The 60,948-nt window shown below is 49.4% G+C and overlaps 2 protein-coding genes across 2 annotated transcripts; both read left to right on the top strand.

Annotated features, from left to right (window-relative positions):
* Positions 1 to 1,956: 1,956 nt before the first annotated feature.
* DLGAP3 (DLG associated protein 3) lies at positions 1,957 to 35,704 on the top strand. Its single transcript, XM_087820833.1, has 11 exons — positions 1,957 to 2,021; positions 3,474 to 4,631; positions 8,676 to 8,881; positions 9,209 to 9,281; positions 18,596 to 18,809; positions 19,061 to 19,374; positions 19,744 to 19,829; positions 32,949 to 33,433; positions 34,328 to 34,419; positions 34,665 to 34,808; positions 35,486 to 35,704. The coding sequence occupies exons 2-11, from the start codon at positions 3,525 to 3,527 to the stop codon at positions 35,702 to 35,704; spliced, it is 2,940 nt and encodes a 979-aa protein (XP_087676959.1). The 5' UTR covers positions 1,957 to 2,021; positions 3,474 to 3,524.
* Positions 35,705 to 41,944: 6,240 nt separating this feature from the next.
* On the top strand, positions 41,945 to 45,174 carry SMIM12 (small integral membrane protein 12). The gene is made up of 2 exons (XM_016219833.2): positions 41,945 to 42,195; positions 44,216 to 45,174. The coding sequence occupies exon 2, from the start codon at positions 44,221 to 44,223 to the stop codon at positions 44,497 to 44,499; it is 279 nt and encodes a 92-aa protein (XP_016075319.1). The 5' UTR covers positions 41,945 to 42,195; positions 44,216 to 44,220; the 3' UTR covers positions 44,500 to 45,174.
* The last annotated feature ends 15,774 nt before the right edge of the window (positions 45,175 to 60,948 follow it).

Below are 60,948 nucleotides of genomic sequence, written 5' to 3'. Positions count from 1 at the left end.
CTCCAGCATCATGGTTGTTTTCAAGCCAAGAAGGAAGGGGGGAGAATGGTACTAGCAAGCTTCACCTTTTTTTTTTTATTACAAAGGCAAAATTGTTCTTAGAAACCCTCATTCAATTTTTATATACATTTCATTAGCCAAAAGTGAATCATGTGTTCTCTAGTTCCAAGGGAGGCTGGGAAAGGGGAAAGGAAATTGAGAATGAATTTTAGCTAGTCAGCTAACAATGATTTGGTGGATATTAAAATAAGTGGGCAGATCTATTGTTAGGAAGCAAAATCCAGAGGACTTGGTGATGGATCGAATTATTAGTCTCCTCTTTGTTTTTCCTTCTTATTAATTATGTTCAGTAATAAGATGGCATTAGGAGGAATGTGATCGTAAAACATAATACAAAGGAGAAAGCCTGTATAATTAAATCGATATCAATTAAATCTTTTGTGTGTATGTGTTAATCACCACACAAAGATATCTTTTCCATTGAATTTTAGAAAGAGTGGAAGGGATGGGTGGAGGAGAGGGTGAGCGAGCGAGCAAGAAACATCAATGTGAGAGAGACACATTGATCGGTTGCCTCATGCATGCACCCCAACCAGGGCTGGGGATCGAACCTGCAACCCAGGTATGTGCCCTTGACCAGGAATCGAACCTGCAATGGGCCCACGCTGTAGCCACGGAGCCACACCGGCCAGGGCTCTTCCACTACTATTAATCATGCCCACAAAGCTCGCTCTTCTTCCTGATATCCCTGTGCCTAATAATGGCATCATTAGTCTTCCAGTCACTTGCTGCTGCAAAATTTAAAATCGTCTTCCTTTCTGACTCTCTCTCTCCCACCTCTTGAAAGTATTTGCCGAACCTTGAACATCTGCTGGAACTCTCCTACCCCACCCCTCAGAATTCCTTATTTGCCCACCTCTTCTGCCTTTGTGCCTGCTGTTTCCGCCTCTTCTGCCTTTGTGCCTGCTGTCCCCCCTCCTTTGTCTGTGGAACACACAGCCATCTGAGACTAAAGCTGGGAGAACCATCTTGTTCCCAGCTCAAACACACACTCCTCTGGGAAGTCTTCCTCAGTTTCCCTCTATTGCGTTCGGTCTCGCTCTAATCTGAACTAGCCTAACATCGTGGTACCTCTTTCCAGCACAGTCATTTATTCATCTACACAGTGAACGTTTATTAAGGACCTGCTCTGGCCAGAACCCTGAGTTAGGTGCTCGAGATCCAGAGATAAATAGGGTTTGGTTCCTGCCCTGCAGAAGACCACATTCTGGTTGGGGAGACAGAAGCGGAAGCAGACAGTTTCAATACAGTATGATAGCTGCTTTCATGGGAGAAACCAGGGTGTTATAAAAGCCCAGTAGAGAGGCATAACCCAGAATAAGAGTGCAGAAAGTCTTTGAGAGAAGGCGGGGCTTAATATGAGCAAGTGGGAGAGGGGAAGGGTTGGGGTAGGGAGATGGATGAGAGGAGATTCTAGAAGGAGATCCTGTGTAAAAATACAGGGACCTAGAATACCCCTGTTATGTAAGAGGTTGCTCCCCTGTTAGACTGTGAGCCCCTCGATGACAGGGATCACACTTACATCACCTCTATACACTTCTCAGAATCTTGTTTATGGTAGCTGCTGGACAAATTTTTGTGGAATGGAATCATATTTGAGGGCAATGATTTGAGCCAAATGCAGTGGCTCAGCACCATGGACAGATCACCAAGACACCTGCAGTTGGAGGTAGTCCAACCTGTACGCTCATTTCCATGTATTTGCATAATGAAGCCAACCTCATTTCCCTAGGGGTCCAAAGGCTCTGCATCATGAAGGATACAATCAGTCCTGGTGTGGGGGGTTGGGAAGGGAAATGGTCAAGGCCAGAAGCTGGTTCTCTGAGGACTCTGGGAGAATCTCTGCCCTTTGCTCTTCACCGTTTTCTCTTTCATCAGGAGCCAGTGGTCCTGAGCCTTCTGAAGTTAGGATTCTGCCTGGTGGTGAGGATCCTGACACCAAGGATGGGACACCCAGGATGGTGAGTGGTAGGAGAGCCTGGGAGATGGGGATTAGTTTGAGGTTCTCGAGTCAGAATAACTTGGATATGAATTTTGATTTAAGGTGACTCACCCACTCACTGGCTTTGTGACTGTACCTTTGGAGCTCAGTTTCCTCCTGAGTAAAGGTGGATAATATCTACATAGAGGAGGTCAATGGGATTAGAGAGTATTAGTTATGCACGGTACCTGGCACATAGCAAGTGCTTGGGAAACAGTAGGAGATGTGCCGTGAGCAGGATCTGGAGGAAGCCTGAAACGTGGTGGGTACTGGGAGGTGGTGGTGGGGAGCAAGGGAAGATGAGTCTTAAAGGGGCTGTTGTGTGGATTCTTTGATGCTGTCATCCCCTCCTAGTCAGCAGATGGCCCAGGAGCCTGGTCTGGGGTGAGGGAGGGCACCGTCTGCCAGCATCTCAGTCCCTGTACCTCCTGCCGTCACCCCCTCCTGCCAAAGCTCCTGTCCTGGCAGCTCTGGAGTCCCGATTGGAGGCAGTTCTTGCTGAGAGCTGACCTCTCTGTCCTGTAGCCTTGACAAGCCTGCGATGGGGGCCAGGGGCACTGCTTTCAACGTTCTCTCTCCATCACCTCCCTGCCCTGGGAGCCCACTGATCCTGGGAGGAGGAACTCCTGGGTTCCAATCCCATTGTAGGATTCAGGTGTTGCCTCTTATAGCCAGCGTTCCTCCCAGTTATGGTTTCTCCTCCCTTCACGATTTCCCTTTAGTGGAATGGGGGTGGCAGGTGGGGGTAACACGCAAAAGGGGAAGTTTCACGGGGGAGAGTTTGAAATCCGGAAGAGGAAAGGAGTCGTTTCAGGCTATTCCTTCCTACCCCGGTGGTAGGGAGAGGGGGAATGGGCCTGCAGCCAGATGGGAGGAACGGGATGTGGAGGGAAGGGGAGGGGTTTCCCTGCATAATCAAGCTGGATATTTACATTTGGGTCTGTGTTCTGTTTGGTTATTGCTGTTGGGCATCGTGACCCTGGGGCCTGGCTCTTCACAGCAGTGCAAGTGGGTAGGGATGGGTCAGGTGTGGCTCTGGATTAATTTGCCTCAAGTCAGCTTGTTAAAAGCCAGTTCACCTAATGAGGGGTTTCTTTGACTATTTTGTACATCTGCTTAGGTATCCTTTTATTTCTGCTAACCCTGGGATTTTTTTAAAAACCCATTTGGCTGAGGGCATTTCCTCTCGTGAAGAAGTATTTATCAGATTTGCAGCATTTGATGAATGACAGTATTATTTTGTGCCCTTGCTAGTGTCTTTGTCTAGCATGGCTCTTTTAAGGACTTGAAGCCCATTTGTGGAACGATAGTATAATTAATCACCATAAATTGATATGCATTACCAAAGGGATACCAGAATATCTAATAAAAGATAGTTTTAGGTATAGTGGCCTTTTGTTCAATCTGAATCCATTTTCTCCCTGTTTCCCAGGAGGTTCCTGGGGCCTGGCCCCCAACACTATGAAGAGCCCTTGCTGAGGCCATGAGGGGTTACCATGGCGACCGAGGCAGCCATCCCCGCCCAGCCCGCTTTGCTGACCAGCAGCATATGGACGTGGGCCCAGCTGCCAGGGCCCCGTACCTGCTGGGCTCCGGGGAGGCCTTCTCCACCGAGCCCCGCTTCTGTGCCCCAAGAGCTGGCCTGGGACACCTTTCTCCAGAAGGGCCCCTGAGCCTGAGTGAGGGGCCATCGGTAGGCCCTGAGGGAGGGCCAGGGGGGACTGGAGTTGGGGGGGGTAGCAGCACCTTCCCCAGGATGTACCCCGGCCAGGGCCCCTTCGACACCTGTGAAGACTGTGTGGGCCACCCACAGGGCAAGGGTGCCCCCCGCCTGCCTCCTACACTCCTGGACCAGTTTGAAAAGCAGTTGCCAGTTCAACAGGATGGCTTCCACACGCTACCATACCAGCGAGGTCCAGCGGGGCCCGGGCCCGGGCCTGGGCCGGGGTCTGGCTCTGCCCCGGAGGCCCGCAGTGAGAGCCCCAGCCGCATCCGGCACCTGGTTCACTCCGTGCAGAAGCTCTTTGCCAAGTCCCACTCTCTGGAGGCCCCGGGGAAGCGGGACTATAACGGGCCCAAGGCTGATGGAAGAGGTGGCTCTGGGGGAGACAGCTACCCTGGCGCAGGCTCCGGAGGCCCCCACACCTCCCACCACCACCATCACCATCACCACCACCACCACCACCAGTCCCGGCATGGCAAGAGGAGCAAGAGCAAGGACCGCAAGGGGGATGGGCGGCACCAGGCCAAGGCCGCTGGCTGGTGGAGCTCTGATGACAACTTGGACAGTGATAGTGGCTTCCTGGCGGGTGGGCGGCCTCCTGGGGAGCCAGGTGGTCCCTTCTGCTTGGAGGCTCCAGATGGGTCCTACCGGGACTTGAGCTTCAAGGGGCGCTCGGGCGGGTCAGAAGGCCGCTGTCTTGCCTGCACTGGCATGTCCATGTCACTGGATGGACAATCGGTCAAGCGAAGTGCCTGGCATACCATGATGGTCAGCCAGGGCCGGGATGGATACCCAGGGGCCGGGCCAGGCAAGGGGCTCCTGGGTCCAGAGGCCAAGGCCAAAACCAGGACTTATCACTATCTGCAGGTGAGGTTCTGGTGGGGGTGGGGAACAGGGTCGTCAGCCTTCATAGTGTCGTCACCCAGTAAGCTATGCAGAAGGTTGGATGGGAGCCAGCTGTTCCCATGATAGAGGGTCTGGATGCAGGGAGGCTCTGCCCTGCTTCATTCTGTAAGACCTTGAGCCCCTTTTGGGACCTCAGTTTCCCCATTTGTGCAATGAAGGGCCCCTTCTGTTCTGACATTGTGTGTTGGTGCCAAGAAGGCCTCCCCTTGGCCTGCTGTTTTGGACGAGCTGTGCTGGCCTCTGTCTTGTGAAGTTGGAGGCAGAATGCGGTTGAGGGTAGGCAGTGGGCAGGAAGTGTGGTGCTCCCCGGCTGTAGCTACCCTTGAGTTTGGAGGTCAGCAATTGGAAAGCAGCTCTCCTGCCCCCAGGCCTTCTCCAGACCTCTTTCTTCTCAAATCTAGGTGGTCCAGATATTGTTTGAATATGAAGGTTGGTTTGGGAATGCGCCTCTGCTGGCGTTTGTCATCCTGGGGTGCCTGTGGCGGGACACCTTTGAGGCTGTGGAAGAGCCTGGGAACCTGTCCCCTGGGTTTTCCTAGGCTGAGGGACACGCTGAAGCCTGAGCCAGGACAGGGCTTCCTGGGATCGGATGGTGCAGCTGATAGCTGGCATGTTGTCCCCAACCTGTCTCACCACGTCCATGGTCTCTGCAGATGAGCTAGAAGCTCTGACTGATTCTCCTCATGGAGGCTTCACCCATCCCAGCTGTCCGCTCCATCTTCTTACTGAGATGGGTCAGGGGCTCGTCTCACCATCAACCTTCCTCTTCTCTTGTCTCAGGCACCGCTCCCGCACCCCCTGAGATGTTTTAGAGGGAAAAGTCAATACAAATTCTAGAAGTCCAGCAGACTTAGGGTTACCCCCCAAACCCACATTCCACAGAGCTAATCCACAGTCATTCATTCAGTGGGTATCTCCCGGGTGCGGTGGATATAAAGATGAAGACACAAATGCTGCTTGTGAGGAGCTCAGTTTAGAGGTGGGACAGAGAAGGAGGCAGGAAGACCACAGTGCGCTAAGGCTGCGATGGGAGAGTGCGGTGGGCACCACGGGATCAGAGGCGCCTGTCGCCTACCCCGGGATGATGGTGGTCAGAGCAGCTTCTGGGAAGAAAGTCCCCTGAACTGAATCTCAGTGCAGAAGTGGATTGAGGTTGTTCCAGGAAGAAGCCACAGCGTGTTCAAAGGTATGGGAATCGAGCTTGCGCGTGTCTTTTGGGTGTCACTGGTCTTACTGGTAAGTTGTTCACATGTTAGGGCTCTTCTGGGTGGGGGACTCACAAAAGCTCCAGGGAACAGATGGATCACAGTGGAAGCAGGAAGGGGTGGGAGCAGGAGGGGAGGTTGGAGACTGCTGGGATTCAGGACTTTTGGGTTGACCTTGGATTGCCCCCTCCCTGGGTGGAGAGCTTCTCTAAGCTGCAATTGAAGGGCCCAACAAAAAGGGTGCGGAGAGAGTACTGACCCTTCCCCCATAACCGAGCCCTCGTCCTTTCTGGAGCCTCGCCTCCACTCCGCTGCTCCCTGCTGCTACTCCAGGGCTGCCCTGACCTCCCTGGGGGCTTCCTTGTTAATATGCACCTCACAGTGTCCTGCAGAGGAGGCAGGAGCTCCGCAGTGGCTACGGAGTGGGAACCCTGCAGTGTGGCAGAGCTCGCCCTGGCTGTCCCATCTGCTAGCCTGCCGCTCTCTGCCTGCCTGTGGCTCATAGAATATGGGGAAGGGGAATGATCCATCAGGGTCTGGGGTTCTAAGGCATCTTAAGAGGGAGGTCTGAGCCCATTTGGGGGAGAACAAGGGGCTGCAAGGACCCTCCAGACAGCCTGGGGCTCCCCTGGCACGAGAGCAGAGGAAGCTGACCCCATCAGACTAAGTGTCTTTGTTGGATCCCCAACTCTTTTATTGAGACCCTGTACCTCTCACTGGTCCCCAGCTCTCCCTCAACCCTGGTTCTCCCTGTGGGTTCCTTCATGGGGCCCCATCCCATCCCTGGGTCCCTGTGTGCCCACTGATGTCTGTTTCCTCACCACCTCACCAGTCTCATCCCCACATTCTCTCCCCCCCCCCGAACCCTGAGCCCTCTCAGACCTCCAGTCCCACCCCAATTTAACCTGCTCTTTATAATGGGTGTTTTAAATCTTACCTCCCACCCCAGCCCTCTCCCCCACACCTTCATTCACACTCACTCCTTACAGTGTAAGCTAACCGGCGTGGACACCCTCACTTTTCTGTCAGCTCACTCATGTAGATCCCCAGCCATCCTCACCCCTTCCATTTTGGCTCAGGAGATGCCAGGACCCCCCATCCCAGGCTGATACCTCTAGCAGGGCTTAAACCCGGCCCCCTTCGTCCCTGAACTGTCTGTACCCCTCCCTCCCCACATTTAAAGACTATCTTTACGGGCTTTTTCGCTCATCCTGAAAACATGCCCAAGTCTCTCATCCTAAAAAAAAAAAATCCTCAACCTTATTCCCCCTCCCATCTCCTATTTTTCCTTTACATCCAAGTTCTTAGGCCACAGACCCACTTCACTTCCTTTCACCCTCCCCTTTGCTACAGGCTGACTTCCACACCCCATCCTCTAAAGTGTCCTGGCAGAGGTCTCTTGAGAGCCTTCCGATGCTTATAATAATTATAGTCAACGTTCAGTGAGCTCTTTCTATGCGCTGGCACTCTATACTGGCTCACCAACCCTGTGATGTCCACGTAATTATCACCAATTCACAGATGAGGAAACTGAGGCTTAGAGATTCATCGTTTTGCTCAAATTCACTTAGCTAGCAAGTCATGGGGCCAGAATTTGAACATAGATCTAACTTCTGAGCTTGAGTTACTAACCTCTGAATGCACATGACATTTGACATTATCAACTCCTTTTATTCTTGAAATGTCTCCTGTTTCCATGACATGTCATTCTCTTGACTCCCCTCCTACCCCCTCTGCCCACTCCTTCTCAGGTGACTCCATAGGCTTCTCTTCCTTTCTTTACAGTCCCTTTTAAATGTCAGTGGATTCCTCCCCAGCTCTTTCTCTGCCTCCCCCCCCCCCCCCGGGCCCTTTCATTCACTCCTGTGGATTCAGCTGCTGCCCATGACTCCCACATGTCTGCCTCCAGCCCAGATCTCTCCACTGAACTGCAGAACCAAACATCCAACCACCTGCTCGACAGTCCTCTGCCGAACTCAACATGCTCAACCCTGAGCTATCACCGTCCCCACACCTGTTTCTCTGGGATTCTGTGGCTCAGTGAGCTACAGCACCATCCCCCAGGTCCTCAGCAGCAGCCTCCCAGTCAACCTCGACTCTTCCCTGCCCCCTCACCCCCCACACCTAATCAGCCTCACTGATGCTCCTTAACACCTCTCATTTCCATCTCTTCCCCCTCAGTGTCACTGTCTTAATTTAGGCCTTTGCATCTCTTGCCTGGAGAGCAGGATCAGCCTCCCCATCGGGTGGTCTCCTGCCACCTTAGCCCCTGCCCTCCCCTGGCCCTCCACCATCCATCCTCTGTTTAGACTGTTAGAATGCTCTTTCTGAAACACAAATCTGATGTCACTCCCCTGTCTAAAACCCTCTATGGCTCCTTGCAGAAGAAAGGGAGGAGAGATGGAGGTTTTGGGATACAAGCAGCTTATGAGGGTGAGGGACAAGGGAGGGTAAAAGGTAACTGAGGTCAGGCCATACTTCACCGCCGGGGATGGGTTGACACAGGCCACTTTGACCTCTGATCTTTGACATTTTGGCACCTAGCATGTCACCACCCACCTAACTCTCTAGGTTGACTTCAATTAAGTAGCGCAAGGGCCATGCAGGATGGTGAGGCATCTCCCGTAAGGGAGGGTGTGGCCCGGCCAGGCGACCTGCCTCCTGCTCCCAGCCTGTAAGCTCCGGAGTGTGACCTGCCCGGGTCAGGATAGTGCGCTCCCACTGGCAGTGGGGAAGGAGGCCCCAGGCCTGCAGGTTAAGTAGGGACGTGTCTGAGAGACAGAGGCCCCTGTCCCTGCAGGTGCCGCAAGATGATTGGGGGGGTTACCCCACTGGGGGCAAAGACGGGGAGATCCCCTGCCGCAGGATGCGGAGCGGCAGCTACATCAAAGCCATGGGGGATGAGGAGAGCGGGGACTCCGACGGCAGCCCCAAGACGTCTCCCAAAGCGATGGCCCGGCGCTTCACTTCCCGCCGCTCCTCCAGCGTGGACCAGGCCCGCATCAAGTAAGGACTGGGGGGGCGGGGGGGGCGGGGGGGGCGGGAGGAGGGCCTGATGCTGGGTCCCTGCAGATGTGTGTAGAGTGAGTGCCAGTCCGTTCCCTGCTTAAGGTTCAACTGGGGAGTATGCTCCATGTAAAGAAGGGGTCACTCTGTTAGCTCCTGAGTGCCTCTTTGGGGGAGTCCCTTTACCTTTACCCAGGAGTCTTCTGTGGGATCTCTGTCTGGGGGCTTCTGAGGGGTAGAGTCCGCTCAGGGCCCCCAGTGCTCTCATGCTCCCCCGTGCCTCCTCACTGACCCCCATTCTGAATCTGGAATTTTGACCTTTCCCAGCTGCTGCGTCCCACCCCGGATCCATCCCCGGAGCTCCATCCCTGGCTACAGCCGTTCCCTCACCACCGGACAGGTAGGGAGAGGCCCAGCATGCCCGAAGGAAAGGGTGGGAAGGAGATTCAGTCCCATGCTCAGTGTAGGCCTTACAATCAAAGGCCTGGCCAGGGAGGGAGTGCAGGTCTGATTCTGGGGGAGCTGGGAAGCCTGCCTTGGGCCTCCTGGAACTGACTTGGATTGGAGATCTCAGAGTCATATCCTTAGAAACCAAGTGTCCTGAAAGTGATGAGCATGTAAGGGCATCCTCAGACCTCTCACTTCCCCAATCCTGACCTGGCCTGATTGCTCCCAGCCCACCCCACGCAAAAGGCAGGATTGATTATACAGACGGGACAGGCAGAGCTGCAGTCTCAGGTGATCTGGGCCTCTTTCCCCACCACCTCCACCTGTGGGACCACCAGCATGACATCTCTCAATGCCTCTGTTTTTTTCATCTTTAAAATGACAATAGTAGTGGTATTTATCTCACAGGGGTTTTGTGAGCATTCAGTGAGAAAATGTATGTAAACACAAGGTACCTGGCCTCAAATTGCTATTTTATAATTTTGAGTTCCATATCTAAGTGTAGACTTTCCCTTAACTAAAGGGAAGCAAGTAGGTTTAGTAATTAAATGCATGAGATGGGGTTGAATTCCAGCTCTGCTACTTACCAGCTGAGTGACCTGGGGCAAGCTACTTGACTTTTTTGAGCCCCACTTTTTCTATTTAAAAATAGGCATCATAATAGTGTTCTTGGCACATAGCCAGCAGTCCATAAAGGTTAGCTATTTTTACTGTTTGCTGGGGAAAAAAGCAATGCAAAAGGCTGTCCACTTTGGCTCCTGTTGTTGGCTGCTGCAGTCTCTCAGCATTTCTTTGTTACATTTCCTGAATCAGGGAATCTGATTGCCACAGCCACCTTTTCCCCTCAGACCAGCCTCTGCTGCTAAAGCCACTAGTTAACACGCAGTTCCTGTTTTACCTGACCCAGCAGCAACATCTAACACAGCTGATGACTCTTTCCTTCCTGAGACACCTTACTCAGTTGGCTCTGAGGACACCACACCTTTTAGGTTCCTCTAGGTTCTCTTTCTGGCTGCTTATTAACTCAGTCTGTGCCTGAAACTCTCCAGGACCTGAACATTGGAGTTTTTCGGGGCTTAATTCCTGGATTTCTCTCTACACTTACTTCCTAGGTGAGCTCATTTCTTTGAGGCTCATGGCTTTAATGATTATCTAGAGCCCGATAACTCCCAAATGTATATTTCCAGCCCAAATCCGCCCATAAGTGCCAGGCATGTATATCTAATGGTATATTAAAATCTCACTTGGATGTTTAGTAGACATCTCAAACTTAAGATGTCTGGAAGTAAACCTTCGCTCCAAATCCCTCGCTTCACCCAGTGTCTTCTCTGTTTCAGGTAATGGCAACTTTATCCTTCCAGGAACTCGGGTCTAACAGCTTGAGTCAGTCTTGACTCCCTTCTCTCTCTCCCATCCCACATCCCGTCCTCCAGCAAATCCTGTTGGGCCCCCCTTCAGCGTGCATCCGGGACCCCACCGCCCCTCACTATCTCCACTGCCACCACTCCAGGCCAGGCCACCGTGTTCATTTGTCTGTCCTGTTGCACTGCCTTCTAGTTGGTCTTCTGCTCTTGCTCTTGTTCACTCAAAACCCTCACCTTACTTGGAGGAAAATTCACGGACTTTACTATGATACATAAGGCCCTGCAAAATCTGGTCCTTGCTACCTCCGAGTCCCTCTCCTCACACTGTTCCCTCCCCTCACCCTCTCCAGCCGTACTGGTCCCCTTGCTGCTCCCGACACCACAAATACGCTCCAGTCTTAGGGCCTTTGCATCTGCTGCTCCCTCTGCCTGGATCTCTCCTTCCCAGACACTCTCACGGATCCCTCCTTCAGTTCTTTCAAGTCTTTCCCCAAACGTTGTAAAATTTAAATTTTGGTCCTTTCTTCTCCCAGCATTTTCTATTTCTCTTCTCTGTTTTTTCTTTTTCTTTTCTTCTCCTCAGCACTTTGCGCATTCATTGCTTATTTCTCCTGGGAGGTATAGCTTATAATCTTTGCTTTACAGAACAGGAAACAGGTCTAACACACTAGAGATGTCATTCTATTATCTATAATAATGTAATACTTTTTGCCCTTAAGTCTATGTTTTGATTTAATATTTTCACAGAACATCTTTCAAAAAATTTTTTCCCATGTTTTACATATATCTTTTGTAAATAGTTTATAGCTAGATTTTATTTTATATACATTCTGACGATTTCTTGAATATATAGTATATAGTATATAGTATATTTATATTTATTGTGATTTACTGATATGCTTGGATTCCTTCCTTCCTTCCTTCCTTCCTTCCTTCCTTCCTTCCTTCCTTCCTTCCTTCCTTCCTTCCTTCCTCCCTCCCTCCCTCCCTCCCTCCCTCCCTCCCTCCCTCCCTCCCTCCCTCCCTCCTTCCTTCCTTCCTTCCTTCCTTTTATCCTTAGTGAAGGATATTTTTTCCATTGCTTTTCAGAGAGAGTGGAGGAGGGGGAGAGAGAGAGAAACATGGATGTGAGAGAGACACATCGATTGGTTGCCTCCTGCATGTGGCCCAACCAGGGCCAGGGATTGAGCCTGCACCCAAGGTACATGCCCTTGGCTGGAATCGAACCTGGGAGCCTTCAGTCCGAAGGCCGACACTCTAACCACTGAGCCAAACCAGCTAGGGCTGGATTTATTTCTGTTATCTTACCTTGTGCTTTCTATTTATCCGGCTGTTTTGGCTGATGCTTCTCTACTCTGCTGCCTTCTTTTGGGTCAATTGAGTTTCCTTCATTTCTCTCCCCACTAAATATCACACTGGCTGGGCAGTTATTATTCCATTTTCATCCTTTATGGTTACTCTTATAATTCAGTGTGCATATTTGAATGAGCAAAGTCTGAAGTTGACAATCTTTTACCCTTCTCCTGAACAATGAAAAGACCTTAGGACACTTGAATTTTGATCTCCCCTTCCCTTCTTACACTGCTTGTTGCCCAGTATTTAAGTTCTACCTTCTTTTTACTTCTGCAAATTAGTCTTTAATATTGTTGTTACATTTTACACTCTTAGTAGTTGACCATATATACTTACATCTTTAACTCACCCCCATTTCATTCCTTCCTTTTTTTCTTTTTTAAAAATCCTCACCTGAGGATATGTTTTATTGATTTAGAGAAAGAGGAAGATGTTGGGGGGAGAGCGAAACATTGATGTGAGAGAGAAACATTGATCAGTTTCCTCCTGTACACACCCCGACTGTGGATTGAACTCACAACGTAGGTATGTGCCCTGACCAGGAATCAAACCTGCAACCTTTTGGTGTGTGGGATCATGCTCCAACTAACTGAGCCACCTGGTCAGGGCCATTCCTTCCTTTTAAAGTCTATTCTTTGTAATTTTTTCAGTGAATGTTAGTAGTAAACTAAACATAATCTAGTTTATTATAGAATTCTAGATCTACATTTATTTTCTCAGTGTTTTGAAGATATCCCTTTGTCATCTGTCTTCTGTTGTTGCTGTTGAGAAGTCTGCTATTAATCTAATTGCCTTTGTAGGTAATTTTCATTTCTCTCTGATTGCTTTTGAAATCTTGTCTTTGATTTTGGTGTTTTGAAGTTTCACTATGATGTGTATCTGTGTGTTCCCTAATACGAAGATTCATGTCTGTCATCAAGTCTGGAAAATTCTCTCATGGTTCCTGTTTGCTGGTACATCTTTCTTCATCCTTTTACTTTCAGCCTACTTGCTTTTATATTCAGTGTGACAGTCCTTGCCTTTTGAATGGGCTTGTCTTGTCCATTCACACTTAATGTGATCATTGATATAACTGGATTGTGTCATGTAATATTTGTTCCTCTGTTCTTCTTTTACTGTCTTCTTTTGCATTAAATAAATAAGTACTTTTAGCACACCATTTTAATTTCTTTATTGTTAATTCCTTTTACAACATTACTCAGATTATTGGTGGCTGTGCTGGGAATTACAATGTGTATCTTAACTTATTAAATCTAATTAATTCTGGTAAAATATAGAAGCACTCTTCCAATATGTCTCCTTCTTCTCTCCTCTCTTTGTGCTGTTATTGTTATATACATTATTTGTATACATGTTAGAAACCCAGCAATTATTAGAAATTAATGATGGTATCATAAATTGCCTTGTACAATCTTATTTTTTTAAAGAAGTGAGAAAAATATATTTATAGAGTCTTTTATATTTATTCACATATTTACTATTTTTGGTGCTGTTCATTTCCTCTTGTGATTTTGAGTTACCATTGGGCGTTGCTCCTTTTAGCCTGAAGAACTTGCATTAGTATTTCTTGTAAGATAGGTCTGCTGCCAATAAATTCTTCAGTCTATATTTATTTGGAAATGTAGTTTTACTTCATTTAAAAAAAAATTTTTTTTATTGATTTCAGAGAAAGGAAAGGAGAGGGAGAGAGAGAGATAGAAACATCAATGATGACAGAGTCATTGATCGGAGGCCTCCCGCATGCCCCTGACTGGGGATGGGGCCCGCAACCCGGGCATGTGCCCTGACCAGGAATCAAACCCCGATCGCCTGGATCCTAGGTTGATACTCAACCGCTGAGCCACGCCTGGCTGAACTTACTTCATTTTTTGAAAGATAGTTTGCTGGATATAGAATTCCTGTTGACAGGTTTTTTTTTTTTTAGCACTTTGAATATATCATTCTACTGCCTTTAAGTCATCGCTTCTGATGAAAAGCCAGTTGTTAATCATGTTGTTTTTCTGTATGTGATGAATTGTTTCCTCTTGCTGCTATTAATGTCTTCAACTTTCAACATTTTGACTGTAATGTGTCTGGATGTAGATCTCTTTATGTTTAACCCACTTTGGATTCATTGAGCTTCTTTAATCTGTAGATTAATGTTTTTCATCAAATTTGGAAAGTTTAGGGCCATTATTTCTTCAAATATTTTTTCTTTACCTTTCTATCTCTCTTCTTCTGAAGTTTCCATTACATGTATACTGGAATACTTGATATTGTCCCATAGATCTTTGAGGCTCTGTTCATTTCTAGTCTTTTTCCTCTCCATTCTTCAGATTGGATAATTTATACTGATCTAGCTTCAAGTTTACTGATTATATCTTATTCTGAGCCCTTCTAGTGAATTATTTCAATTATTGTACTTTTCAGCTTCTGAATTTTCATTTGGTTCTTTTTAAAAAATAATTTCTATCTTTTTGTTACGATTTTCTGTTCATTAAGTCATTGTTGCAATGATTTCTTTTAAATCTTCAAACATGATTTTCTTTACTTATTTGAACATATTTATAATAGCTGCTTTGTAGCCTTTGATAAATCAAACATTTGGGAACATTTGCATTTTCTTATTTATTTGAATGTTTCATTTTCATTTTTGTTGTTGAATACTGAACATTTTAGGTAATATATCTGTATTCTTATTTTACCTTGAAGGTTGTTATTGTTTTGTCTGTTTGTTAATCTCAGGACTAAATCTGTGAAATCCATCTTCCCTGCCAAATGCAGACTCTGATGTCTCCACCCATTTTTTTTTCTTTCTTGTTTTTATTCTGTCATGCCTGAAGTCAAAAGTCTAGAAATTTCTCAACCACCATCATTATCTCTTCAAGTATTACTTCTTCCACATTCTATCTAGTCTCTCCTCTGAAACTCCTATTAGTTGTACGGGGGACCTTCTTATTCATTCCTCCATGTGTCTTAACCTCTCCTTCATTTTTTCCATCTCTTTGCCTCTCTATGCTCCCTTCTGGTAAGTTTCTCAGATATATCTTCTGGTTCACTAATATTCTCTTCACTTGTGTCTCATCTACTATTTAACTCATTCTTGTTCCAGGACGATTTTATGTTACTTTTTAATTTAGGTGGGTCTGGCAGAATCCTCTGTCTGCATGAAGATTAGCTTGTGGATACAAATTCTTAGAAGATTTGCTTCCTTTCCCTTCCCCACAGTGCCTAGACTTATAGACTAGCTTCCTTATCATCAATCTGTGCTAATAATATTTTTCCCTAGTCTACCTTTTCACCAAAGGTCTCCCTTTTCCTACTTTTATGCAGGTGCTCATTCCAATTCTGTGCTTCATGTGGGCCTCAAACCTTACAGCTCCCCGTAAAATGTTAAAACCTAAGCCCTTGGGTTACTGAGACCAGCAACCCCTCCCTTCACTTTCCACCTCCACTGGGCTGTTTGCAGCATTGACTCACACAGTTATTATTCTGATTTTCCAGTTTCCTCTTTGCTTTTGTCCCCTGGGGACTTATCTTGCTTTCTTATGAGCTCAGCTATGCATATAAAGCAACATTATATTTTATCCGGTGTTTTAGAGTGTTTTGAAATGGGAGGATTTTTAAGGTTATCTAAACTAAATGACATATATAAAGTATACAGCATGTTGCCTAGCCCCCAGTTGGACCCACCAACTCTACCATGGGCAATTTTCAATTAGTCCCAAACAAATATTTTCTTCTAAATCTTCCACACCCTTGGAAATATTTATTGAGTCTGAGTCTGGTTTGGAGAAAGGTTCAGGTTCTTATTTCCCAAGAGGTTTCTTGGATTCTTCTGAAAGTGGGAGCTGGGGAGCAGGGTGGAAGGCAGTTCAGGAATAATAGGAGAATTCACAGTATAATGTTGCAATTTCATAATCATAATACAGTCAAGATCAACTCAGGTGCAATATTCCTCTGTGAGTCTGTATGATTCTGTATTTCTCTTGGGTCCTGGTCTCCTGTTCAACCCCAGAAACTCCTCTTGGCTTGTAGAGATGGGAAGTGTGTGGCCCCAGAGAGCTTCTCACCCTCTGTCTCTCTTTGCCTTGCATAGAGTTCATTGTGGGGATAACATATGGTTGGGATTTCAAGACCTCCAGAACCCCTGGGAAAGAAAGGTCTCTGAGAGGCATTTCCACTGTGATTTAAGAACCTCGTGCTACTAATAATAGTAGCTGATGTTCACTGAGCATCTGCTTTGTGCCAGGTATTATGCCTAGTGCTTGACATACAGAAGAGGGCTGGTGATACAGAGATAAGCTGCAGAGTGGGCGTTCTTCCGTCCCTGGCATCCTGAATTGAGACCAGATTGCTCTCTGCTGGGGTTAGGTCAGCTCTTCTATGCTCCACGAGAGACCCTCTGGGCCCAATTAGTTCTAGTGGGGGAGTATCCTGAACCTGGCTTAGAAGTAGCAGGAGTTAGATCAGCTCCTGAGCTTCAGGAAATACCCTGCTGCTGCTGGTCCTTGGTACCCCAGAGGCCCATAGATAGGAAACTAAGAAGGAGACTTATAAGAGTTGTGGTGAAGCCACAACTGCCACAGGAGTCAGGCTTATGCCAATCAAATGTGGATGAACTTAATTTCCACAGGATCTTGGATTAATTTTTCCATGATCTATGACTTCTGCACACTTGTAATAAAGTTCCTTTAGAAAAAGCTGCCAAAAGAAGTCCAGACAGTCCTTTTTTAAATTACTGGCCCCACATTGGAACCACTGAGTCTGAATCTCCAGCAAATTTGGCTCCGGGCTTCAAAGCAGCCAAAGCAAAGAGAGGCATATAGTTAAAGAGCCCTGGGGTCAGATTCTTGAGGTGGGGCCTGAGTTAATATCAGATTAACAAGTTCCCTAGGAGATTCTGATGCTCAGTAAGCCTGGCATGAAAGCCAAGAAACCTGGCATACAAGCTGGGCATCTTTAGATAATTCATCTACCCTCTCAGGGCCTTAGTTTGCCCATTAGTAGAATGGGATGAAAATTCCTCCTCAATTTGATGTAGCATCTCATGATATAATATTATGCTTTTGAAGCTAAGTTATGGAAACACTGAGCTGCATTTTACACATGGATCAAGCCACTCCTTTGGGCCTCTGTGGACTGCACATAAATATGATGCCATGAGTCTTTCCTGGGAGACGTTACAAGATGCAGCCATGGGATACTTGCTGTCACATTTACCATGTGGATGCTACTGACGCCCTTGTCCATGACTTCATTCTTTGGCCTCTACACACTCACTCATGGGGGAATTCCTCTTGGGCTCAGTGACAGGAAGAGTTGTGGTTCTCATGAGCGCTGGCCTGTGTTTAGTCCCTGAGACCTACACATGCCGCTGACTGAGTTGCTTACTATGTGCCAGTATCTGCACGAAGTGCCTCTCAGGTTTTTGTTGTGTTTTCCTTTTACTCCTTCAAATAGACCATGGAGATGGTACCGTTATCATTCCCATTGGACAGATGATTAAGCTGAGGCCCCAAAACTTTTACGCAACTTTCTTAGGCCACACTGCTAAGAAGTAGCGGAGCCAGCACTTGAGTTCAGGTGGTCTCACTTCACAGCCTGTGTGGGCAACCCGTAGGCTATACTCCTCGATGCTTTGGCTGCTCTGAAGCTCGGGGTCAGATGTGCACCCATCCTGTGCTCTGGGTAGAGCTTACCCCTGGGCCACCTTCCTTTCCTACCTTCATTTTTGCCTTTGCGCCAGTTTGCTCATGTAACACAAATGAAGCTGCAGCCTCCATGGTATATTTAGTCCTAGTGCAGTGTTGTGTGACATGGTTCTGTGAACAAAATCTTTGTTTTGCTTTTTTCTTAGTTGCTTGAATTTTTTTTTAACACTATGGATTCTGCACCACAAAATATCAGAAACAAAAACAAGAACCTTATCCAGCACTGAACTTTCCTTTGAGGCGGAAGGCAGGGAAGGAACCCTTGGGCCAAACCAGAGCCTTAGTTGGTGGGCAGAAGGTGGGGGGAGGCCTGGAACACTTGAAGGTTAATAACTTTTGCTCCATCCCATAATGGTGAATTTCTGTCCTGCCGCATGGTATATATCTCTATAAGTTGCTTTCCGTCAGTTTTACGATCTAGTGGATCATAAGTAGTGAAATAAAAGCTGGCCTTCCCTGCAGCCCCCTACCCCCATACTGGGCAGGAGGGTGGCTGTCAAGCCCCTGTTCCTCTCCCTCAGGGTCAGGTGAGGGAAGCGTGAGGGGCTGGGCCTCGGTGGGGAGGAAGATGGGTGGTCTGGAGGCTGAGGTACAGCCACACACCTGGGAGAGGCATAGATGGGGCGGAGGGAGGAGTATTTAGAGGAGAGACCGGACCCTCAAGGCATTTCGGGGAGCAGCACAGGACAGAGGTGCCTTCATCCTCCTTTGCAGAGTGACGGCTTCTTTTAGTCCAAATGCGGAGGAATTGCACAGAGACCTCTGCAGATCTAGACATACTCCTACGCAGAGTGCCTCAGAGACACCCCCCACCCCACCCAGCACCCCAGTAACTATCCTCTCGCCCTCGCCCCCAGCTCAGCGAGGAGCTGAACCAGCAACTGGAGGCTGTGTGCGGGTCTGTGTTTGGGGAGCTCGAATCCCAAGCCGTGGACGCCCTGGACCTGCCCGGCTGTTTCCGCATGCGGAGCCACAGCTACCTCCGGGCCATCCAGGCCGGCTGCTCTCAAGACGACGACTGCCTGCCCCTCCTCGCTGCCCCTGCCTCTGTCTCAGGGAGGCCCGGCTCCTGTGAGTACCACTAGTTTGCCCCCAGCCCGACCCTCGCTTGGAGAGCGCCCCCTAGGTTCTGGTTCCGGCCGCTGCCACCGCTGTGCTGTGTGACCTTGGGCAGATCGCTTGCCCCTCTGGGCTGGATGAGAACAACCCTTGGCTCCGTAGGGGGCAGCCCGTGGAGACCGAGGCATCCCGTGGGGATGTGGGGTGGCACTTGCCGGGACCCGTTTCTCACCCTCCGCGCCTCTCTGCGTCCCCGGCCGCAGCCTTCAACTTCAGAAAGGCCCCGCCGCCCATCCCGCCGGGAAGCCAGGCCCCGCCCCGCATCTCCATCACCGCCCAGAGCAGCACCGACTCCGCCCACGAGAGCTTCACGGCCGCCGAGGGCCCCGCCCGGCGCTGCAGCTCCGCCGACGGGCTGGACGGCCCCGCCCTGGGCGCGCGCACCCTGGAGCTGGCGCCGGTGCCGCCCCGGGCCAGCCCCAAGCCCCCCACACTCATCATCAAGACCATCCCCGGCAGGGAGGAGCTGCGGAGCCTGGCGCGGCAGCGGAAGTGGCGGCCGTCCATCGGGGTGCAGGTGAGGAAGGGCGCCCCTGGGGAGCGGCGGAGTGGGGCCTCGGGGCGCCTGGACGCGTAGGCCTTGGCTTCCTCCGATCCGCAGGTAGCCCCTGTGCCTGGCCGTGGACTGGCCTGCTCCAGCTATTCCCAGCCCGCTCCCTTGTCCCGCTTTCTGGCACCATCACCCCCCCTGGCGAGTGGAGAGTGGTCCCCAGAATTTGCCACCTTAATGCCCCTGACTTCCTGAGCCTCTCATCTTGCCCTGGCAAGTTGTCCTTGCAGGACCTGCCGGCTGGCTTGGGGCTCAGACACTGCTGGTCTTTCTCGCTGGGGAAGGGCTTGCGCCCTGGGTCTAGCCCCGCCGCTGACTCCCCAACCCTGCCGCCAGGTGGAGACGATCTCAGACTCGGACACGGAGAACAGAAGTCGCAGAGAGTTCCACTCCATAGGCGTGCAGGTGGAAGAAGACAAGAGGTAGGGCCGAGCGGGCCTCTCACCTTCCTTGGGGGACGAGAGGAGAGGGGACTGCACATGGACGTCCCTGGCCTGGTCTCCCCGGGCACCTTCCCTGCCTGGCTTAGACCAAGCGCTTTTATCCGGGAGGAGTGAGAGCAGCCAGTGAGGCTATCCACAGAAACGGGCACTCATCAAATCTAAAGTGAGCTCCTTGTCCCCATGCCTGTCCCAGGTGGCCTGAGGTGGACAGGGGCTATACAGAGGTTGAGGGGAGGGAGAGGTAACAGGTAGGTGCTGAGCAGGTCTCCAACAATTGTCCTTTACAGGGGATAAGAGGATTTTGCCCATCCCTTGTTCCTTCCTGTGGTATACAAGTATGTGAGCTCAAAGGAAAACAAATAAATAAGAGGATGGGCTCTCAGGGGCCCCTGGCACATATAGTACTCCTCCTCACTTGGCTCACACAGCATTTAACCAATTGGGGGTACCTATTGTATGCCTGAGTCAGTTGTGTACCGGAGATGGTAGAATTACCAGGAGCCAGCATTCTGGCATTAGGTGGCCTCAGAAACATTGCTTCCTTAATTTCTAATGGAAGAATTAGCATTGTGAGCTCTGGAGGGAGTACTGGGAGAAGTCCCTCTGTTGTTGAGTTCCTGTGGGAAGATGCTTTCTCTGATGACCATGTGGCAGTGCCCATGTGGCCCATCTGCCCTTTGGGCTGCAATGCCACCAGGCCAGTGGCCCTAAGTATGGTGTCTTGGAACCTGTGTGGGGCTGGCTGTGAGATTTGCATGGTAACCTGTGTTGGTTAGGCCATACCCACTGGAGGAATAAAACTAGAGTCCCAGTAGCAATTCCTTGCAGCTCTGTTCCCAGTTGCCTCCCCTAGAGTTCCCCCAACTATATCTGAGAGCTGTCTTGTGTGTGTGCCTGATCTGATCTACTTGGGGTTCCTCTGGGATTCACCGTTTTTCTCCACCCTACTCCAGTTCTCCCTGCAGCTCCACATGCTCCTGAGGCTGTAAATGCCTCCATCAAGGGTGGCAAAAATTTGCTTTTTTTGCCCCCATCACTCCTGAAAGCTGCTGTCCTCCAAACTCTTAATATTCTATAAAGATCACAGAAAAGTAGCACTTTATGGCCAACCCAATTCCTCAAGTTCATGACTCGAGTTTCTTGAGAGGTGGGTTAGGAGTTATGGATGGATGCGGCTCTGTGTTCAGCACGCGGCCCGTCCCCCTACTCTAATGCTGCCCCGTGGATCATAAACCAAGCCCATGTATCTCATCCAGATACATGGGGTCCCCTTATTCCTCCTAACGAGCCTAAATCCTGGGAAGAGTAGAGTAGGCATTCTACCGAGACTCCAGCTAAATCAGCAAACTCTGTCATTCATTCACTGAGTCATTCATTCAGAAAATACTTAGTAAGCATCTGTTATATGACAGCTCCTGTTAAATGCTCAGGGAAACATCAAAGACATGACTCTTGCCCTCATAGAAGTTATGTGTGGCCTAGAGGGGAATAAATCATCCATGAATAGAAATATGATTACTCATTACAGCATAATATGTACTGGGGTATTATTACACATTATGATTGGAATATGAAAGAAAAAACAGGAGCTAAGAAAGAAGGGAGCTTATTTAGGTTAAGCAGGTGACATTTAAACTGAGGCTTGAGGATTGACTAGGAACACTCAGGTGATGATGGGGGGTTGGAGGGGGTACAGTCTTTCCAGGAAGAGGGAATAGCATATGTGAAGGTGCTGGGGCAGGAAAGAGTTTGACCTGCATCAGGAATTGAAAGAAGGTTTATGTGGCTGGTGTGGAATGGGATGGGACAGTGGCAGGGGCCAGGTCATGCCGAGCATGGGCATGGTAAAGAAGTAGAGTTTAATTGTAACTAATGAGTAGCCATTAAAAGGTTAAAGGAGCATGACATGATCTAATTTATGTTTATAAAAAATCACTAGCTGCTGGGTGGAGAATGATTCTGAGACAAGTAATAGTGGATATGGGGAGGAAAGGTGATGGACTTTTGCATTATGGAAGATCTTGTGTTGTGGATCTTTTTTTTCTATTGTATTTTATAATTGGGCACTGCTGGTGTTATGGGGACACTGTTGAGTTTTATATATTGATTTTATATTTAGCAACTTTGCTACTCTCTTTTATTAGGACTCATAGTTTATTTGAAAATCATAATGGGTTTTCTATATAGTCAGTTATCTTTTTCCTGCAAATGAGAACATTTGTTTAAATCTGTTTCTTTTAATTTCTTTTTTTTCTTTTTTCTTTTTTGGTAATATTCCTTTGAATGGGACTTCTAGTTCACTGTTGAGTGTACCACACTTGTCCCAATCCTGATGTTAGTGGATGGATATCTTCTCAATTTCCGCTCATAAGTATGATGATGTTTGCTACAGATTTTGATGAATACTATTTATCAGGTTGAGGAAACTCCCTTCTATTCCTAGTTGGCTAAGAGTTTTCATTTTTATTTTCTAAAGATAGAAAATGAGAGTGGAATTTTACTGAATGCTTTTTTCAGAGTCTACTTAGATGACCATAGATTTTTCTCTTTTCATTTGTAATTTGGTGAATTATATTAATGGATTTTTCCGTGTTGACTCACTCTTTCATTCCTTTGATAAACCCTGCTTGATACGATTATCAGTTGCAATTAAGTTTGGCTGTGAGTAATGGGGCCTCAATGGTGTCTTAATGTTTTTCCCTCTCATTTAAAACAAAACAAAAAAAGCCTGGATATAGAAGTGAAGTGTCAGGCCCGAGGCTCCTTCTATCTTACTGCATTTCCACCCTTTGTGTAACATCTCATATCCGAGGAGCTGAAGGTCAAGCTCTAGCCCTCTTGTCTGCATTCTGAGCAGTAGAAGGGAAAAGAGAGAAGGAGGGATGCAGCTCTTTCTTTTAAAAAATATTTCCTGACAGTTACACATACACACTTTCACCTGTATCAAATTGGCTGAAGCCACATCACGTGGTGATATCTAGCTGCAAGGGAGGCTGTGGAATAGACAAAGAGAAGAATGGATATATTGAACTCTAGCAGTTTTGGTCACAGACTTGATGCATTATTTTTATACACCTTGATGGTTTTTTGAATAGTTGTGACTTAAGATTTTTATATTTATGTTCATGGGTGATACTGACCTACTATTTTGTTTTTATTGTTGTTAGTTCAGGTATTTAGGTTATGCTAGACTCCTAAAATGAGTTTGATAGCACTCTCTGTGTTCTGTTCTTTGGAACAATTTCTGTAAAGTAGGAATTATCTGTTCCTTAAGGGTTTGGTAAAGGTTGCCTATAAAACTGTCTCAGCCTGATGCCTTTTGGGGGTAGGTGCAACTTTTTGAACTACAGCTTCAGTTTCTTTAGTGGTTATTGATTTATTCTGGTTTCATTTTTCTTCTTGATTTAATTTTGGTGATTTATCTTTTTCTAAAACATAGACCAGTTTACAAAAATTGATACAATTTTAAAAGTTTTGGCACAAATATTCTGTTATAGTATTACAATTTTATAAACTTTTGTTGTATCTGTAGGTTATGCCTCTCTTCATTCCTTCTTCCCTTTCTTGATCAATCTTGCCTGTGGTTTGTATATTTTATCATTTAAATATTTTTTTAAAATTATATTTTACTAGTCTTTAAAAAACTAGCTTTTGGTGTTGGTGAGCACCTCTATTGTTTGTTTCTCTTTTATCATTAATATTTTCTTCCATCTACTACTTTTGTGTTATTATATTCTTTCTTCTAACATCTTTGCCTTTTTTGCAACCTCTTGAACACAGTTTCTTATTTTCTAACATGTGCTTTTAAGACTATAAATTCCCTTATAACTAAACTGCTATAGCTACTTCTCATAAGTTTTGAAGTGCACTGTTTTCATTGTTTAGTTTGAGATGGTTTGTAACTTTCAGCACAGTTTCTTTTTTAACCCATGAATTATTTAGAATATATATATTTTTTAGGTTTCAAATGTATTTTTGGGGGGAGGGGTCTACCTTTTCACTGTTGATTTCTAAATTTGCTACATTGTGGTCATAGTATGCCTTCTGTATGATATTTATTCCTTAGAGTTTGTCGAGGCTTCCTCCCTCTTATACACATATAATATATATGATCAGACATATACATTATATTTTTCAAGTGTTTACCTTTGATTTTTTTTGCATGTTTGATCTACCATTTCTGAGAAAGGTGTGTTAAAATGTCTCACCATGATTGTGGATTCGTCATTTTCCCTGGCAATTTTATTAAATTTTTTTAGTTTGATAAAGTACTATTAAGAAGTATTCAGACTTATGATTGTATCTTCTTGGTAGGTTGGCCCTTTTATCATTAAATAGGCTGCTTTTCATCTTTACTAATGATTTTTCCTGGAATTCTGTTTTTCCTGATTTTATTGCTATGGCTGCTTTCTTTTCCAGTTTACCTTTCCACCTTTTATTTTCAGCCTTCCCATATCCTCCTGTTTAGATGTGTTGCTTGTAAGCAGTATGGAGCTAGAGTTTAGTAGACATATTTCATCCACTTATATGTATTTTGGTTACTGATTTATTTGGATTTATTTCTGTCATCTCTTTAAAAATTTTCTATTTGATATGCTTTTCTTTGCTGTGCTCCTCCCCTACTTTTCTGCCTTCTATTGAACTGATCAAATTTATTTTACATCTCTTTTTTCCCTCCACTGGTTTGGAAATACATTTTAATAGTTTTCTCAAATTTTTAACAAATATAATTTTATATTTTTCTAATAAAGCCTAAAATTAGTCATTATTTCTATCCTTCTTAGGTACAAAACAAGTACCTTTGAGCACCTTAATTCCTTCTTAACTCCCTCTTCCCATCTTCATTGTTATATTTATGTAGTATTTTGATTATACCTCTTTAAAAAACTCTTCTAACTCAGTTGTTTTTATATCTTTTATGGTTTAATAGTTTAGTGTTACAAACATATTTTAACAATTTATGTGTTCACTACTGTTTGTTACTGCCCACTCCTTCCCATGGGCTCAATTTCCTTTCTGCCGAAGTACTTCATGAGCTTGAGACCAGTTTTAGAGTTAATATCTCAGCTTGAGATTTCTGTATTTCGCTGGTAGTACTCATTTGGACCCCACACCCACACAAAAAGCAGCCTTAACGTTTTGTTTTTTCAACATCTTACTTCCTGGCCACTTTCCTGAATCATGACATGAATACTCAAGTCCAAGTTTGTAAATGAAACGACCCTTCTTGACTGCTGGCTTTATGCATGGGGTCTCCTTCCAGCTCCCCAGATGCATGGGTTTGGGGTCTCTCCTCTTTTCCTCCCTGGATGTTACCATCTAGCCTCTAGCATATGTCTGGCCTGATATTCCTGTGGCTCATTTGGCTTAGATTCCCTCTCACTACTCCTGTTTTGAATTTCCTTTTTGTTTCTGGTACCTGAAAATTTTTCTTTTTCAGGCTTGGCATTATAGCAAATCCACCATTTTCACTTTATTTTAGCCAGCATTTCTATATGTATAAGGGACGGGTGGGAGCTTCCTAAGTTGATTCAGTCTAAAATATTGATCAGTTGTCTGAACTAGGCTGGTAGCAGCAGATACAGAGAGAAGTGGACCAATTTGAGAAGCATTTGGAGTGAAGTCAGGGAGTGAAGGCAGGGACAGGCAGACAATGAGGTCTTCCTTGGTCTTGTTTAGGTGCTCAAGGAGGTCTTGGTGGGGTGGGCTGGTGAGATGATGTTGGGTAAATGTCTAAAGAACTGAGTTACTTGGGGCAGGTGATCGCATTAGAAATTCAGAGGGGGTGACAGGTGGGAGAGAAGAAATCTGGCACATCTTTCTGGCCAGGCTCCCTTGCTTGTCCGCTGAAGGCATCCTTAGTTATACACCTGCACTGTCCTTTCTATCCCTTATGTCCCTGGCACTTTCAGTCTGACTTACCACACACCATGTCCCAACTGGTACATAAAAGTGAGCCATGAATGCCAGCAGCCTTTCTAGGCAAATATCCAGGACTAACCCCCCACCTGCTGCCACCCCGTTTTCTTGGACTCTCTTGTCCTTGCTCTTGCCTCACTGTTCCCGGTATCTCTCTATATATACCTTGGTTTTAAAACTTGCCAGGGAGGAAAGATCTCTCTTTTCTGCCTTTTAGGGTGTTCCTTGCTAACCTATTGGGTGAGGAGTTCAGATTTATTGCCTTTGATACCTGGGAGTCGTGTGTGGGTCCTTCCAGTTGCCCATCACCAGTGGTGACTTGGCTTAGAAATACACAGGGTAGGGAGTTGGTGCCCCTTCGATTCCATCTCCACTGCACCCCCTCCCAAGATTCATTGGTCCACAAATATTTATTGTATCCCTATTAGTTGTCAATTACTCTGCTGGGCACTGAGGATACGAAGGTGAGCAGAACCAGACATAGCCCCTGCCCTGTGAAGCTTATGGCCACGTTCATCTAAGGACCTCATAAATGAAGTAGAGTAACAGCTGTGAAAGGTGCCAAGGAAGAGAGGTGTGTACGCTGTGAGAGTGCACAATAGGGGGCTCTCACCCACCAGAGGGGTGGCTTCTCTGAGGACGTGACATTTGACTGGAGATCTGAAAGATGAACAAAAATGAACTAGGTGAAAATGGGAGATAAGACTGTTCCAGGCAGAAGGACCAGCATGCGCTAAGGCCCTGTGGTGAGAAGCAGCATAATTAAGAAACAGTTACCAGCCCTGTCTTAGGGCATCCTGCCTTCTTCCCAGACCCAGCACACTCTGGATCACGATCAGAGAATATGTCAGGTGTCCTTGCCGAATATCAGTAGAACGTTCCTGGGGCCCTTTGAGAACATAAAAAGCATGTGATTTTGCCTCTAACTCTCTAACCAGGGTAATCTCCTGTATCTTCCACTTCTAGATCCCTCCCACCAAGACCTTAGCTTAAATTCCAGGTTTAGCAAAAAGAAAAGAAAACAAAAGAAACAAAAGAAAAACAGAACATCCAATTAAATTTGATTATCAAATAAATAATGAATAATTTTAGTGTATTTCCCAAATATTACACGAGACATACTTATACTAAAAAAATTGTTATTTATTTGAAATTAAAATTTAACTGGAGTACTGTATTTTATCTGACAACCCTACTTGTACCCACTTGTGCCCAACCATGGCCACCTGGAGAACTCTGTGTAGGAAGACCATCCTATCCCCACTATCCCTTCCTTAGCATCACGGTCGTTTCTGGCTTTGGGACCTTGAGAAGGGAGTGTGCTGAAGGAACATAGCCCCTTGAACCCCAGGAAGGAAGTTTCCATCCTCATGAAGTTATATTCCAAGAGTAGTCCTGCAAAACCAATGAGTTGCTGACTGACCTCAAGCCCTGGGTATGGACACTGCCTCCATTCTTCAGCCATCAACTCCAAGATGGTTCCTGACTGACCTTCGAAACTCTACTTAAATCTCCCACCCTATATCCACCTTAGCATCACTATTAACCCCCAGGCTGGAGTGGTGGACTCAGAGACCCCAATTGATTATATGTTTAAATTCTTAGATGCTTTCTCAAAGTGGGAGCTAGCACAATGTCTGAGCCTTGCTGAAATATCCCTGCCCTTACTCCTCCCTGTCTGCTCCCCCTCATTCCCCCAGCCAGCCTGCTGCCAAGTACTCTTGGCAAAACCTCTTGACAACTCCTGGATGTTGAGCATTCCTTGGTCTCTGTGTCTCCTGGGATGAGCCAGTTTTTTCCCCAGAGCCTCTTGTGTTATCCCTTAGAGAACTGGAGTAGAAATGTCTCCCTGAAGTAACCATGCTAACAACTTCCAGAGTCATCAGAAATGTGATTATTGTAACCCTAAAGAATTCGAGGGGAGGAGGCCTCTTCAACATTGTCAAAAGGCTTGGGGAGAAAACATTATAAAAGGCATTGTTATGATCTAGTGACAGTTCCTAACTGAAGCCAGTTTCTATCCCGTGTTTACAACTATTAGTGAAGACTACAGCAGATACCGCCAAATGCAAAACTAAACAGGGACATGAGCCCTGGACTTCACTCCTTTGAAAATGCATCTGTTATAGTTAGGATTAGATTTGGCTGTGAGTTTCAGAAAACAGTGACTTAAATATGATAGAAGTTTATTTCTCTTGCTTAGAAGAAGTCCAGAGAGAGTCAGCTGAGGGCTAGTAGGTCCTCTACAGTGTCAGGACCCAGGCTCCTGCTATCTTATTGCTCCTCCATCCTTAGCACTTGGTTTCCATCTCATGTTCCAAGGTGGCTGCTTGAGGTCCAGCCATCACATTTACATTCTGGTCAGCAGGGTGGAGGAAAGAACAAAGAAGAACATGTTCTGCTTTTAAGAACATTTCCTGGAAGTTGCACATACCACTTCTGCTTATATCCTGTGAGCTAGAACTTATCTACACATGGCTACATCTAGCTGCAAGGGAGATTGGTAAGCAAATCTTTATTACAAGTGGCCACATGTCCAGCCTAAAATTGTGGGATTCTGTTACTAAGGAAGAATGGACGATGGGGATGATTAATGGTCTCTACCATCCTTTCTTCCAACTAACCATTCAACTAACATTTAAGGATGAGCAACTGCCCTATTTAGTAAGGGAGATAGATATGCAAATAACTAACTGCAATACAATGTGATGTGGAGTATAAAAGAGGTTTTTTATTCAGAGCGCAGTGGGGGAACAGATGGAAATGATCAACAGCAATCATAATAATTAATAACTACAATGCCCTAGCTGGGTTCTCAGTGCTACATTCCCATGATTTTATTTGTCCAGCTTCCTTTCTTGTCAGCGAGAGCTACAATCCCTCTTGCCTCTCCGTCCGATAGCAAACGTCTACGCTGGGCCGACCAGGTGCTGTTCTAAGTTTCTTACATTTATTATCTCACAACAACCCTAAGAGCAGGCACTGTTGTCATTCACCTTATAGATGAGGAAACTGAAGCACAAGCCGCAGGGCTGGGTGTTGGAACCAGGAGGTCTGGCTCCGGAGTACATGTGCTTAATCACTCTGCTAGGCTGCCCCCTAAAGCTGCTCATTTTCATTCCTTCCCCCCACCTCCCCGCCCCCAAATATCCAGCAGACAACCTCGCTGCGTATTTCATTGTAATGCTTGAGGCCATCTTGGGGGACGGCTCTCCACTCTTGGATCAACCCCTAACTTACTTGCAACTCTTCCCTCCCCTCCTCCACCGGTCCTGCCTCAGGGGTGAGGCATCTGTCTTCCTGATTAAAACCGTCTCTCTCCCTCAATCCTAGGGGGGCTGTAGAGTGTAATGGTTTAAGAACTGGCCTCCACAGCCATACTTACTAAGTTGATAAATGTCTGATCTTAGGAAGTCACTTAATCTCTCTAAGCCTCCGTTTTCTCATCTGTAAATAGGGGTGGTGTTAACACCCTTATCATGGGGCTATTTGTGAGGACCCAGCATGTTTATTCATGTACAGTGCTTAGCTCGTACTAAGTGCTCAGAGGGTATTAGTTATTATTTATCCCCCTGATTTCTGGTTCCTTGGACTACTGGTTCTCTCCTCTATCTTCAATTGATTTCTCTTTACAGGTTGTGTTAATTTCCTATTGCTGCTGTAATAAATGACCACAAATTTAAGGCATCCAATAGTACGTATTTATTATTTTGCATTTCTGGAAGTTGGAAGTCTGAACTGGGTTTCATTGGGCTAAAATCAAGGACTGATCCCTTCTGGAGGCCCAGGGAAGAACCCATTTTGTCACCTTTTGCAGTTTATAGAGACTGTGTTCCTTGGCTTATAGCCCACTTCTGTCTTCAAAGCCAGCAACGGCAGGTTGTCCTCATATGGCATCATTCCAACTGTGATCCCATCGTCCCAACTTTTTCTAGACTCTGACTTTCCTCCTTCCCCCTTTCACTTATAAGGGCCTTTATGATTAAATTAGACACACCTGGATAATCCAGGCTCTTCTCATCTCAAGATCCTTAAAATAATCATATCTGCAAAGTCCCTTTTGCCATGAAAGGTATCATTCACAGGTTCCAGGGATTAGGACATGGACCTCTTTGGGCAGCCATTAGTCTGCTTACCCCCAGATTCTCCCTCCTTGGGATATGGCTTGTGAGAGCCATCCTAAACAAAACACCCCTCCCTTATTTTCCCCAGATTTATTGAGACATAATTGACAAATAATCATATTATCTCTCCCTTACAGGCACGCTGTCTTCTCTCTTCCTCCTTTCTCAGCAAGCTCTTTTCAAGAGTTGTCTTGCCTACTTTTCCCCACCTCCTGATATCCCCTGCTGTCTGCACCCCACTCCACCAAACCCTCTTGCCCTGATCACCAGTGGCTCCCATATTCCCAAATCAATGGACGGACACCTTTCATTCTTAATTGACTGCATTTTCCATGTTGGTCGCTCATTCCTTCTTGAGACCCATTTGTCCCCGGTCGGCCTTTAAGTGCCTTTGTTCTGGTTTTCTTCTTTGTCTTCTCTGGCTTAGGCACCTCGGGGGCTACACTGTCTCCAACCCGCCCCTGAAATGTCCATGTTCTCTGGTGCTTTGGACCTTTGTTCCATTGCTCTTTGCTTGCATGATCTTGTCTCATACCTCTGGTTGTAAATGCCACTTGCTCAAGGATGACCAATCCCTGCTTGTGCTGTGCAGATCTCTGGCCCCTGGCTGGGAATGCTGGTGAAGATTGTGCTTCTAGTAATCCCACCAACTCCTCAAATTGGTTGGTCTTCCTTGAAGTAGACCCAACGAGAGAGCTCCTTGAGGTACTACTTGAGAACCACAAAGCCTGGGACACTTATGCTTCTGTTCCAGACTCTGTGGCCTGTTCTATCAAGACAGGTGAAAGGCAGCAAACCCATTGGTGCCAAAGGACAGATCCATGTTTCGTGGCGTTAACAGGAACACAGCAGGGAAGGCATGTCTTTAATACTATGTTTATTGGGGCAAGCCCCACCTTTATGTCTGTGGTTTGCAATTGCTGGAGCTCTGAAGGAGCCAAAGGCTAACTGGAGCTCAGAGGCACAAAAATATTCAAAAGGAGCCAAAGTGCATCCTAACAGTTCAGTTAGATAAGACTCTCGCCAGAAACAGAACAATGTAACCAAACAGTGGGGCTCCCTCCAAATGCAAGAAGACCGCTGAGGGAGGTAAAGTACAGAGGATGGTCTTGGGGACAGTCTGGAGGGTCACAGAGGAAGAGGAGACTGGGACAGAGGATGGGCAGGGAGCGAGGAGAAGGAAGGCCATTTCAGGGAGGGGAATAGCATGGGCAAAGGCTTAGAGTCAGGGCCAGGATAATCTACTTGGCGAACAGGGAGAATGCAGGGGAGATGAGGTTGGCGAGGCTGCGTCCGAATATGTGCGAGCATTGGTAGATGCTAGCATAGGAAGCTTGAACTCTATCTGCGTGGCACTGGGAAGCTACGGAAGAGGTTTGAGCAGGGGAATGAACTGAGCAGAGGTCAACTTTAGGAAAACTTCTCCAGTCCTGGGTCGATTGGTGAGGGAGTGTTGGGCCCCAGATCTTAAAGTATGCAAGGTCCAATTTTAGAGAGAGGAGGAAACTTGGGAATTCCTGGTCCATTCCTATCATTTTATATAGTGTGTGTATATTTATATATAATCATATGTTTTATACACACACACACACATTAGATGGCCTAGTTGGAGAGTGAGTGACTTCCCAAAGGCACATAGCAACAAGACCAGCATTAGCACTCAGGTCTGACTCCTATTCCAGCGCTCTTCTGTGCTGTACTGACTAGAGGCAGAGATGTCTGAAAGGGAGCTGATCCAACAGTCAAGGCAGGGGGTGATGCAAATCTTGACCAGGGCAAGACAGGGCAGACACCAAGGTTGAAGACCATGTGGGAGGCAATGTGATATATTCTCTCTCTCTCTCTGTCTCTCTGGGTGGGGGTTGGGACATAGGGCTTGTTGGAGACCGCACATGAGTGCATCTCTTTTTCCTGGGTCTTGCAGCATCCTTCTGGGCCTGGTTTCTATGGCAACAGGCTCCCAGCAGGCAGCCCGCCAGCTGGAGGGAAGCAGGCAAGCAAGGCAGGCAGGGAGAGAAGGCCTGGACAGCAGGAAGAAGGCTGAAGTTGTGGGGGTTGGGGGAACCTCCCCACGCCCCTGTCTCTTGACAGTGTAACAGTAGAGGTTGCTTAGGACACATGAGCCTTTCTTTTGTGGTCTTTGAATTTCCAGACCTCAAACTTCTGTTCACCACTCCACCCACCCCCACATCTCCTGACTCCCACTTCAAGTATTGTCTGACCCCAGCCTCATGCATCTCAGGGGCCACTGACTTCTTCATAGAACCCAAGGGGGAAAAAGAACAAGACCAATTGACGTTCTGTTTTGCATATGATTTGCATATTATGAACTCAAAGACAAGACATTTCAAGGCCTTATGTCGTTGCTGCCAACAACTTAATTCGACTCCACGGGCACCGCTGACTGTGTCTGGCCCGGCTCTGGGCTGAGCAGTGAGGTCCCTAGAGAAGCCCTCCCAGCTGCTTCCACCGCCCTTCCCCCAGCTGCTCCAGGGCAGTTCTTCCCGATGTTCCAGCAGCTGGTACCTTGGGAAGTACTTGGGCTGTGGAGCGAGCAGCAGCCCTAGGTCTGAATCGTGGCTCTGCTACTTTGTAGCTGGGGGCCCATGGGCCTCTCTGGGCCTTAATTTGCGCATCTCTCTGCAGGGCCTGGGACATACCTGTACAGCTGGTGTAAATTAGCAAAGACATAGAATTTGTTAAAATGCTGAAACACTTCTGTATTCATTGGTAAAGAGCCACCACCCTGACCCCTCCCTGGCCCCTCTGAGACCCCGCCCCCAATCCCACTTCTGCAGGGTGATGCTCTAGGGCTTGAGCTGTGCCTGTTTTCATTGGCTTTTGCCAGCAGCTGTTCTGTACAGGTTAAGTTTTAAGTATCACCCTGTCCAGAGGCCAGTGCAACAGGTAGGCATATTATGTATCTACCTGTTGCAAGGACTAATATAGTTAAAGGTCGGGGATCACTTTGTAGGTTTCCTTTTAGCCTGGGGTGGGGGTGAAGGCTGGGATGATATTGGGCGAGGGCAGAGATGACAGCCGTCTCTGTCGCCAGGCGGGCGAGGTTCAAGCGCTCCAACAGCGTGACGGCCGGCGTGCAGGCAGACCTGGAGCTGGAGGGCCTGGCCGGCCTGGCCTCGGTGGCCACAGAAGACAAGGCCCTGCAGTTCGGACGCTCCTTCCAGAGGCACGCCTCTGAACCCCAGCCCGGACCCCGGGCCCCCACCTACTCAGTCTTCCGCACGGTCCACACGCAAGGCCAGTGGGCCTACCGCGAGGGCTACCCACTGCCGTACGAGCCGCCGGCCACCGATGGGTCCCCGGGCCCTGCCCCCGCCCCCACCCCCGGCCCCGGGGCCGGCCGCCGGGACTCCTGGATGGAGCGTGGCTCCCGCAGCCTCCCCGACTCAGGCCGCACGTCCCCCTGCCCGCGGGACGGCGAGTGGTTCATCAAGATGCTGAGGGCCGAGGTGGAGAAGCTGGAGCACTGGTGCCAGCAGATGGAGCGCGAGGCGGAGGACTACGAGCTGCCCGAGGAGAGTGAGTGCGAGGACTCTGCGTGGGGGGGTCGTGGCTGCGGGTGGCAGAGGCGGGCGCACAATAGGAGAGCGCTTTGGCTGGACGTGAGGGTGCTGGCCTAAGGGTTTGATTCTCTAGCCCCAGACCTTGGTGGGTCCCCACTGGCAGCAGGACACTCTGGGAGCTCTTGGAGGGAAGCAAGGAGCAGCTTCAGGGGCCAGGGCTGGAACTGGGAAAGGTGACCAGGCTGGGCCTTCTAGGAGATGCCTGCCAGGCCAAGTCACCAAGTTCCTGAGGCCACGGGCACTCTTCCCATCTGTGCTGGCGTGGGATCTGGGCCTGATCCAGGTGGTGAGGCTGGGACTAAGGCAGAGGGGCAGGCCGTGGACAACGTCAGATCTTGTCTGAGGCCTAGGTGAAAATTAAGCCAGGAAGACACCGCCCTTCCCTGCAAGTTCAATCTGAGGGAGATACAGCCTTACCCCGGCATCCCCAATTGGTGGGGTAGTGACTCGGAAGACAGGCGTCGTATATATGAAATTATTTAGTGCCTCTTAACGAGCCAAGGAGTTGTATGCTGGCGAGGGACACAGGTCGGCCAGCAGGCGGTCATGGAGCTGGTGCTTGCTTAGCCGTAGGGCTGGAGGGCTAGGCCGGGCTGGCCTTCTCTGTTCTCCGACACAGGAGGGTAAGCACTCGGGAAACGCAGGCTGTGTGAAGGAGGAGACATCTGTGTCTGAGAATGCAGTCTTCTTTGCGAAGTGGGGCTAGGAGCTGCTTTTTGGGAACCTGAAGATAGGATGGGGAGGGGCAGGAGCAGACGCACGTCAGATGAGGAAGGGTAGGAGCCGGTCAGGGTGGACTTTCTGGGGGCCGGGGCAGGGAAGGCATCGCTCCCCTCCTTCTGCTCCCCAGTCCTGGAGAAGATCCGCAGTGCCGTGGGCAGCACACAGCTTCTCCTGTCCCAGAAGGTTCAGCAGTTCTTCCGGCTGTGTCAGCAAAGCATGGTGAGTGCCCCTGCTGTGGAGCCTGTCGGGCGCGTGTCCCCGGCAGCTGACCCAGTGTGCGTGCTGGGAGGCGAGGCCAGGTGTCTGAAGCCTGGGCTTTCTCGCCTCCCCGTCCCCCAGTCCCCCAGCCCCGCTCTCCCAAGTGGAGCCTCCTGACAGTGAGGGCGGGTGGGGCCTTTCTCCCGCCTGCCTGGGACTCAGACAGCCCTGGCTGGCTGCCTCTCCTTTGTCTCCTTCCTCTGCAGGACCCCACTGCGTTCCCTGTGCCCACCTTCCAGGACCTGGCGGGTTTCTGGGACCTCCTGCAGCTCTCTATCGAGGACGTGACCCTCAAGTTCCTGGAGCTACAGCAACTCAAGGCCAACAGCTGGAAACTCTTGGAGCCTAAGGTGGGGGAGGTCCCTTCAAGCCAAGAGTCCAGATCCTGGAAAATACCCTTCCCCATGGAAGCATGTGGGGGGTGGGGATGTGGAAATTGGGGGGCAGGAGAAGAGACCGAAAGGCAGCAAAGGCAGCCCTGGACAGGTGATGGTGACCGTCTTCTTCCAAAAGACCACACTCTTAGTCACTGCTGTGTGCTCGGCCCTAGTGCTCACTGCCTGAGCTGCCAGAGCCCGAGGTGGCAGCAGCCGCAGTTTGAGGGAGCAGCCCTGGAGCTTCCCCAAGGGCAAGCTGCCCTCATCTCGGACCCTGAAGGTCCCCTCAGGCTCACCTCACTAGACCTTGTCTGTGATGGGGCCCAGCAGCCTGGTCTGTGGACCCCCACTGCCTTGCCTGCGCCCCTCCCGACCTGGAGTGGAAACATTCGCTTCCCCGAGGGAGCGAACGCTCCCATTCGAGTTGTCCGAAAGGGCGCCACCAAGGGGCGTTTCGAATCATCTTTGAAAGGAAAAATGTGGGTTTTGACCTTGCGGGAACAGATACACCCGGGGCTGCGGGCGCGGGCGCCCAGGGCGGCGCCTAAGTGCTCTCCCCGCGCGGAGCCTGGGGGCGAACCCTCGGGCGCGGGGGCGCGAGTGGGAAAAGCAGGGACCCCGCCCCCGACCGAGCCGCCCTCTCCCGGCAGGAGGAGAAGAAGGTCCCTCCGCCGATACCAAAGAAGCCCTCGCGGGGCCGGGGCGCGCCGGTGAAGGAGCGCTCGCTGGACTCGGTGGACCGGCAGCGGCAGGAAGCGCGCAAGCGGCTCCTGGCGGCCAAGCGCGCCGCCTCCTTCCGCCACAGCTCGGCCACCGAGAGCGCCGACAGCATCGAGATCTACATCCCCGAGGCCCAGACCCGGCTGTGACCCGCCGGGCCGCGGTTTCTGCCCGTACTGTACACCCAGCGTCGAGGTCACTGTGAACGCGGGCGCCCGCCCGCCCGCCCGCCCGCCGGCACCGCGCCCGGCCCCCGCCCGTCACACTCTCGTGGGTTTTTTACCTTCCTGACCCCACGCGAAGGAGCCCGGGCTGGGCTGGGGGCCGTGCCTCTCCGCCCTGCGCCCCACCTGGACCCTCCTCTCTCTTGGTCCGACGCTTCGACCCCACCTCCTCCCCATGGGCACCATCTCTGCCATTACTCCCCCCCCCCCCCCCCACGGGCCAGGCCGGGCCGGGTCCCCCATCTGGGCTCTGCGTCCCCCCCACCCCGCGGGGCTGGGCTTCGTGGGGATCAGCTTCGTGGCTTTTTATGAAGAATCCCGAACCCCGCCTAGGAGCCCGCCCACCCTCCCAGGGGCTCCACCTTCAGCCCTCAGCCCGCCGGGCCCAGGGACCACAGTGGCTGGACCAACCCAGGACCAGGGCGCCTGGGCCTCTCCCCTTTCCCAGCTGCTGGGGAGGGGAGATGGGGGCTTCCCCTCACCACACCTGTGGCTGTTCCCACATACCCTTGAGTATCCCAGGAAAAATAAAACGGCAGAACTGCACTCGAGCCATCTGCTCTCTCCTGAAGAAGACACCTCTGCACTGTGCATGGGGGACTGGAGGTGGAGGGAGGAGAGGCGGGGAGCCCAAGCTCTTGGTTTGGGGAGAGCTGGGATTGCCTGAGCCATCTGGGGAAAGCTTCGCCCCCCCTGGGTGGCCACAGAAGGACCTGAGCCCTCCACGTGGAGGGCTCCACGTGGGGCAAAGACGGGAGGGCTTCCACCTCTTCACTCCTTTCCCTTTCTGCCTCCCAGCCCTCCAGGGTTCCCCCAGAGAGGGGAGCCCAGAGCCCAGTGCCTTGGCACACAGCATGTGCTCAATAAACAGGGAGTGTGGCTATATCTTGATATGGATGAATATTGGTTTCCCTTCCCCTGAGGGCCCAGAACCTCTGCTCCAGTCATTCCTGATCAGCAGCAGAAAAACTCTGTTCAATTTAGTGCTACCATATTTTCTGATGCCTCCTATGGGTGGGCACTCTCTCCTAGGGCCAGAGAACAGAATTTTCCTTGGAAGCTAAATAGCAATCCAAACCTAGTGTTGATAGCTAATATTTATTGGATACTTACTGTGGGTCAGGCAAAGGGAGAGTGCATTACATGGATGTGGCTCATCCCTCTGACAGATGAGAAAGTGGAAGCTCAGGAGAGGTTAAGTGACCTGTCCAAAGCCCCAGGGCTAAGGGTGGCAGACCCAGATCTGGCTAACCATGAGCTTTTAGTTAGCCCAGGAAGGGTTTGATGGCGGTGTCCACCCCAAAAGCCACCATTCCAGTCCTTAAATAACCCTTGGGGTGGATGTGTCACCCTGAGGCAGGAGGAAAAGATTTCCAGGAGGTCGGTTGCTCTTCTGGGCCACACTGGACTAGCTAATTCTCATTCATTTATTCAGCAAACATTTATTAAGAATCACTGTTGGCATCCAACACCAGGGAGATGGCCCTGAAAAAGTGTAGTTTCTACCGTTCTGGAGCTTACAGTCTTACAGGAAAAACCAGTGAACAAGCAGATAAAATATAAGGGTGAGTGCTGGACAGGTGATGAGGGCCCTGGCCGCCATGGCTCATTTGGTTAAGCATCATCCTATGCACCAGATGTTCATGGGTTCAATTCCTGGTCAGGGCACATACCCAAGTTGCAGGTTCGATCCCTGATTGGTAACCGATTGATGTTTCCCTCTCCCTCTCTAAAATCAATTTAAAAAATGACGAGGTACTAGCCACTGAAGGAGGGCTGGGGCTGGGAAGAATGTTCCAAGATCAGACAACCTCTGGGTCTGGAGAAGAAAGAGGCATTGGGAGTGCTGAAGCTTGATCATACTGGGCAACTTAAAGAGGGTAGGCCTGGTCCAGTGGGCCGTGGGGAGCCATGGGAAGGTTTTGAACAGGAGAGTGGCAGGAACAGATATTTTACAGGCTGTTCTGGGAGATCACTTGAAAATCAAGAGGTTGGACACACTCCATTGGAAGGTGGAGAGGGCCCCCATGTGATCCGAATTTCCAAAAGTGAATCAGCTTCAGGCTGATCTCAAACATATTCCTGGGCCCTGTCCAAGGCTTAGTGAATAGATTCTCTGCCCAAAGGAGTTTTTAACAAGTGCTCCAGGTGATTGTGATGGACAGCTAGGTCCCGAAACACTTAGATTGGATGACTGTCCAAAAGTTTCCATCAGAAAGGCTCATCTGTCTATTTTCTGTAGATTTGCCAAGTAAGGGTTTGGCTGAGTCACTACCTCTCTGAGATTGTTTCTCATCTCTGTTTTTATTTATTTTTTGTTAATCCTCACCCCACGATATTTTTTCCATTGATTTTTAGAGAGAGTGGAGAAGGGGGGAGTGGAGAGAGGAGAGAGAGAGAAACGTTAATGTGAGAGAGACACATCGGTTGCCTCCTGCACATGTTCCTGCTAGGGCCAGGGATCGAACCTGCAATCCGGGTATGTGCCCTTGACTGGGAATGGAACTTGCAACCCTTCAGTGCCTGGGCTGACACTCTAACCACTGAGCCACACTGGCCAGGGCATGTTGCTCACCTCTAATATTGGGTCATGGGTGAGGTTTGAACTAGACAATACTCAGCAATCCTATGAAGCAGATATTATCGCCACAATTTTACAGATGAGAAAGCTGAGGCTTGGAGAGGCTAAACAACTTACCCCAAATCACAAAGCTGGGAAGTGGCTGAGTCTGAGCTTAACCCTCTATATTATATGTTTTTTTATGGGTCTGTATCTTTTCCCAGAAACTGGGCCAGCTTTCCCAGGGCCATGAAGTACATGGGAGTAGACAGGAAGAAACAGGTCAGCAACTGCAACTGTGTGGGCATCCTACAAACATGATGTCTAAAATCTCCCCACATGGGGCTGATGGGGGGTAGTCTCCTTCGGGTATTGCGGACTGGGTAGTCCTGCTGGATAAGTGGAGGATTAGATCCACTCCCTGTGCTTGAGTTGCTCCCAGTCTGGCCAGAGCCAGGCACACAAACAGAAAGGTATAAAGGGAGGCCTGCTCTCCCAGAGGGCCTGAAGAGCCTGAGGGAGGGAGCCAAGAGCAGCCAGGGAATCTGGGAAAATTTTCTGTAAAAGGGATCTTTTGAACTGGGTCTTGTAGGATGAATTAGAGTTTTCAATCAAAGAAGAGGGAGGCCCTGGCCAGTGTGGCTCAGTTGGTTGGATGTTGTCCCGTGCACTGAAAGGTTGCTCATTTCATTCCTGGTCAGGGCACTTGTTTGGGTTTCAGGCTGGATCTCTGGTGGGGGGTGTGCAGGAGGCAGTGATTGATGTTCTGCCCTCATGTTGTTTTTGTTGTTTTTTGTTTTTGTTTTAAATATACCTTTATTGATTTCAGAGAGAGGAAAGGAGAGGGAGAGAGAGAGATAGAAACATCAGTGATGAGTGAGTCATTGATCGGCTGCAGCCCGCAACGCGGGCATGTGCCCTGACCCGGAATTGAACCCCGATCGCCTGGATCCTAGGTTGATGCTTAACCGCTGAGCCACTCCCAGGTGGGCTGCCCTCACATTGTTGTTTCTCTTTCTCCCTCTCCCTTCTTCTCTCTCTAAAAATCAGTAAAAAATCTTTTTAAAAAAAAAAAAAGAAAGAGAAGGGAGGACATTTATTGAAGGGAAAAGGACTAGTCTGTGCAAAGGCATGGAAGGGTATGTGTGTGGGGAATGATGGGAAGAGCAGAGAATGAAGAAGACAGGGGAGGAGATATGACTGAAAGGAACCCATAGTTGGGTGGGGAGAGGGATTAGGTTGGAGATTTTATTAAATTTTTTTAAAAGAATAGTTTGTCAATTTTTAGAGAGAGAGAGGAAGGGAGATGGAGAGAGAGAAACAGCAATGTGAGAGCAGAACCCTGAGAGTGAAACCTGGGCATGTGCCTTGACCAGGAATCAAACCCGGCAGCCTTCGGTGCACAGGACAATGCCCAACTAACTGAGCCACACTGGCCAGGGCTCATTTAAAATTTATTTAAGTTTTTGAAAGATTCTTTGGCCAACAGAATGGAAATGCACTGAAAGGGACCATGGAAGGCAGGGAGTTGCTAAGGGGTCTAGGTAAGAGATAATGATGATTAATTTGAGAGACATTCAGGAGGTGTAGGTTCTATGCACAAACTGGATCTTGGAAATAATGCAAAGATGAAGAGACCTTGAAGATGTCACTTGGGTTTTTGGCTTAGTGAATAAGTAATGCCATAAATGGACATAGGATATTACAGAAGGAGAAATAAATTTGGAGTATACTGAACATACCAGTGACTGTTTACTGAGCACTTAGGAGATTCTGAGCACTGTGCCAAGCACTTTATACACATTAGGTGATTTAGTACTCAGAACAACCCCAGGGGGTGGGTACTGTTGTATTTTTAAAAACATAGTTTTTCTGAGATTAGCAGGCAGCAGAGGCAGGATTTGAACCCACATCTATCTGATTCCTAAGTCTTGAGCCCCACGCAGTTCTGCCTGATGGAACTGCTAGCCATCACTTGGGACTCAGCTCAAGGGCAGGTTCCTCTGGGGAGCCTTCCTTAATTCTTCCTGGGGTTCCTCCTCTGTGCCACTTGTGCATACTTCTATTGCCACTTTTCTCACACTCTTGACATCTTTAAAAAATCCTTACATGAGAATCTGTTTATTGATGAGAGAGAGAGAGAGAGAGAGAGGGAGAGAAACATTGATGTCAGAGAGAAACATCGATCTGTTGCCTCCCGCATACCCCTCAACCCGGGATCCAACCGGCAACCTTTTGGTGCATGGGACAATGCTCCAACCAGCTGAGCCATCTGGCCAGGGCACTCACACTGTTGACATTTTGTAGACCAGTCTGCTTCCCCGTTAGGCAGAGAACTGAGGGCAGGGATGGTCCCAGTCATTTTTTTTGTACCCCTGATGCCTAGCACATGTTAATTGGCTGACTGAACGCTGATTATTCTAGGTAATTCTGTTCCCTTCTCTACCTATTCAACTAGTAAATAAATTATACGAATGACAGTTTCCTGCATATTTCTTTATACGATTCCTTTCTTTCCATCCCCACTGCCAGAGCTTAGCATTGAGCTCTTTGAGATTATAGAGGGGGTTAATAATGCTGTCCAGGAGGCTTCTACAGTGGTAGTCCTAAAGCTTGAAAAATGAGCCATAGATACTTGGTAAAGAAAAGTGGGAAGGGCACTCCAGGTAGATGAGAAAGCATAATTAAAGGCACAGAGGTGTGCAACAGTTTGGTCTGCATGGAGGAATGGGAGGAATTTAGCATGTGTTACTAACGATAGATAAATATGCCTGGCTGAGACTAGTGGAATGAGAGTGGAAAAGCAGGGCTAGGCAGGAGCATTATGAGCTTGGGCTTTGGTGTTTTGTTTTCTACACGCAACAAAATAGATGTCTTACAGGGAGCAGTGGGGACACAGAGAAGGGAGTGAATACTTGTACCTAAAGGGTCAGGTGAAACTTAGGTTTTACTATATTTGTATTATTTGTAGACTAACAACAGTACCCATTTATTTCTCTGCTTGCTATGTGCCTGGTATAGCACTTTACTTACATAATCTTATCTAACCCTCATAATATCCTGTGAAATAGGTGTTATTACCTCTACATCTAAGAGGAAAAGGGGGCTAAGAATTAATACTGTTCCCAAGGTCACAGTTAGAAAGCGAGCCCAGATCTGAAGAGTTCTTAAGCACTAGATTATATTCTGCTAAAGAGAGCTTCTTGAGGGCAGTGATCATGTCTGTGTGTGTGTGTGTGTGTGCGTGTGTGCACGCGCGTGCTCCGACCTAGGTCTCAGACGCGCTTGGTAAAATCCGTTGAACAAGTGCATGGATGATCTTTGACTTTCTCCACCCGAAAAGCGAACGGCTAAGTCAGCGGTAAACCTCCTGGCCCCCAGGGGGCGTGCGTCCACCTCGGCGCAGCGGGGCTCCAGCGCGGACGCCTCGCTTGCTCCGCTCCCGCGACTGGAGCTCAGCCAATCCCTGCGCTCCGAGAGAGCGGGCGTTCGGTGGGCGGGGCCTCGGGCGGGGCCCGCGGGCCGCTGGGAGGGGCAACGCCCGTGTTCCCGGGAAGCCAGCGGAGCGCGGAGCGCGGAGGGCGGGGGCCGAACCGGCGAGTGCGCCCCGCGGCTCAGGTGAGCGCGCGGTCCCCGCCGGCGCGCTGTTCCCTTCCCCCGGGCGGCTGCCCGGGCTGCCCGTTGTCTTGGCGACGGCTCCTGGCTTTGACCTCTGAGTTGCAGGAGGGGTTATTTCGGGCGTCCGCTCCGGCCCCGGCCTGGCCTGACGGCTCCCACTCTTCCCGGGGTTTGCGGAGCGAGCCTGGGCGCCCAGCTGGCCCTCTGCGGCCGGGGCTTCTCGGCCTCGGGCACGTGGGTGAGTACGGACGCCGCCGACTGGAGCGTGAGCGTGGTGGGATGGGGGCGGGGGACCGGGAGCCCGACGCGGGGAGACGGGAAGATTCTTGGACCCTGACCTCACTTGCGCTCCCACCCCTGGACCGGGCTCGAGGGACGGGCAGGGTTAATCTTCAACCCGCTTAGGTCTTCTCTGGCCTTGTTAGCGATTCTCAAATCTCACCCTGCGGGTTTGGGCCTCGCTGGGCCTCCGGGGCCCGGCACAAGGGCAAGCTGGCCGGCAACCCAGTTGACCTTTACCTGACGGTCAGGCTCCCTCCATGCTGGGCTGGAAATACGCATCACAGTATGTGCGAGACACTTTTGCCTCTTTAATATGCCTGCCCTGGGGATGACTTGTTAGAGTATCTAGCTTCTTGTCATCAGCAAAGGCACGTGCTGCGTTCCTGCTACCTTTTGGAGGCGGGTGGGTGGATGACTGCCGTGGTTTTACATTAGTGTGTTGCTTGAGCTTTCGTTCATTCATTCAACAAACTTTTTGGAGCATTTTATTTAAGACCGGGCTGGGTGGGAGATGTGGGGGGATGGATAGGGTACAGTGGGGCACAGACATCGTCCTTGCCCTCTTGGAGCCTAAAGTGTTTTGAGGATTGCAGACAAGGGGGGGAGGGGGGGAGTAGGCCAGCACAGTGCTGATGCAGAGGAAATGGTTATAATGGTTATAAGTATTAAATAAATGAATTCATTGACTCACTTGAAAATGATTAGAATGTGATTAGGAGGACAGAGAGACCTTGTGCTGCATGTGACAGGTAATAGTTGTGAACTCATACTTGATATGTTTTAAGAAAAGTTGGAAACCTGAATGGAGAGTTACTGTTTAGGGAAAGTGTTTACTTATAAAGAGAGAACTTGCTTAGGAGATGGAGAAGTATTAGATTTGAGATTCTTCAGGGGGTGTCTCTTTTAACAACTTCTAGATCTTATAATTTCACAAATCTCTGAGTATAATCTTAGAGTTTGCAAAAAAAAAAAAAATGCGGGGTGCCCTTCTAGGTAGTGAAATGCCAAGCTGATGGGAAAAAAAAATAGAAGCTCTCCCCAAATTCAGGATTTGTACAGAAACCATACACCCACAGCAGTGTGTTCTTTCCACCAGAAAGAGCGCAGGATTTGAAATTGGAGGGCCTGGGTTCAAAATAAGTGGCTGTGTTATTTGGGGCACTTTAATATAATGACCCAGAGCCTTTGTAGCCTTAGACAAAAATCCGGGCTGAGAATTTTTACCTCATAGATGTGTTGTGATGATCAGATGGTGACTACTGTGTGAATTGTCCAGCCGAATGCTTGGTGCTAAGACAAAGGAGACGGGAGGGGAATCTTGGAGCTGCTGCACTTTTTTCCCCTGATGATGGCCCATTATAGTCTTAGGTCCATAGAATGCTGGGATTTCTCCAAAGAGAACTGGACTCAGAGAGAGAAAGGGAGAGAGTCTTCTCAGCATTGGTAAGGTTTTGATTTTCCACTTTAGAGCAGAGGTAGCCAAGCTGCAGAAGTATCTACAGGAGCACAAACAGAATTTTTTAGTTGAGACTTGCGCACGTTGCTTAACTCTCTGATAATGCCATCCGCTTCAGGGGGTGGACATGGAGAAAGTCTTCTTTCCCATTCTTGGAAGGTTGGCAAACTGTAGAGGGAAGGCCTGTGGTCAAGAATAGGTTTGAAGCTTTATTGGGTGAGGCCCAGAGGTCCCGTCATAGGGAACTCTGCCATATGTGGTTGCATAATTGTCAAAAAGTATAGTATGTGAAGTGGAGCCTTCTCCCCTTCCTAACAATTGAATCATTCTAAATTTTCTGGATTGTTTCAGGGACCCAACTGTTGAATAAAGCAAGGTACTCTCTTGCGTTACTCTGCATGGGGTGGATGCTCAGTAAATTGTGCCAGGTTGCCTGGTAAATGGGGAGCCTGATAGGGGGTTCATTTGGTGGGGAGGGGAAGCTGGCGTCTCCCTAATGCTGCCTTGTGCTCTTCTACAGATGTCATGTGGCCTGTGTTTTGGACCGTGGTGCGTACTTATGCTCCCTATGTCACATTTCCTGTGGCCTTCGTGGTCGGGGCTGTGGGCTACCACCTGGAATGGTTCATCAGGGGAAAGGATCCCCAGCCTGTGGAGGAGGAAAAGAGCATCTCAGAGCGTCGGGAGGACCGAAAGTTGGATGAGCTGCTAGGCAAGGACCACACCCAGGTGGTGAGCCTTAAGGACAAACTGGAATTTGCCCCTAAAGCTGTCCTGAACAGAAACCGCCCGGAGAAGAATTAATAGAGAACATAGGGCCTCATGGGCCCTTCCGTAGGCTGTGACTGGTCCTGCCACCATGTTGACCCCGCTCCAGAACCTATATCTGATTTGCACTGTTGCTTATTCTGGCCCCTCCAGCACCACCCAGCCACGCACATACTGGGTGCTCTTCTGTGGTCAGGCAGACAGACACACTAGCAGCTGAGGGGCCAGTCGAAGAGGAAGGCCTGGAGGGTTCTGGCCTGCAGGCTGTATCTGTTGTATGGTGGCCACAACTGCCCACGCTTCTGGGCGCACTGCTGGAAGTAGGGATACGAAATGAACATTGGCTGTCAACCTCTGCAGGGAGGCAGTTTGACCTTAAGCCGAAGTGCATGGGATTGGGGTGTTGCCATAAGAGAGATACCACATGTCTGGTTCCCGTTTGCATGGGAAGAATTCAGAAACCTACCTGGCTCCTTCCCTCGTTTGCCCAGCCCTTTGTGCTCACTCTTCCTGAAATCCTGTCCTACCAGCTCAGGAAAGCGGGGATTCTCTGGGGAAGGAGAACATTTTTCTGTTCTTTGCAGTCCAGGCTGTTCACCTCGGGGCAGGTGAATTTGCTTGAAAATTATCACCATCTTTCACCGCCCCCTCCCCATCACTGTATAGTGCAAAACTTGATTAAAGTGGCATCTGAGAACCATATTGATTTAATGCTATCTTCCAGGTTGTGTTTGGGGTCTCCTTAGGAGTTATGCAAGTGCAAGCATTTCAAGGTAGGATAACATTGGCCTTTAACTAAGGACTCCAGGGTACTGGAATCTTTGTTTTACTAGTGTGGTTGCACTGGGCCCGGGAGGTGGTGAATCCTGGAGGCACAGCTCCCAGAAGCTTTTCTACTATGGTAATAAGAGGCTTATTGGACCTTTCAGAATCTAAATTAGAATAGACCAGGGAGCTTAACAGTTGCTGTCAAGTTTTCCAATTTCACACACACACTTTTCCCTATAAAAGTAATATATGTACTTGAAAGAACAGTTGGTAGGGTTTTAAAAAAGGGCCCTAGTACAAGTAACATGCTAATACTTTGTTATGTTTTTAGCAATTCCCCATTGCTGGAGGGCATTTGGGTGGTCTCTGGTTCACTAGTATAGATAGCACAATGAGTATCTTGTCCTGCATTTTGGATTAAATGGTAGGAATAGTAAATGGCATTTTGGATGAAATGGGATGAGCAGTTTTAAGGGTCTGGACACATAATATCAAATGCCTTTCCGAAAGGGCTGTAGAAATTTATACTAAAAGCCACCACTTAAGATGCTGCTGGGTCCTGGCCAGTGTGGCTTAGTGGGTTGGAGCATCATCCCATACACCCAAAGGTTTTGGGTTTGATTCAGGGCACATACCCAGATTGTGGGTTGGCCCCTGGTCGGGGTGCATTCAGGAGGCAACCGATAGATGTTTATCTTTCTTCCTCTCCCTTCCTCTCTCTCTAAAATTGATAAAAACATCCTCAGGTGAGGATTAATAAAAAAGATGCTGCCAGTGAGGTAGGAAGGGGAGTGAGAGCAGAGGGCAGGAAGAGGGAGAAGAACCTATTGCCTCATGAAGTCAACTGATGTTTAACCTAAGTGAGCAAAGGCAAGTCATGCACATTTGATGAGGAACGAACTGCCTTTACAAAGGGGAAAGGTGTTTGCCTGCTTCATGTCGGGATCTGAGGCCTGACGGTGTTCACAGGTGATGAAGGTAGAATCCCTGACCAGGTGGAGATCCCAGCTGTGGAGGTAGAGGAACTGGGAGGATGTGGAAGGTGGTCGCCCGGGGAGGAGGGAGCAAGTCAGGTTGCCCAGGCCTAGTGGGAATGTTGGCATGAGCTGCTGTTGCTTCTCAGGGAACAAATCTGATAGGGAGTATGGAGAAGGAGTGTCTGCTACCCAAGTAAGGGTGGGATTTCTGGTTCTGAAAGGATATGCCAAGCTCAGCTTGTTTATAGACCTCATTGGCAGACCAGTGCTGCCCCTGTGTGGCAGTCCTGAGTATGACCAAGCCTGGGATCCTTTCCCTGGGCTCAACTAGGAGTAGCTAACCGGGATGCCTACAGGGGTCAGTCAGGTGGCATAAATGATCGCACCAGGCCAGGCACTATAAAGTACAGGCCTGCCTAAAGGGGGCAGTCGCTACTCAGCATCTTCCAATTTGTGCTTCTTGCCCAGTGATACAATTAATAATAATGAATAATTAATAAATTAGTAATAAATAATAATTAATTGTTTTTGGCAATCTAACCATTTGTGGCAAATATTAGATCCTGGGAGTGGTTTCCCTTGAAATAGTTTTGAGCATCCTGTACATATGTAGTGTAGTAGCCTAAGCATAACATTAGCGGACAGAAAAGCTACAGAAACAACACAAAAATTTTTTTCCCATAGACTAAGACATTTTTGGATTTTCAGATATTCTAGAATAACCCTGTCACTGCCGGTGTACCACCTCCCAGGGCCCAGCTGAGGAAGCCCTCCCTTTGGAAATCCAAGTTGCTCCCTTCTTCCAGGCTCACTTTAATTGTGCCCCCTTTTAAATAATTTTATTTCCTAGGACTTGCCCTCACTCAGTTCCTGCCTCCGGCAAGTCTATTAATATTCTCGGCTAGCTTTCTTTCCCACGGGCTGGCTGAGGTCTACTGCCGCTGTGCTGCTGTAAATCATGCAGGCTCTCTTGCATGCTGGGTGACAGTAAGTAGCAGGGTGGGTGCAGATGCCAGCAAAGGCAGGCAGGCCAGGGTGCTGGGCCAGGGCACCAACTGATTTTCTTCCATGCCTGCTGATTCACTCTGAAGGCATAGGACCCTCTCTTGGGCTGGCCCAACAGTCATATTCACTGAAACACTTTAGTAAGTGGACGTGCTTGGGGCTTTTTGCCTTCCCCGCCTTGGGTCTCTTCCCAGCCCAGTGACGGTGGTAGCTTAGAGCAGGGTTATCCTGTCTGAATGCGGCAGGAATCACTTCTCTCCCCTCAGCAGCCTGGTGTCTGGTGCTTTTCCATTCTCTCTGGAGCCTTTCCTGTGCCTGCTGCTGTGTTAGCACAAGTCTGCTGGGCAGCTGCCAAGACAAGCCTGCCAGGGAGCCGTTTGACTCTCGTGAGCTTCCTAGGGTCCCGGCTGGTGGGGCTGTCGGTCAAGCGAAACACCGTGGGATTAGGCTACCCTGGTCACCTGGGAGCCAGGCAACGACAATGAAAAGGGCTCGCTTTTCCTTTTCCACTTGGACGTGGATCTCGGCATTTGTAGAGTGGTGAGCCAGGGCAGTGTTATAGAGAAAGATAAGTGGGGCCAAGAGTCTGACAGACCTGAGTAGTGAAGGCTGCCTTAGCAACTAGCTGATTGACCTGGGGCAAGTCACGTAGCCTTTCTGGACCTCAGTATCCTCATCTGTAAAATGGGGGTAAGGATACCTATTTTTGTTGGGTGGTTGTGAGGAGAAGGTAACATGTAAAGTTCCTAACAGAGTCCATGGCAACCAGTAAGTGCTCAATAAATATTAGCCACTTTAATTTTTTTGCAAGAAAAACCTACATTCCCCACAATAGTTGCATGTGTCCTTGTGATCCTGGTGAGGCAGGGATCCAGGGGCGAGAATGACCTTGGCCGGGAGAGCGGTCAAAGGGACCCTCACAGCTCACAGGCCTGGTGGTTGAGGGCTTCGAGATGAGGAGTGGGGAGGAAGGTGTGGGATGCCCAGGGGTGACACATAACAAGAGAGTGGGTAGAGGAGAGCCTTGGACTTGGGGGCGAGAGAACTGGGTGACCTGAGGCATGCTCCTTCACCTCTCCTGGCCTTGGTTTCCCCACTGCAAAATGGGGACACTGATGTGTTCCCTGCTGATAATGTAAAAAGAGTGAGAAACCAGTTTAGAAAGTGCTCTGAAAACATGCAAGTGCTGTTACATCCCAGTAAAACCTCCCTTTTATCAACTCGGGATGGCAGCCAGTCTGAATAAAGAAATAGAAATAAATGCTCTTTTATTCCTTTTCTGTACACAGTCTCCCAAAGTACTTGCTAAGTGAGAATCTTTGGGGGGTCATCTTTAAGAGTAGAGGAGTGCCCTGGCCAGTGTTGCTCAGTGGTTGAGCGTGGACCCATGCACCGAGAGGTCGCCAGTTTGACTCCCTGACAGGGCACATGTGCCGGTTGCGGGCTCCATCCCAGTGGAGGGCATGCAGGAGGCAGCTAATAGATGTTTCTCTCACCGATATTTCACTCTTCCTCTCCCTTCCTCTCTCTAAAACATACTTTAAAAAAGAGTAAAGAGGATTAATTAGTGAATCAGTCCCAGGTGCTTCTGATGTACTTAAAAAGTTCATTCTTTTTTAATTAAACTTGTTAATGTTATCCGTGCATCACATTCTTTTTACATAATGCAAAGGTAAACCCTGGCTTAGTTTCTGTTTAAAAATTCCAAATGGGTCCTCCCAAATATTTGAGATTTTAAAAGATCTTTATTGGCATCCCTGCAGGGGCAGCTCTTCTGTCTAGAAGGGTTCAAAGTCCCTTATGCCCTTATGCCCCGCTCCACTGCCCCTGTTCCCTCGCTTCCAACCCTGGCTCCACTGACCATTTCTATTTGCTTCAGGGCCTGAGCTGCCAAGTGCTGCTGGAAATATTTGCATAACCCTATTGCTGGGTGCTCTCCATTTGTGGCTTCTGTGTGCAATCCTCAAGATGATATATATATTTTAATCAAAGCTCCTCAGTTTCCTCACCCCATCACTGGATTCCTCACCCTTTGCTTTGTGCTGTCTTCCACCACCACCACGGTGAAGTCATTTTGGCTAAAAGCCTTTGCAGTTTCAAATCTCATATTCTCATTTTGGTCCTAGTAAATGGTGGCTCTCTGCAGTACTCAGCATTCTTTATGGAATTCTCTCTTGATATCAGCACCATGTCAGAGTCCTGTTTCAGCTCTCCCCACGCTTCTAAATGGCAGTGTTCTTCCAGCTTCATCCTTGGTTTTCTTCTTGCTGGACAGTTCTGGCATCAGCCACTACCTGTATCTACCTTGATGACTCCTAAGTACCTATCTCTAGTTGTGGACTTCCTCCTAAACTCTAGATCATTCTCTGAAACAGCTTACTACACACATCTCTGTCTAGACTTCCCAAATAGTCTGTTAGTTAAAAGTCTTGACCTGGGTTTGAAGCTTAACTGTAGTCTAGTGTGGCTAGAAAGTCACTTACCTTCTCTAAGCATCATCTGTAAAGTGGGGATAATCTACCTACCTCATAGAGTGATGAAGGCTGAGAGAGTGTTTGTAAAACATGCAGCAAGGTGTTTGGCACAGAGTCTGTCTCTTCTGTTCTTTTGTCCCCGACTCCCCACTCTCCTGGGTTCCATCACCCACCTGTGGTGACTCACTTCTATATCTGGGGTTCCTCTTCTGTTCTCCATCTCACAGCCCTGCTTCAGGCCCTCATCATCTCTTGCCTAATTTTTTTATCTCCTCCTGAAAATTCTCCCCATTTCTGCCAGCATTTTCTTTCTAAAACACATCTTTGATAAAGTCACTCCTCACAGACCAAAGCCTCTTTTGAGCCACGTGAGATCCTTCACCGACTTCCAGCCTCTCCCATCATCCCCAGGACAGAGCCTAGTGTTTGCCATTTCCTGAATGTATCATGCCTGTTCAAATCCTGACACCCCCGTGTGCCTCCCGGGCTACCTGTGGACTCCTGTTACACTACAAGATTTAGTACCTGTGGGCCCATACCCACTCCTCTAAGCAGAGATTTGTGGCTCCCTCCATGCTTCTCCTGCCCTGAGTTCATTGTACTGCAGCATTTATTACAAGGCACTGTGATGGGTGTGTCTGTTTCCCCTTGGACTGTGAGTTCCTTGAGGGCAGGGACAGTCTCACCTCTGTGCTCTTCGCAGAAGGCCTTCACAGTCATTTCCAATAAAAGCTGAATGAATGAGGAGGCCCCTGAGTGTCTGGGATGGAGCAGGTACTGGGGCTGGGTGCAGATACGAGCCTCTTTGGAGGACAAGACTCCCAGGTGTGTGCTTTGAGGTGCCAGTGGCTTTGAGCTTGGGGCAGCCGTGTTTTGCTACAGCTTTGCCTTCCCCGAGGCTGTTGAAGAGCTGAACCCAAAGAAATGGCTGCCTGACTTTTCCCAGGGGAAGTGGGGCTTGGGCAGAGGGATGGCTTTCCCCGCTGGGTAGGACCTGGACCGGCAGGGCCCGTGATGAATTTGACCCTGATGACTCTGTAGAGAGGAACAATGTCCTCAGGAAAGCATTCAGGAAACCCTTCGTGTAGTGCTGATCAAAGCTCCCAGTAGCTCAGTGGGGTGGAGGGGAGCGCTCCAAGGAATCCAGGAGGCCCTGGGGTGGAGCCCAGGGGACCGCTTGAGGCCCTTACCAGGTGAGGCTCGCCCTCAGCCTCAGCAGACCCCTGGGCTGACTCCGTGGGATGAGGAAATTCTGAGGACGTGTGGGAATGCCTGGGAGTGGAGAGACGGCTGCTTCTGGAGTGTCTCTGCTTTGTCTCCATTTTCTCCTTAGCACCCCTTCCTCTGGCTGAGGCCTGGGAGGGTGGAGTAGGCTGGTAGGGTGAGGCCTTGGAAGGAATCCTTGCAAACAGGGCAGGCTTTGCTTTCCTCATTTCATCAAGAAGCTGATGTAAAACTTCTTGCATTTATATGAAGCCCTCTTTTCACTTGTCCCTTGTCCCCAGGGAGTTCCACGAGAAGCTTGAAGAGCACTGGCTCTCCTTATGCTAACAACGGGGATCTGAGGCCCAGAGCAGGAAATGGCTGACCCAAGATAACACAGGCAATTCTGGGCAGAGCTGGGCTTGCAGCCACCCTGTGCCCCCCTTCCCTTCCCAGTTTGCATCTTGCCCTCACCCCAAATCGAGGTCAGCTGGCCTGCAGACCGGTTGACTTGAGGGTAAACACCCTTGAGTGCCAGCTTGCCATTGGGCACAGAACAGGCACAGCTACAGCCCTTCTGCTGGCAGCTCACATGATTGAACCTCTGACGGAGGCTGCAGCGTGCTTTTCCTGCCCCCTTCCCGGTTTCGCTTTCCCAGTGCACAGACCAAAGATAAATCTTTGGGGTGGCTCTACCCCTTTGATGCTCTCCAAGCTGTTTTCCCCATGTGTGCGAGGGCAGGAGGTCACAGCCTTTCCCACAGATGCAGTCCTGTGTTAATAATTCGGTCAATTGATGACAAGGTGGATTGTCCAGCTGCTGTTGTCCCTAAAGGCCTGTCCTTGGCTGGCGTTTGCCTTACTGACATATGCTGCGGCCTCAGTGCGCTCAGATCCCAGCCCTCCCTCAGCCCCTCCTAGAAACTCGGTTCTGGAGCTAGACTGCTTGGGTTCAAAGCCCAGAACTGCCACTTGTCTCTGTGTGGCTTTTGCCAAGCTACTTAACTTCTCAATGCTTCAACCTCATGTGTTAGATGGGGCTAATATATTACTTATCTCACAGGGTTATTGTGAGGATTAAAAGAAAACACACAGGGCATTTGGAACAGAGACTCAAATATAATTAGCGCTTAGGAAAAGCTGGCTATTTTGATTAGCAGTAGTATTTTTCCATCCCATGGATTAACCCATGGTCTCTCTCTGGGCACTAAAAGTGGGCGGCAGAGTGTAGAGGGGAAACTGAGGCCTATAACGATGCTGTGGCAGAGGCTGGGGAAGGATGAGGTACACTGATCCTCAGTCCTGAGGCCCTGAGCCTCTGCCATTTGATGCTGCTTTGCCTCCTGTTTGCCTCCAACCGCCCAGTCCCTTCTGCATCCCCAGCCCCAGATGGGCCCTAGGTGTAGATGTGAACAAAATCAGCTCCATCTTTGTACCCTGGAGTTTCCATCCTGTGACCTTTGACCAACCTTAGCGTCCTTAGCAAAGCATACCAAAGCTTTCTAGTTGATGATTTGTGTTCCTTAAAATATGTAGCCGTAAATATTTTTGTTAGTAATAGTTAGAATGGCATGACAACTGAGCTAAATATCAAACTGGTAATAGTATCGATTTTAAACATTCATCTATCACAAGACCACCAGGAGGCATGGCCCCTGCATTCTTGGTCTTGTCAATCATTAGTACCTGAGTTATATTATTAAAAAACTCTGTAACAGGGGTCTGTTAGCAGGAAATAATTTTCACAGAACTGCTGGTCATCTGTCTGCTCCAAACTTACATCCCTGTAGGTAAATTGTCCTCTAATAAATTTGTTATAGTCTATGGAGTTGCCTGCTTTGTTTGTTGGTTTTAAGATACCTTTTCATTATGGTGGCCATGAAACTTTTGCCCCGCTGTCGAACAGGTCCCCAATACCCCACAGCCCTGGCTTGGCTGGCTCACTGATTGGCCTGCAGGCAGATGGAGATTTCCGGAGGAGGCTGTAGAAGCTGGGCTGAAGGGGCCCTGCCTGGTTACTGGGGCTCCTGGAGTACCAGCCCATTGTGAGGCTCAGCCTGGAGTGTGTGAGGAGGAAGTTCTCCCAGGCCCCTCCCTCCTCACGATCCCCAGATGTGGCCAGGCCACTGTCTTAGTTCGTCATGGCTACTGCGACAAAATACCGCAGGCTGGGCTGCTTAAACAGCAGGAGTTTATTTTCTTACAGTTCTGGAGGCTGGAAGTCCGAGATCAAGGTTGGGCAGGGTTGGTTTCCTCTGAGGCCTCTCTCCTGGACTTGCAGATGGTTGTCTCTCTGTGCAAGGAAGCCCTAGTATCTCTGTGTCCAAACCTCCTTTTAAAGACACCAGTCAGATTGGATTAGGGCTCACTCTAATGGGCGCGGTTTAACTTAATCACCTCGCTAAAGGCCTAATGTCCAAATACAGTCACATTCTGAAGAACAGGGTTTGGGGCTTTAACATATGGATTTAAGGGGTTGCGGGATGATTCAGCCTAGAACAGGACAGAGGCCTGGGAGGGACTGCCGCTGGGGGAATCACGGGGAGAGTGGCTGCAGCCAGAGCCTTGGGCATGGGGTGCCCACCCCCTTGAGGCAAGGTCCCGCTGGTCCCTGGCTGCTTGCCTGGTTCTGGGCTGAGGCTGGTGCTGGCTCCTCCGCCTCTTCTCCCCAGGAGACCTCAGGGTGGGAACTAAACTCCAGAGGCCGGAAGGCCCTGGGAGCTGATTATCCCTGTGGTCTCTGGGGCAAAGGAGTAGTCGGGCCACAGGCGCAGGTCCTGCTCCTCCCCTGCCTTATCAGAGCCTGGATGCTCTTCCTCCAGGCCGCTGAGAGGAACAGGCTGCGGGAAGAAGCTGGCCGTGGCCCCCCGCTCTCCCAGTGGGGAGCACGAGGCTCTGAAGGGGCTGCCCTTGTTTTAGCTGCTCGATACCCTCTGCACCCTGCCTCTCTCTGTACTCTTCCAGGTAGGAAGTGACAGAAACAGCACTGAGAATCTGAACGTTGCTTGTATTATTTTTTCCAGAAGGTTTACCCGCCTGATGGGGTTGGTTCAGGCTGATATTCTAGAAAAGCCTTTTTCCCTGAGCTCACATAAGCATAATGCAGGGTGGGGACATGGCTCAGAATTGGTTTTCTGGGATTTGGCATTGGCCACAGGTAACATATGAGCACCTGGTCTTGACTTGGAGGCCCCCTCCCTGTCACTTTCATGTGGCCTCATTAGGGTGGCTAGAGAGCATTTCAGGGGACCCTGATGGTGCACTGATCTTCCCTAGCTCTGGGTCTCCCTCTGAGGTCATAGCCTAGGGTCTGTCGTGGCCTCTGGTTCCCCCGGGGTCCAGGAGCCAGCGTTGGAGGCAGGGAAGGTAGGTGCTTTAGGTCAGGCTGCCGTGGAGGAGGAGTGCCAACAGCCAAACCCATGGCAGAGGTCCCCTGCTTCTTGGAAAAGGGCTGGAGGGCAGCCACCCTCTTTCTACCCTGGACCTTGTTAGTCTTGGGAAACTGAGGCAGACCAGTTCCAGAAAAAAAGAAAGAACAACTGCTTGCTTGTGGAGCTTCAGCCTAAGTGTTGGGCTGGGTGCTTCACAATATTTCATTCAATTCTCCCCACATCCTTGCAAGGCAGGGAGTGTCTCCATTACTATAGATGAGGAAACAGACTCAGAGACTGTCAGCCTCTCTGTCCCAGGGGGAGAAAGTGCTCAAGCCCCGCTCAGCTGGCTTTGCAGCCCTCTCCCACCCCCGGTGAGGCTGTCCCTCCTGGTTTCACTGTGCCCCTTGCCTTTCTTCCCCTGTGACAGTGGTGGGAAGAGGGTGGGAAAGTCAGCAAGGGCTCTTTGTTTGGATCCCGGACACTTGGGACCTGGGGCTCCTAGCTGGCTGAGCTGCAGCTCTCAGCTCTCCAGTGGCTGGGCGGGATGAATGGGTTGTCACCTCTTGACCCGTCCCTGCCTTCCACACCAGCCTCCCCACCCTCAGGAGACCACAGTGGCCTGAGGCTGATTCAGTGCCTGCTCTATTGAAGGTGGAGAACGGTACTCAGAGGCAGGCCCCTGGCAGGGTGGGTGCAGCCCGGACGGAGCCCCTCTCCAGGGTTGCTCCTCCAGGGCCTGGAAGTTGGGAGAGGACTTTCCATGTCCGGGATATGGAGTGGAGAGCCTTAGGGTGTGTGAGAGGAGGGGGCAAATGGCATCCTCCCCGCTCCCCTACACCTAAACCTGTCTCCCAGTGCCAAGCAACACTGGGGGTAGTAGGGCTCTGCCTCTCATTAGCTGGGTGACCTGGGCCAGTACTCATGTCATCACCTGTGTCACCACGTAATTGAGGGGGAAGCCTAGTACCTGACTCCGCAGAGACACTTAGGGTATCAGCTCCCCGCTTGCCCCCGCCTCCCAGCTAGTTGGTAGACTAGTTGATCTCTTTGACCAGCTTCTGCTAGCAGGCAAGGTGCATGGGGGAGGCATAACCTGAGGAAGCCTCTTCCCATGTCCAGCTGCAGCCCTGAGAGAGAGGAGGCCTCTCTGTTACAGAACAGAAAGAGTTGGTCCACCAGGCACTGGCAAAGCCAAACAATAAACACTGGGAATTGCAGTGGAGAAATATTGGCTATTTTGTGTGGTGCCACCCAGGAAAACAGGAAGCTAATATTCAAAAGCCAGAACTCCCCGTGGCGTGTAGGTTACAGATTATATAGGGCAAAATCACAAGACACCGCGGGTTAGGGGGTTCAGGGTGGTGCTGGGAGCTGATTGGTCAGCGGTGAGGTAACAGCAATGAATCATTTCTTCAGGTCTTGAGGACAGCTCAGAGGTCTTTTCCTCTCTCTGGTTTCATGGAAAATTAGCCATGGGTGTTGCAGCTCCACCTTAGGGCTCAGGAGGTGCAGCGTAACTTTAGATGTTATTATATTCAGCCTGCCTGCGGTCCTGGCCTTGTGGCTACGAGTCAGGTCCCCAATACTGTCTTCTGCTGTCTCGGGGGAATATACAGGGTGGGCAAAAGTAGGTTTACAGTTGTGAGTATGCGAAACAGTTTATTCTTGTACTATTAGTTATTATTTCCATACTATATAGAGAGATGTGATTTCTAGAGCTAGGCATTAAAAGTAAATGTAATCAAAGTCATGGGGCCCCTTCGTTTCACCTGCCTCCCTGCTGTCTTGCTGTGCTTTGCTTTTTGCGACAGGGAGGAAGCCAGAGGATTCAGGATTGTTTACTTTGGTGCAATAAGGTTGGAGGGGTGGCCCAGTAAGCATTTGTAAGCCTGTTGAAGGTTATCACTCAGAGTCCATTGACCAGTGGACACCAGGAAGTGCGGTTCATGTGCAGAGATCAGGGTGAGGGGACGTGGGAAAGCCTTTCCCAGCAGAAAGCCCGAGATCCTGGAATTGGGCGGGGGAGGGGGTATCGAGGAAGGTGGTGGAAACTTTAAAAATAGGTCCCTCTGTTCTAACTGGGCTTGGGTGAGGTTTGGCTAGGAGGTGGAGGGACTGGTCAGAGGCCAGCAGGGAATTCAGCCTTGAATTAGAGATCAGGTAAGACTGTGGCATCCTTGGGGGACATGAATATTTGAATACTGTAGGAGAGCCCGGCGTCTGCCCCTGCCCCCTGGCCCTGCCTTGCTGTATTTTCGGATCCAGCACAGGAAGTGGGCCTTCACAATGTCAGGATACAGGAAGCTATCAGACTATTGAACGCCACTTCCCGTGAGCTGGTCACTTGCATACATTTGTCACTGGCTATCAGGCTTTTGGGCTCTGCCATTGTCTGGAGGGGCTGCAAAAGGCCGGGGGGCCACCAGCAGAGGCTGTTGGACTCAGAATGCCCTATTGTACTGAACTGGCAGCACCCCATGGGGTGGGGAGGGAAATGGTGGGTAAGAAGGGGACGCCTGCCTCTCATTGTCATTGACTGCACAATGGGGTTGGGGGCGGGGGTCCTCTCCTGCTCATGGGAGCCTGAACTCCTGGGAGATTGGGAGGCTGCAGCAGGAGCCTGGCGTCAGGCGTGATGCCAGATGGAGTTCAGGACTTCTTTTAGCAGTGGTGGGTTTTCTAGATTTCGGCCAAGAGCCAGGGTGACATAAAATGGCTTGGAGTCAGGCAGACCACATTCCGCTACTATCAACTGTGTGATAGTCTTATCAACTGAACTTCATTCCTGCTCCAGTAAAACAATAGTCATATCTACTGGGGATGATCATCACTTGAGATAATCTGTTGAACTTCTTAGTGTGATACCTGGCACAAAGCAGATATCTAAGAAATGTTAGTTCCTTCTCCACCCTCATCTCCTTCCCTTCCAGCTCACTTCTGACCCCCGCTGTCCGGTCCTCCAGTGCGTGAGTGAATCAGCTTGTGTAGGGGGATGCAGAGGTGTTTTAATATCAGCCCAAACAAAGCAGAGCTCTGCCTCCCTTTATGCCAAGAATATCAAATCAATGGTTAATTATCTGCACTAATGGATGGCCTAGAAGCAGATAATTTTCCTTTGGCCATGTGCCTTTGGCCTTGTGTGTGCATCTGGGTGTATCTGAGTTCTAGAAATTCACTTTTAGCCAAATAATGAAATTGTGACGGGGCAGACTTAGCTCAGGAAGAGGCAAGTTGGAGAACTGACAACCCATGGCATTGCCCTGTGCAACCCTAACCCGCTGGTGCCAGGAAGGGGCGCTTTCTTCCTCAGCCATGCAATGTGGTGGAAAAGCATGGACTCTGGAGTCAGGCACTGAGGTTCAAAGCTGGACTCCATCTCTAACTAACTGTGGGAGACCCTAGGCACGTTGTTAGACTTTTCTGAGTCTCAGTCTCCTCATCTGGAAGGTGGGGATAATCATATTTACTTTGCAGGGTGTCTGTGAGGATGAGTAAGGTCATGCATATGCCGGCCACCTGGATGTGTTTTCTTTTCTTTCTCTTTCCCTCTTGTCTCTGTCACTTCAGCCCCACCCTGAAGAGAGAGCCCTCTCTGATCGTTCCTGGCATGTGGATGTGGTTAAGTGTCTGGACCTCAGAGGGTTTTACTGCCCCACCCACCACGTGGAAGAGCCAAGACTGTGCTGTCCAATATGGTAGCTACTAGCTGCATGCAACTACTAAAAGTAAAAATGAGCTAAAATTAAACATTCAGTGTTCAGTAGCCACATGGGGCCGGTAGTTACTGCACTGGAGAGAGGACATGTCCATCGTTGCAGATGTTCTACTGGACAGTGCTGAGCTGGAGGGTGTGTGCGACCACAGGATCTGATAGGCACAGATTAATGGAAGAGAGGATACGGGATACCGAGAGCTGAGTCAGAGAGTGGCCCCTGTCACTTGGGGTGTCTGTGGGTTTGGACTCTTCGTGTGGCTCTCTTCCTCCATCAGGGAATTAATCCGGAGGACACTTGGGCCAACACTCAAATGCCGGGACCTCTGAGGCGGGGCTGAGAAAGCCGCCATGTAGACCCCGTGCTCCAGGATGGAGTCGTCCCCAGGCTTACAGACGGATACAGTTTGCCACGCGCCACGCCCCGTGCAGTTGTGAATGGTGGCCGCGGCAGCCACAGCTGCCATATGCTCTTTATTCCAATGCTGCTGCTCTAGGCTTTCTACCCCTTTGCCTCCCATCCTTGGCGTAGAAACTGGAGCCATTCACATGGCCTTGCCTTCACATAAATCACACCAGCTCCTCCCCAGCGTAGGCTGTGGATCTTGGACATGACTCTAAGTTGCTCCTTAATCCCCATGCTTAGCCACAGGTGCTGATCCCACTACTCAGCCTGGCCTGGTCCCCAAGCCTTGGCAGGTCATGGGGCTCTGGAATGAGCTTTGCTGCCAACAGCCTGGTGCGCATGAGACCTGGGCACCCCTGGACCTTGGCCGTCTAGCCCCAGCTGCACTTTCCCAATCTAAAAAGTTTGTGAGCTCTGCTTTGCTCCCTGGCACCCTGACTAGTCTCATTAGTGTCCACTCCTCTCCCTTTGCTCCTCCCCCACCCCAGGGGCTTGGCTGGGTTCCTGTGATCCTAAGATGTGGACTCCGGTTCTGCTCTGAATACATCCATTTCCTGAAACTCTAATTCTGAAATCTGTCTGTTCCAAACGTCAGACTGGGCTACAGACATTCGTGTTGGACCAGATCTTGCCTTTGGAGTAGTTTACCCTCGCCTATTTGGAGAGTCCCAGCTTCCCGTCCTTTCCCAACAGTTTGCACCACAGTGAAGTCCCAGCATCCCTGGCACCTGAGCCATTGCTGTTGGCCCCCTGGGCTTGCCCACCTTGGGCAGGCCCATGGACAATCCCAGCAGTCAGAGTTCAGAGGAGCTTGCCAGGTCCTAAGGTTAGGAGTGGGTCTGGGGTCCCACCTGAGGCCAAGTTGTCTCCACACTTGAGGGACATCAGAGTTCTCTAGCTCAAACCTATTGCTTGTTTCACAATTGGGAACCCTGAGGGGAAACAGAGAGAAATGGCTGACTCAAGGTCACGGTGAAGGTCTGAGGAGGTCCAAGCATCCGTCTTGCTTCTATTAGTCAGAGGTCTCCCAGCCCCTCTCCCACACAAGCCTGGGGTCACTCCCTTCCTCCCTAGCACAGAACAAGTTGTTTTCTTGATCCCCAGCTGATTTCTCCTCTTTCCACCCCTGCTCGTGTGAGCCGTGGTCAGAGAGGTGGTCCCCAGGCATCAGAAGGTTTCCAGAGATACTGGCAACGGCCCCCGCCACCCATTCCTGTCTCTGCTTCACTTGACTGCCAGCTGAGGGGTGGGGGTATCTGGGGAGGTGACTCGACCCAGAAATAAACAATGTGCTGCCCACACCATTGTTGGGGGAAGCCCAAGGGACAGCCCGAAGGGTCCCCTCCTCCCCTGCTTTTTCCCTAGAGCTGCTGTTCTTTGTCCTGCCTATTCTGGGATGGATGGGAAAGGGCATGTGGGGGCTGAACAGAGCCTTAGGCAAGTAACCAAAATCCAACTTATACTTTCCAGGCAAAAAGAGACCTTGACAGTTCAGAGAGCAGCTTCCATGGCAGACAGGAGGGTGACCGAAACTCTTTCTCTGCCTCTCACCTCTGTCTCTCTCTCTGAGGTGGCCCCAACCCCTCATTGCAGACCTGCTTCTTCCACGGGGAGAAAACTGGGATGTTGAGAGTTCCCAAGTCTGACCTTAGAGGTTCTGTCACAGGGACCAATGTTGATCCTTGGTTTCCAATTAAAAAATCCCAGAGAAGGGACACACTGGCTTGGGTACCTGTCCCTTGACTAATAGGGAGTGGCTGGAGAAGTGTTAGGTAAGAACTCAGCCGCTTCTGCAGTTGCCTGTGGATAGGGCTGCGGTTGCCAGAGGAGGCAGAGAGTTTCTCAGGTGACATTACAGAAGGAACAGGTGTGGCGATGCCTCTCGTGTAGGGCAGGGGTTTGCAATGTGAGTTCAGTCCTCTGTGCTCTGGTGGTTTCTGACTAGAAGTACACTGGCGCCTGGCCAGTATGGCTCAGCGGTTGAGCATTGACCTATGATCTAGGAGATCGAGGTTCGATTCCCGGTCAGGGCACATACCTGGGTTTTGGGCTTGCTCCCCAGCAGGGGGTGTGCAGGAGGCAGCCGATCAATGACTCTGTCTCATCATTGATGTTTCTATCTCTCTCCCTCTCCCTTCCTCTCTCTCTAAACTAAAAAAAAAAATATTTTTAAAGAAAAAAGAAAAAAAAAGAAGTGCACTGGAAATGGAACTGAGATGGGAGTCACCAAGAGGATTTCTGGGATTTGGCATTGAATTAGGCATTGGAAGTGGCCCTGGTAGACTAGTATTTTGGAAAGAACATAGCTGTGGAGCCAGGGACCCAGGCTTGGCAGTAGCTCTGCCACCTCCGCAAGTCACTTGGCCTTCTTGAGATTGATCTCCTCTAAAAGTGCATGAGATGTGACTTTTTCTGGCCTCATCAACCTGTGGTTATCAATGAAATCATTGATCTTAATGTCCCACTTTTTCTGGATTGTAGCCCCCCCATCTCTATGACCCCAGATTTCTACCTACTCAGAGAGCCCCCAGGATGTGTCACATGTGTTTGTAGCCCGTTAAATCAT

Source organism: Miniopterus natalensis, chromosome 9 (assembly GCF_054644295.1).
Source record: "Miniopterus natalensis isolate mMinNat1 chromosome 9, mMinNat1.hap1, whole genome shotgun sequence".
NCBI lineage: Eukaryota > Metazoa > Chordata > Mammalia > Chiroptera > Miniopteridae > Miniopterus > Miniopterus natalensis.
This window is presented reverse-complemented; position numbering and strand designations above follow the sequence as displayed.

Coding starts and splice junctions, on each gene's coding strand:
- SMIM12 (XM_016219833.2), top strand. CDS start 44,221: ATGTGGCCTGTGTTTTGGACCGTGGTGCGTACTTATGCTCCCTATGTC.
- DLGAP3 (XM_087820833.1), top strand. CDS start 3,525: ATGAGGGGTTACCATGGCGACCGAGGCAGCCATCCCCGCCCAGCCCGC. Junction 9,282..18,595: donor GTTCCCTCACCACCGGACAG/GTAGGGAGAGGC, acceptor CCTCGCCCCCAG/CTCAGCGAGGAGCTGAACCA. Junction 18,810..19,060: donor CTCAGGGAGGCCCGGCTCCT/GTGAGTACCACT, acceptor CCCCGGCCGCAG/CCTTCAACTTCAGAAAGGCC.